Below are 72,089 nucleotides of genomic sequence, written 5' to 3'. Positions count from 1 at the left end.
ATAAATAAACAAAAAAATGAAATTAATCTTCCTTTCCTTAAGCTGAACATCTACAAGTTGCTTCTATTAGATGGTATAAGCCTTCACTTTCTTGGTTGACTTCATCTGATCCTTCTCCAGTTCATTAATGTCCTTCCAAAAAATAGTCCATAATTACACAATATTCCATATATGGTCTGACCAAGGATATGAGAGGCAATAACTGCCCCCTACATCCTTTCTCTAGGGCACAGAGAGTTTTTAAAAGAAACTAAAAGTTTTATTACTTTTTTAACCATCTTATTCCTTATTGAGTTTGCAGTCCACTGAAATTCCCAGATCTTTTCCACAAGAAAAAGGTAGAAAAAATGGCAGATTTTGATTATTGAGAAAAGTTATGGTTCTACACTCTGATAACTCAGTCTGATAAAATAAAAAAAAGCCAGCATCCAGTCAGTATCACCCCATCATGGCTATAAACTTGCTCAGATTCTGGAAGAGATGCACTTAACACCATCATTCAATTGTGTTACAGCACTTTATTTGGAAGTAGTTTATGTTTCAGAGCATTTGAGAAATTAGAACTGGAAAACTCCCAGATGGTTAAAGTTCATTTCCTTACTGGTGGGAGAGTGCAAAAATATAGCATCTGCCCCCAACAGACCACATTCCAGAAAAGAAGTTAGCTAGATCCTGATTTCAGGATGCTTTGGGGTAGAACAAATAGAGTTATGGGCTTGAAGTAAGATTTGATTCTTTATTCCATCTCAAATGTTTACCATCTGGGTTTCAGTGATCAATTCACTTTACTTCTTGATACCTCAGTTTCCTAATCTGTAGTTGCTATACTGATATTGATACGTGCTATATTGATACGTGCAATTTCCAGATGACGATACCCGTTTATCCAGTGCTGGTTTGTTTTTTTTTTTTTTTTTTTTTTCTGAATTGTATAGTTTTATAGAACTTCCTTTAACAATGAGAGGTTAAGTAACCTGGCCACAGCTAGTACACATTAGGGGTGTTTGCTTATCTATGTGCCCTTATCTTTGATGTTAGGTCTGTTTTGTTTATGACATACTTCACATCTAAAAATGAGGATAATGATATTCATAATATTTACTTCTCAAGGTTTCTGTGAAGCTCAAAAAAAGACAACTTTTTCTCCAGTTTTCTTCTTCTCTTGTAATTTGGCTGTATTTAATTTGATATGATTGCTGTATCAATTTTGGAACTAATAATGCTTTCTATCTCTTGTTTCTTCACTTTCTTAGTTGTCTTCATCTGATCCCTCTCCTGTGCATTAATGTTCTTCCAAAAACTGGCCCATAATTGAACACAAGACTCCAAGAATGGTTTGATTAGGGCTGAGGATAACAAGGATTGTTTTCTGCCTCCTTTCCCTATCTACAGGGATTCTCTTATTAAAACCAAACATTTTATTCACGTTTGACCATCTCATTCATCTGTGAAATTATTCAGCTTGCAGTTCTCTGAAATTCCTAGATCTTTTCCACAAGAAAAAGGTAAAAGAAACAGCAAATTTTGATGACTGAGAGTCTGATTCTAGAGTGGTTTACCCTAATTCAGCCTGATTAAAAAAAATACAACCCCTCCCCCCCAAAAAAACCCCAATATCAAGTCAGTATCATCCCCCATGGCTATGAACCTGCTTATAAATTGGTCATAAATTCTTTTCATCCATATATCTGAAAGGTAAATTATTCCATCTTCCCATAATTTTCTCATATTTTCTTTTATATTCAAATTATGTACCATTTTGATCTTATTTTGGTGTATGGTGTGAGATATTGGTCGATATGAAGTTTCTGACATACTACTTAGTACTTTTCCCAACAGTTTCATCAAATAGTGATTTCTTCTCCCCAACTCTTGAAGTTATGAGCTGGAGCTCTATGACACTTAAAGACTTGGAAATAACTTAAAATATCTTATCATTTTTGAGTCATAGTACTCCAATTATGTCTATGACACTTAAAGACTTGGAAATAACTTAAAATATCTTATCGTTTTTGAGTCTCATGGCAACCATGAGTTGCATTCAATTATGTTGTGGCAATGTGTGCATCAACATCATCATCAATGTGTACAGTCATGAAGGATGTACTGCCAAAGTAATTGAACTCATCCGTGTTTTCAATACTTCTCTATTTGCTATAAATGATGGTTTCACATATTGATGGTATAGTGCTATGTTTGTAGATAAATAGATAGGTATAGAGATAAATAGACAGATAATTAATGGAAAGATAAATACATAGATGAATATATAAGTAGAGAAATGACAAGTAAATGATAAATAACTAAATACATAAATAGAACTGTATGCATTTATTAATCACCTATTATGTGTCAGGATCTTGGCTAAGCATTTGGGATGCAAATATAAAAAAGAAAGAGAGCTATGTCTTTAAAAAACATACCTTTTAATAGAGGGGAGGGAAACATTAAGGATAACTGAAAAAGAGTAACAAAGAAAAAATAAACTTCAATCTCCTTTCGCTGACATTTTAGTCCCTACATAATCTGTTACCTTTTTGCAATATGTTATTATTCCTTTGCTTGCATTTTCCTGTGCCTAGAATATCTTTCTTTTGCACATTCATTTATTGAACTCTTAGCTATGTTATCTATTATCTTAGCTCCATGAGCAACCAGTGCAATGCTCAGCAGGCAATAGTCATTCAGCAAATATTTGTGGAATTAATACATGACATTTCAAAGTCTATAAGAGGCAGCTTGATTTGGCTGATAGAGTGAATTGGCAATTGGAGTTGGAAAAACCTGGCTTCATGTTGGTTCTCCAAATCAATGAAATCTTATTTCTGGTATAAAAGGTAAAAAGGACACAATGGCTGGAGTTTACTTAGATAAACATTCAATAAGTATCATGAGTAAAGCCAAATATTGGAGGTACAGATAGAAAGACAGGATTCATTGAGTGAATAAATGAAACCATAGGATGCCTTGTTATCTTAACAAGATATCAAGTCTTAGATTAAAGGAATAAGAATAGGCAATGAGGAAGCCAAATTATCACTCTTTGCCGATGACATGATGGTATACTTAGAGAATCCCAGAGATTCTGCTAAAAAGTTATTAGAAATAATCCACAACTTTAGCAAAGTTGCTGGTTATAAAATAAACCCACATAAGTCATCAGCATTCTTATATATCACTAACAAAATCCAACAGTCAGAGTTACAAAGAGAAATTCCATTTAAAGTAACTACTGATATTATAAAATATTTAGGAATCTATCTGCCAAGGGAAAATCAGAAACTTTATGAGCAAAATTACAGACCACTTTTCACACAAATTAAGTCTGATCTAACCAATTGGAAAAATATTAAATGCTCTTGGATAGGGCGAGCAAATATAATAAAGATGACAATATTACCTAAACTAATCTATTTATTTAGCGCTATACCAATAAGACTCCCAAAAAACTATTTTAATGACCTAGAAAAAATAACAACAAAGTTCATATGGAAAACAAAAGGTCAAGAATTTCAAGGAATTAATGAAAAAAAAATCAAATGATGGTGGCTTAGCTGTACCAGATCTAAAATTATATTATAGAGCAGCAGTTACCAAAACTATTTGGTATTGGCTAAGGAATAGATTAGTTGATCAGTGGAATAGATTGGGTTCAAGGGATAAAACAGTCAACAAATATAGCAACCTAGTCTTTGACAAACCCAAAGATCCCAGCTTTTGGGATAAGAACTTACTGTTTGATAAAAATTGCTGGGAAAATTGGAAACTAATATGGCAGAAACTAGGCATTGATCCATACTTAACGCCATACACCAAGATAAAGTCAAAATGGGTTCATGACCTAGGCATAAAGAATGAAATTATTAATAAATTAGAGGAACATAGGATAGTTTACCTCTCAGACCTGTGGAAGGGAAGGTCTTTATGACCAAAGCAGAACTAGAGATCATTACTGATCACAAAATAGAAAATTTCGATTATACCAAACTGAAAAGTTTTTGTACAAACAAAACTAATGCAGACAAGATTAGAAGGAAGCAATAAACTGGGAAAATATTTTTACAGTCAAAGGTTCTGATAAAGGCCTCATTTCCAAAATATATAGAGAATTAACTCTAATTTATAAAAATCAAGCCATTCTCCAATTGAAAAATGGTCAAAGGATATGAACAGACAATTCTCAGATGAAGAAATTGAAACTATTTCTAGTCATATGAAAAGATGCTCCAAGTCATTATTAATCAGAGAAATGCAAATTAAGACAACTCTAAGATACCACTACACACCTGTCAGATTGGCTAAGATGACAGGAACAAATAATGATGATTGTTGGAGGGGATGCGGGAAAACTGGGACATTGATTCATTGTTGGTGGAGGTGTGAACGAATCCAATCATTTTGGAGAGTAGTTTGGAACTATGCTCAAAAAGTTATCAAACTGTGCATACCCTTTGATCCAGCAGTGTTACTACTGGGATTATATCCCAAAGAGATTATAAAGAAGGAAAGGGACCTGTATGTGCACGAATGTTTGTGGCAGCCCTTTTGTAGTGGCTAGAAACTGGAAACTGAATGGATGTCCATCAGTTGGAGAATGGCTGAATAAATTGTGGTATATGAAAATTATGGAATATTACTGTTCTGTAAGAAATGACCAACAGGATGATTTCAGAAAGGCCTGGAGAGACTTACACGAACTGATGCTGAGCGAAATGAGCAGGACCAGGAGATCATTATATACTTCAACAACAATACTAGATGATGACCAGTTCTGATGGATCAGGCCATCCTCAGCAACGAGATCAACCAAATCATTTCTAATGGAGCAGTAATGAACTGAACTAGCTATACCCAGAAAAAGAACTCTGGGAGATGACTAAAAACCATTACATTGAATTCCCAATCCCTATATTTATGCACACCTGCATTTTTGATTTCCTTCACAAGCTAATTGTACAATAATTCAGAGTCTGATTCTTTTATACAGCAAAATAATGTTTTGGTCATGTATACTTATTGTGTATCTAAGTTATATTTAATATATTTAACATCTACTGGTCATCCTGCCATTTAGGGAGGGGTAAGAGGTGAAAAATTGGAACAAGAGGTTTGGCAATTGTTAATGCTGTAAAGTTACCCATGTATATATCCTGTAAATAAAAGGCTATTAAATAAAAAAAAAAGGGAAAAAAAAAAAACAAGATATCAAGTCTTTATCAATCAAATATTTTAGAAAAAGTGGGAAAAGTTCTTGAATGAATTCAAATGATATTGATAGAAATAATTTTTTATGTTGGTTGAGACAATGTAGGCATGGTCATCTTTAACATAGGAAAATACAGCTCAGAAGCAAGAAGAGCTAATCATTTATTAGCCAGCCATTCAGATTCCCGAGAACTGGTATGAGGCGAGAATATTCCAGATACAAGTTCCTGAGAAGAATTACTTGATGTGGGGAGGGAATTACTCTAAATTTGACTTTGGTCTTCTCCTTTCAAAGCCCTTACTTAACTGTGACAGCTTTGAAAAATCAAGAGAATTTTGAATTTCCCAGTTTCCTAGCATAATTCTTGAGATAGGACTGGATAATTTCTATATCTTCATTGGCAGCCAAGGATAGAATAGGCAAAGAACCACCATTCTACAGAAATCTAGCAAAGAAGCTACAGTATATCCAAGCAAGATGCTGAGTAATAACAAAAGAAAGAAAGATACTAAATGATGGTTCCAAATATAGAACATAGAACACAGAAGCTTTGTGTTATCCTTTGACCATATGTGTTTTATAATCTTGAGTTCACTTTTCATTGGCCTCTGTAGGTATTTGCAGAAGATTATGCAAGACTTTTGGTAAACTGTGATGTACCAAATGCACCAATTTAGTAAATAGCTTTTTTAAAAATGTTATGTTTGGCTGACTAAATGATATTAACTGTTAATCTTAGGAGAAACACACTGATGGGGGCTCATGAGCCATGTGTCATTATAGTGACTTCCCTTCCTAACCTTTAGTGCAGTCTCTAGAGCTCTGAAGGGAGATATAGAAATTAGAAGTTGGGCATTTGACAATGAAAATGGGAGTTGGGATAGTTCCTTCAGAGCTCCTGCTACATAGAGGGGGATATAATGCAAAGCTATGTACATTCTAAATATACACAATGTCGATGCCAAATAATATCAAAGGAAGACACTAAAATTGATAGAGATGGTAGTGAAATGTTGGAAAAGATATCTTGTATAGGAAGGGATTTTAGTTGAGTCTTGAAGGAACATAACTTTGCTTCTCCCAGAACCAATTAGATTTCTAAAGTTAAACAAAGGGTTGTTCTTTAGGAATCTGAGATGAAGGTAAAAATTTAAATACTGGGAACTTGCTTCTTGTATTGTAGAGAAAGGCACCTCCTAGAATAATGAATCTAGGAAAAACTGTGAGGGTAGAAAAAGGGCAGGGATTGGTTAACATCACTGTCCTCTGTAGCATCAATTTAGTAGTACCTCACTATGGGAATTAACCTCAGATAAAAGAAACTAAAGTTTGGGGAGAAGGCTTTTGGGAGAAAGATGGAATTACATCTGAGTCTTAAGAGGAAGGCAGATAAGCCAGGAGGATAAGATAAGGGAATAGATAATTCCAGTCAGGCCTAGAGTTGTATGGGTAACCACAATGGGAATTATGATGGTGATAATAATACCTAACATTTACATGATACTGAACATTTTATAAAGTAATTTACATGCATTTTTAAAATTGTCACACAATAACCTTGGTTTGTAGAAAGCCAAGTGTACTTGAAACAAGTAATCTTACAACAAGGTGTTAACTCAGTGGATTTGAGATAATGATTCTCTAGTTTACATGTACTTAGAACTTAGTATAGTTCTACAAGATTGACACCTATGATGATGTACTTACAATAGAGTATATAAGAGGTTTGGGAGGAAAGAGAGACTTGGATATAGGCAGAAAAAAACAGAGGACTGGAACTCAGACTCAAAACAAAGACTCTCATGGTGGCTGTCTTGTCTCCTTCACAGTCTGTCTTCTCCTGGGGCTGGGCTAGCTTTCTGGGGGACCTTCAAATGGGCCTTGGTCTTAGTGGAGAAGTGTGCACCTCACATTTCTTTGTTCTGAACTACTGCAAGTTAAACAGGTAGTAAAGCAGGATTTGAATCTAGGTCATCTGCATGCTTGTCACAATATCACCTATGATTATCTTCATTTTATTTAATCTCTAATGGCCTCTGATATTCTAGAGTTCTAATATTCAGCTCTCATGCTCACTCATCCTCGGTTCACTGGCTCAAATGGACCCATTTTTCTTTGGCTCTTCAAAGAATTCCCAAAGAATCTGAATTTATCATTGTAGGAACTTGGTTTAGGAAGTCCACAACTTAGAGCCCTAAACATTGTCTTATGCTCAGAGACATTAAGTGAGTTGTCTGGTTAAACAACAAGTCAGTGTCAGAATCTGAACAAATCTTTTCCTAATTCTGAGGTTTGTACTCTTTTAGAATCCTAGTTTGGGAACTGGAAGGGATAAATCCTCATTCTGCATATAAAGAAACTGATCCCAGAGCAGTGAGCTGCCTTGCCCAAGCTACACAGACAAAAAGCGACAACAGTGAAGTTGGACCCCAAATTCTCTGAGTTTAGAGTCAGAGCTTTGTTAATTATACTATGTAATGAATGTCTTGGCAGCAGGAATCAAAAATTGCTTGAGTCATGTGGAAATGCAGAGGAACTGCTTCTCAGATCTCTACCCTAACTAGGTGTTGGGGGTTTGGGAGGGTTCTCTGTGAAGAATGAGGGGAGGGAGGAATCCCAGCACCCTTAAACAGGCCCCTTCTTTCCTGTTGCCAGTAAAATTCTTAATTCTTTCATCAGGGGGATTTCCAAGGGTCTGAACATTGTAAATCATGATGAGGTCAGCTGTACAAGGCAGCTTACCAGCCCTGCACTCCTGGTTATGCACAGCTCTCGTATTGCCTGGAGAAAAGTGGCTAGCTGCCCATGCCTTCGATTTCTTTGCATCTACTGATTGCACTTGACTAGTTGCCAAATAATCCTATTTTGGTTACTGAGCTCATATGACAGAGCTGTGAATAACAAGGCGAGTTTATTCTTTTCACACCAACTGAGTCATGAATAATGATTAAATATAGATATTTTTGGTGCGGTCAGAAATTTATTCTGCTTCTAAATGTATTCTTCCTCCCTCCCTCTGTCCCTTCCTTTTTTCCTTCCTTTCTCCCCCACCTTTGTCCCTGCCTCCCTTCTTCCCTCCCTCCCTCCCCTTTTCTCTCCCTCCTTCCCTTCTTCTTTCCTTCCTTCCGTTCCTTCCTTCCCTCCCTCCCTCTTCCTTTCTCTTTTCTCTTCATCCACGTTCCTCACTTCTTCCCCGCTTTTTCTTCCCTTCCTTTCCTTTCCCTTTCAAGCCTTTCTTTTCCCCATTTTCCTCTATTTTCTATGTTTTCCCTCCTCCTACCTTAAACTAATTTATGATTATATTGAAAAAACAAGAAAAATTCAAAAAGCTAAGCACTACAAAAGCATAGCTTTGAATACTCCTAAACAATGTGGAAAGAGATTATACAGTAGAGTCTTGGCTAATACTGAGAATTTCCATTTTAAAAAATGTCCCACTTTCTTAAAACAGTCCCCAAAATTAACATTACTCACCCCATGTGCCACATGTTGGTCGATGCTATAAATTCTAGTTCTGTGAGTGACATTGATTGAATAATAAAATCAATCACAACATTTACCAAGTTTATAAAATGTTACAGAACAAGACAACATCAGCTCCCAGATTTAGGATAGAGCAGGGCCAGACTGAAACACTGTAAATAAAGTCCTAATATGTCTATCATCAAGGAACAAGAAAAAATTGAGTTAACAATTTCTCATTCATTTATGATTCAGATTAATCCCTTCCCAAAACAAAAAAAAAAATCACAATTTAAATGATAATCCTTGACTAAAAATCTTTAACACTGGACTCAACATTTTCCTATGTTTTAGAGTCTTTTTTATTCTCATTGCACTAAAATAAGTCTGAATTCCTCAAACTGTTGTGTTATTAATGTACATGAGAGAGGTAGTAGTATATAGTGGACAGAATGCTAGGTTTGGATTGGCAATATTTTTTTTTTATCCTGACTCAAATATTTACTATTTATGTGACCATGGACAATCCCTTTAACCACTGTGAAGCTTGTTTTTTCAACAGTAAGATGTGGTAGGAATTATACTTGTGATATGTACCTAAGCAGATTTTTCAAGGACTTAATGAACCTATTTCCTCATCTGTGAAATGGGGATACCTAAATCCTACCTCAAAACGATTCAGGAAATGTTGTACACAGGGTCCTTTACAAATCTTCAAGCAGTCAACCCATTCACATAATTTTTAATTTTTGGGCTTAGAATTAGTTCAGTGGGAAAAGACTGTCTATTTGGAGGCAGAGGCTCTTAGTTCAGATCCCAGGCTTATTAGTTGCTACCTACCCATGTGACTTTTAATAAGTTACTCGACCTCTTTGAGTCTTTTTGCTATTTTTCTTCTGTAAAATAGCTGGAAAATGAAAGGGGAAACTACCCTTCCAAGAAAACCCTCAAAGGAGTCACAAAATCAGACACAACTGAAAAAAGACTGATGAGGAACCTGAAGCAAACAGATTTAAATGATTCAAGTCACACAGCTAGTGCCTGAAACAGAATTTGAACTCGAGGCCTCCTGACTCGAGAGCTCACCCACTATCCATTGCACTATCGAGTCACTTCTGAATCTTACTTTCCTCAGTTATAAAGAGAAGGAATTAGACAAAATAGCTTTCATGGGCCCCCCATATGTAATTCTCTGCTTACATGTCCAGAGACAAGAATTGTTATCCTTTTCTGTTTCTTCTCTGAAATAGTACCCATTCTTTAAGCCAACTCAAAAATCTTTTAAATCTTGTTCTTACCTCTCCATCATCTCTCTTAAAGATTATGAGATCAGAAAGCAAGATGGGGAGGCCAAGGAGCCTCAACTATGTTCTGTGTGACATGTGGTAGGAAAGCAAAAACAAAGCTAAAACAATAAATTCAGAGATGCAGGTCCCAAATTCAACAATAAATTAATTTATTATGACATTCTGTTTATCATATCACTGCCAGCAACCTTTTATTTATCTGTAAGTTGGGAGAGGTTTAAGATTCAGGACTTATAATATTAGCCTCTAGAGCTGTGATCCTATTTTATTTTATAGTCTCATAATCTGCTCTGTAAGTTGCTCATGAAATAAGTTCGTAGCATATAGGGGGTAGCTTTAGAAAGGAAGCCCGAAAGTCTCAGCAAGCTTCCATTCATTTATTTTTTTATTTGTTGAAAATTAGGTTGTTATTGGCAACTATTGAAATGATGGCTAAATAACGACATGATTCAGGGTTTCTTCTGAAGAGATTTTAAATAGAGACCTTTGAATTAATATTTTTCACAAAGCTGGTGTTCCACCATTCCCTCCTGAGGAGAGCACATTCTTTGTCTAATCCTCTAGTGATATTGTTGGAAGAAAGAATGGGCTTGTGTTCTCCAACAAATTAAGCAAAGGACTATGGAGAAAATTCTTTCATCCATTTTATAGCTTCATGATAGGAAATCCTTTTTGTGGGCATTTGTGAATTGCAGTAATCATAATCAAAATGTGCACTGGCATTTTTTTTAATCTGGCCTTTCGCTAGGGACATTAAATTTCAAATATGCTTTAAATAGCTTCCGTCACCAACCTTAAATCCAATGAAGCTTCAGTGACTCCCATCGAAAATCAGCAACAAAATACTTCAAGTCCTCCTTTGTGCATTTGTACGGGTTATCCAGTTCGGCATGATTTCCCTTATACATTCCACTGATAGAATTCCCCAGTTTTTTTAAGGCTTCTCTTGAGTGTAAATTCCTATTCCCATTGATGGGAATAGGACTACTAATTGATAACATGAACAATATTATTTCATGTATATTTTGTATTATTTGTATGTATGCTGTTCCACTTTCTTTTTCTTTTTCTTTTTTTTTTCTTACTCTTTTGTTTATTCTCCTTGAGGGCTAGTACAGTTTAAATTTTGTCTTTGTATCCTCAAGGACTAGTATAACCACTTCTGAGTTATTGTTCATTCTTTTTAGTTGGGCTAACTCTCAGTGATCCCTTTTGGAATTTTCTTGGCAAAGATACTGGAATGGTTGCTCATTTCGTTCTTCAGCTCATTTTACAGAAGAAGAAACTGAGACAAACAGGGTTGAATGCTTTGCATAGGGGCACACAGTTCATAAGTGTCTAAGGACAGATTTGATCTCAGGAAGATGAGTCTTCCTAACTCAAACCTGGTACTCTACACACTGTACCACCTTATGCACACATATGCAGATGCATATATACACCTACATATTTATAATACAGAGATGTATTTATACATAGTAAGTGTCTGAGATCAAAGTCTGGAAGATGACTTTTCTTGTTTGCAGGTACTCTTATCAACTGCAGTACTTATATTATAGATGTTTCATAAATGCTTATTAATGATTGATTTACATGTCCAAGGCTATAAAAGTTCAGTTTTAGGACTGGCATTATGGGAGTTAAAGTCAGAGAGAAACAGAAGAGATCCTCTTTTTTAATAAATTCACTTTCATAAAGGAAGAAAATGGGGTTAAGATAGAGGAAGGGATAAGATAGAATATAAGCACTAAAAGGATATGGACTGATTTCATTTTTGCCTTTATGTTATAACACCTGGTGCAGTGTCTGTGAACTGAACAAGTTCTTGATGAATTGAAGATAGTTCTCTGAGGGCTGTGAAAATGCATTGCAATTTACGTTGTTAGAAAATGAATTACTGGAAAACTGGGACATTTTTGTTCTTGTCCTTGTAGCCATGATCTCAAGGACATGAGTGCTTAGCATATAGTAGATATTTAATAAATGTTTGAGTTGTTTAATAAGTTCTTGTTCAACTGAAGAAACGAACAGATGATGTATTTATAGAATCGCCTTCTCTGTATATTTTCCCTGAGGTTGTGCTAATGTTCGGCAATGCTTTGGATTCTCACCCTCTACCTCTTTCCTTTTGAAGACTAACCAGTAAATTGATAGATGAGTGTGATAAGTGCTGCTCTTAGGCATCTGGAAGCTTGGTTAGACCATAGAATTCTGAATTTATCAAAACATCTTCCCTTTGGGAAAATGTTTCTTATCAAAAACCTTCTATTTTCTTCTCTGACATTGACTCAAAAACTAAGAATATAAATTAGCAGTATGAACCAGGGACACTATTTAGCTCTATATCTGGAAAGTCCCTCAAGTGAAGTTCAAAGAGATTAAGCACGTTGGCCACAGTTACCTAAATAGTAAATGTCAGAGATGAAAACTGAACCCACAACTTCTGACTCCAGAGACATTATTAATTCATTCAAGCCTTAATGACCCTGACTGGGAAAACATTAATTCAATGAGGCAGAGGCTTTCAGCACATCTTGATGGAGCATATTCTACATGCAGAGCTGGAAAAATGAGTTCTAAAAGGAAAGAACAGCCAAGTCTTGGCTATTGAGCAATAGGTTCATGTATGTTTTCTGAGATTCTCAGTGTTAGGAACTATTTACAAGGTGAGATTGAAAGAATGTATAACTATATGATGATCAATTCTGATGGACCTGGCCATCTTCATCAATGAGATGAACCAAATCAGTGCCAGTGGAGCAGTAATGAACTGAACCAGCTACACCCAGCGAAAGAACTCTGGGAGATGACTAAGAACCATTACATTGAATTCCCAATTCCTATATTTTTGCCTGCCTGCATTTTGGATTTCCTTCACAGGCTAATTGTACAATATTTCAGAGTCTGATTCTTTTCATACAGCAAAAGAAGGGTTTGGTCATGTATACTTATTGTGTATCTAATTTATACTCTAATGTATTTAACATCTACTGGTCATCCTGCCGTCTAGGAGAGGGGGTGGGGGAAAGGAGGGGAAAAATTGGAACAAAAGGTTTGGCAATTGTCAATGCTGTATAATTACTGATACATATAACTTGTAAATAAAAAGCTATTAAAAAAAAGAAAGAATGTATAAAACATTTATTATCTTTCCCCTTTGAAGGTATTGAAGAGAAGATTGTGAGGGAAGCTTCTATTGATGTACATTTTTGGGTAGAAGTCTTTTTTTTTATTGTCTTCTTTTCTTTTCTTTTCTTTATTTTTTTTTATTTAATAGCCTTTTACAGGTTATATGTATGGGTAACTTTACAGCATTAACAATTGCCAAACCTCTTGTTCCAATTTTTTACCTCTTACCCCCAACCCGTTCCCCCAAGATGGCAGGATGACCAGTAGATGTTATATATATATTAAAATATAAATTAGATACACAATAAGTATACATGACTAAACCATTATTTTGCTGTACAAAATTAGACTCTGAAATCTTACAATTAGCTATGAAGAAATCAAAATGCAGGTGGGCATAAATATAGGGATTGAGAATTCAATGTAATGGTTTTAGTCATCTCCCAGAGATCTTTCACTGGGCAGCTGTTCATTCATTACTGCTCCATTGAACTTGATTTGGTTGATCTCTGCTGAGATATGGCCAGGTCAGTAACTGGTCATCATATAGTATTGTTGTTGAAATATATAATGATCTCCTGGTCCTGCTCATTTCACTCAGCATCAGTTCGTGTAAGTCTCTCCAGGCCTTTCTGAAATCATCCTGTTGGTCATTTCTTACAGAACAATAATATTCCATAATATTCATATACCACAATTTATTCAGCCATTCTCCAACTGATGGGCATCCACTTAGTTTCCAGTTTCTAGACACTACAAAGAGACCTGCCACAAACATTCGTGCACATACAGGTCCCTTTCCCTTCTTTAGTATCTCTTTGGGATATAAGCCCAGTAGTAACACTGCTGGATCAAAGGGTATGCACAGTTTGATAGCTTTTGAGCATAGTTCCAAACTACTCTCCAAAATGGTTGGATTCGTTCACAACTCAACCAACAATGCATCAATGTTTGGGTAGAAGTCTTAAGAAACTTGGGGTATATATGATGGGGCTCAAGTTCATTTATGGGTAAACACTACATGAAGTGGCTTTGTATCTCTTCCCTTTTGTGAACTCTCATCACCCTTTAGGAATTACAGAATCTCAAGATTGGAAGTATCCTCAGTCACCATTTAATTTCACCTCAATTGTGACTACAGGAATGGAATGGAAAATTCTTTAAAACAAAAAGTGGTGATTCTATCTAAGCTTTGAAGAGTCCCAGTAAGAGGGAACCTCATTACCTACTGAAATTGCCCATTCCCATTTGAATATGAGATCTTTGAGAACAGAGACTTGCCCTTGCCCTTCTTTTTTCTCCCTTTTTTTCCCTTTCCTTTCCTCTTCTCTTTTCTCCTCTCCTTTTCTCTCTTCTCCTTTCTTCTTTTTTCCTTCTCTCCTCTCTTTTTCTCTTTCCTTTTCATTTTTCTTTTCTTTCCCTTTCACATACTTTCTTTTTGCTTTCTCCTGTCCCCTTCCCTTCCTCTCTCTCTTTCCCTTATTCACTCTTCCCTCCTTTTCTCCCTTTTCTCCTGTCATCCCTCCCATCCTCTCCTCTCCCCATCTATCTTATCTCTTCCCAGCTCCTCTCCTCTCCCCTCCTCTTCTTTCCTTTGTCCCTTTCTTTCTCCTTTCCTCCCTCCCTCCCTTCCTTTCTTCTTTCCTTCCTCCCATGCTTAGCAGAGTGAGTGGCACATTATTAGTTGTTTAATATATACTTGTTGATTTGACTTATGTTGATTTAGAGGGTAGCACAAATATCTGGGAGTTCAGATCAAGATTAAACCTCTTCATCTGCACTTTTTATCTATTAGCCAGAATTCTGCCTCCTGGGGGCAAAACCCCATCCCTTTTAGTTTCATCCCCTCTCCTGAGTCTTTGATGTAAAAGCAAAATGAAATAGTCCCTCTCTTCAAAGTATTTATAACTATTTGTGAGAAACAAAAACCACACAAACAAGTAAATATAAAATACAAAGTAATTTTTGGAAGACATACATTGTTCTAACACAATGTATCCAAATTATTGAAGCACTAAATTTAGTCTACTAAAATTTAAACTGCACTAAGACTTTTGGGACACACTGTGAAAAGGCCAGTTTGCTAATAATAGAACATGAATTTCAAATAGCATAATTAAAACATAAGGATGAATGGGAAGAGGATGTAGAATATCTGTAGCCCACTCAAACATCACCTTACACACTATCCCCCACAGCTGCTAATCTCTTCCACCCCAACATGTACACTAAAAAACAAAACAAAACTAAAAACTAAAACCCCTTTTATTTCTTCCGTATGTTCCTGGCATATACTTTAATTTACACGTCTCTCCCAAGAGATTGGGTGTTCCTGGAGGGCATTTTATTTCTGTGTTTGTATCTGTAGAATCTATCATATACCTTAGTGCTTGGCACGTAGCAGACAGAATAAATGCTTCAGATGAATGGATGGATAGATAAGCATTAAGAGAACAAAAAATAGCCATCAGAAAAGGGAGCTTCTGCCTAGGGAGCCAATTCTGAATGGGATCAAAAGGTCTTTGTTCTACTTTCCTTGGCTACTTTCTCCACTCCGTCCCAAACATGTTCCCACTTTGCTTTGTTTTATGCTCATTTATTTATGTGTTTCCTGTTGTCCACTTATCCCATGAGACTATAACCTTCCTGAGGTCAAGTACTGTATCTTTTTACCTGTTTATTTAACACTTTTCTATACAACTGCCCAGTGAGGACTCTGGATAGATAGGTGGAAGAATTTTTTTTAAAATGTTGATGAAAAGATTACTGTTTATGTAGTCAAATTTTCAGGAAATTAAAAGCATTCTCTAGTACACTTTCCTAGAAGATATGGGTGAGGGGAAGTGTTGTTTTTTTTTTCCCTTCCAGGGAGATTATCTTCCTTTTGTATCAGCTTGCTAACTAATTATCCAAAGATGAAAAGCACAATTGATCAAGAAAAGGCACTCCTGGTGCTGTCTGGAAGTAAAACACTAAGTTCTTCCCTGACTCGGATAAACTGTATTGAATAATACTTATCTACGTGCAGTGTTGTGACAGGTGAAGTGTAATTGCAATGTGACTTTCCCTGTCTTTTTCAGTAGAAACTTTCAGTCCCAAAGTTGGGAAGATCTGAGTTCAAATCTAGTCTCAAATACTTCTTAGCTGTATTCCCTCTGCAAATTTCCTTATCTATAAAATGTACATAATAACATCACCTATTTCTCAGGTTTGTTGTAAGGATCAAACAAATAATATTTGCAAATGCTTTGTCAATTTTAAAATGCTCTGTGAATGATAGGTATTATTATTAATTGTAGTTAGAAGTCAAGTAGTTGAATAAGGAGGTTCATGGATCAACTTGATGAATCTTTTGTCCAGTTAAATGTTGTTTTAGGTTTTTGAAAGCATTTCCCTACAAAGGATATGAACATTCCCATTGGCACATTATTGAAATGAGTAAAAAAAATATCTTGTGATTAAGTTTCAATGACTAGGGCTGCTTCAATGATGAATCAACTAGTTTGGAACTGTTCCATGATGTCATATCTTGAATGTGTTTCTCTGATCTGAAATATCCCCAAGAATGAATGGTTAGCTTGAATTCTTAAGGTGCATTCATTCTTTTGTGATAGCCTGTTAATGGTATTTGATGGGTCATCTCTGGTTTTTTCCCTTTTTTTACATAGAAGTCCTAGAAGTAAAGCAGATGGTGGTAATGGGATTTCACCTTTTCCCCCAACAAAGACACATAGGAGAGCCACTATTGGCTACATTTTGGAAACAGCAAATAGAAAGCTTCACATGCTTAAGTCTACATGGTCTGAAAACAGACATCTTAGATCTGTGTACCTAGCCAACTTTTCCCTTTCTTTTTTCTTGAAGATCAGAAGAAAATAGATCTTAGTCCAGAAGGAGTAGTAGCTAGTAAAGTTGGAGTACTGAGGCAGCTCTATGGCAGAGGCAGATATGTATCTGCTCTGGAAAAAGAAATCCTGAGAAATGTCATTTCTGAACTCTAGTCTCCAAGTTAAGGAAGAAGTGATTTCTAAGAAACTGAAAACTGAAAAAAAGAAAACTTTCTCTAATAAGAGAAAGGAAAATTCTCTTGGACATTATCGGTCTTGAGTATTGACTAATAAGTAATTTCAAGTCAAAAGTTCAAAGAGCTGGATTTCTATCGAGTAAAGGAGAATATACTTTAGACCATGATTCTTGGGAAGCAAAGGGAATTATAAAACATGGCCTCCAGTGCTAGGATGAGTAACAACAATGCAATTTGACTTACTGATTCAAAGTTATCATAAAGCAAATATTTTGTAAGCCATACATCCCTATAGAAGTATAAGTAATTATTATTCCCATAAAAGCACTACCCTGGTGACATTTCAAACATGGAAAGAAGAGATGGAGGTGACAATCTTCCTCAGAAATGCTTTAATGGTTGGGAAATAAGTCTTGTTGGCCTCAATTTCCTTATCTGTATCATGAAGCCATTGTCCAAGGTGACTTCTCAGGTTCTTCCTAGACTAAGTCCTATAACTTTAGAATATTTTAACCTCTGTGAGACAACTACCATAACAAAAATTACTTCAAAGCTTAGATTTGGAACATGGCCTTAGATATCATCTAGTTCAATTCTTTTCTTGACTATCTCCAATGCCTGGAATACCCTCTACTCTAATTTTTAAATCGTTCTTTTGTTGTTATTTTAAAGATATCTAAATCTTTGTGACCCCATTTGGTGTTTTCTGGAAAAAATACTGGCATAGATTTGCTATTTCCTTCTTCCAGCTTATTTTTACAGATGATGTAAATAGTGTTCAGTGATCTAACCAAGGTCACACAGCTAAGAGCTATTGAGGCTGGATTTGAACTTACGATGCATCTTCCTCACTTGAAACCCAATACCTCTATTCACTAGCTTCCTTACCTTACTTCAAATTTCAATTAAAGTCCTAATTTCTATAAGAAGCCTTCCCTAATCTCCCTCAATATGAGTGATTTTTGTCTATGTTATGTAAATGTTAGCTATTGTTTATTTCTATTATTTTTATTCTGTCCCCTTTCTACTACTCCAAGATGCTTCCTAATTAAAGATTTCAAAAAATGAGAGGAAAATGAGATTGAGTTTTAGGGATTTGTCCAGGTTCACACACTTAAATATCCAAATCAGGATTAGAACTTGGCAATTCCCAGCTCCAGACCCAGTGTTCTGAGAGCACCATCTAGCTCTATGAGCATACTTATTCATAGGATAGTCTCTGTTTGCCTGTTTTCCCCATTTGACTACATACGTCAAAAGTTTTTTTTTTTCCTTTCTATTTCTACCATCTGTTCTTAGCTCATCATGGAGACTGACAACATTAATACCTACACTAATAGGAACAAATATTAATACTAATAGTTCAAAAGTGATGAAGATATGTGTAAATCAAGCATTGTTCAGTATGTCATGTGTGTCCACACATCTTACAGTCTGTGATCTCTGTGTGCCTATGGTGATATTTGAAATTGATAGAATGTTTTGATGTTTACAAGATATTTTATAGCCATTGTCTCCTTTTAGCCTCACAACAGCTTCATGAGCAAGGCACAACAGATGTTCCTATTTTTGTCTTGGATGTAAGAAACCTGAAGCTCTGAGAGGTTAAATAAAAATGATAGCTGAAAAGATGGTCCTTTAACATTTTGCAAATTGCTTTGTATATATTATCACTTTTAAGCCTCACAAACAACTCTATCAGATAGGTGCAGCACATATTATGATCACATTTGAAACAGAAGGAATCTGAGGCTCAAGGATGTAAATTATTCTATTATTCTATGTTTGCACATTATGTAATATTTTTGTCAGGATTTGAACTCATTCCATCTCAAATTGAAACTAGCAATCACTCCCTCTGAGCCATACTTGATGTGGGGAAAGATTCCTTTCTTTGTGATTCCCAACCTCCCTCCTCCCCCCTCCCCCCAGTTAATGTAATTGCCCTTTGACTCACAAATCCTGGTCCCTTTGTATTTCAATAGAAGATCCAGACCTGTCCCAGCCCCTGTCCAGATCTGAGCCAACTCCAGGCTACATCCAAAAGCCACTTTAGCTAAATCTCCCATTATAAAAGGGACATGCTGGCCATGTTAGGACTTTCTGAATACTGGACCCTCTCTCTGGTACCCTCCTTATCTCTACCTTCGCTTATACTTTAACCTTGCTTCCAAACCCCATGATAAACCTTTTATCAATCTAGTTTTTCAGGCTGATAAATGCTTTTATTGGGGACTCATGCTGCTACTAGACCTCATTTACCGCCATATCCTTGCACCAAAACCAAGTGGGTTGCAGGGGGACTTTATTTGACCCCCTGTACCCCGAACCTGCCACTAGACCTCAACTTACCTCATTTAGGTACCCCATATCTAGAGCTCATCATACTGATGTCTACTATTGAGAGATCTCAGAAGCAGTCTTGTGTTGAGTATCCAAAGATTGACTCTAAGTAATAAATAATGACACTACCTGTGGTTTAATAGAATAGATTCTCTTTGAGTACAATTTAGGAGGATTTATCCATGGTCTATTAAGAGCATTTATGATTCCTCCATGGATGTTTTTCCAATAGATGAAATGGTTATGATTGGATTAATCATGTGTGTTGGGCTAAAGGATTGTGGAACAGGGCATACACAGATGCTGTCTTCAAAAGCTTTGCCCTTCCCTGCTTTCTCCTGGGTGACTTATTTCAGGTAAATGACTCTTCCCCAGAAACTTTCCCTCCAGCTTGCTGCAGTCATTCACTGATTTTTGTGGCAGATTTCCTCTGTGCATGATAAATAGGCTTCATTTTCCTCCCAACAGTCCCACTGCCAATAAAAACCAATAAAATGGGAAATGACACACCAATTGTGTCCCCAAAGAGCCACAAAGGCCAGAGATATGGCTGTGTGTGCTCATCAGATGAGATTTCTGTCTTTAAACAAATAACCCTCATTAACAAAGAAAAGTATTCAGATGGGGGAAAGGGGGGGATTCTTGCTGAAGGGCCCGTCAGTGTCCATCACGAAGAGATTTCCATGGAACAGTTTCTAACCTCCCTGAAGAGTAATTGACTTGACTTATATGAATTTATTCAAGGAATAATAGGAAGTTTCCCTTTGGGTGTCAGTGAAATTGAAAATACAGAAATTTGACAATTTGGTGCCCATAGTAGAAAATGACTAGAGCTCTTCTTTGGATTTCAGTGTGGTAGGGGTCTTCAGAAGACAGCATATAGCTCTGACTGGTGGGGTTATGAATAGAAAGACTGAATTCCTGGTGGGGGTTCATTCTTTTCAGAAAAAAAGGCACACACTGAAACTATAAACTCTTGGGATTTCTTTCTAGCTAAATTATCCTCAGAGAATGACACAAATATCATAGGATTTGGTCTAGTTCATTCATTTTCAGTAATATAGGAAGGAAGGAATATAGGAAGGAAGGAATGGGCATGAGGAAAGGAAACAATTTGCCTAAGTTCCTTAAATTCTGAGTCCAAATTGAGTTTATTTCTTAACTAGATATTCATATTTCTGTTCTTTTAAAAATCTATTTCTATGTCACTATATTTCCCTTTTCTGCTTGCTTTGGATCCTTTTTTCTTACACTGTCTCTCTCTCTGTCTCTGTCTCTTTCTCTCTCTCTCTCTCCCTCTCCCCTTCTTCCATTTGCTTCTCTGCCTTGGTTTCTTTAACTTCATTTTCTTGTTTCTCTCAGCCTCTCTCTTTATATTCTTTCTCACTTTGCCTCTATCTCTCTGTTCTGTCTGTATGTTTCTTTCTTGTTTCTGCCTATGTCTTTTACCTTTCCCTCCCCCACTTACTATCTATGTCTCTATTTTTATCTTTCCTTCCTCTATATCTTTCTAGAATTATTCCTGTCACTGTGTTCCTCTATGCCAGTATTTTTGTCCTTTGTTCTTCTTTGTCCCTTTTTCTTCTTTCTGCAGTGCATTATCAGTGAACTGTCTCTTTCTACTTCATTATGTCTCTTTCTCTGATGTCTTTCTCTTTGTCTTTTATGAAAACATTACTCTATTTGCTTAGTCTGAGGAAAGGAGGTGAAGGGACTAAAAAAGTATTTTTATGATTTTCTCTGGAGCTTCCTGAATTGCTCCACTGGGGTATTTTCCTCACTTTTATTTCTTTTTCATTCATTCATTAGGTTTAATAATTCCTGGTGCATTCAGATCTATAACGTCCTCTCCTTTCTACTCTGCTACCTCATGCTGCCATGATTCCATAGAGCTGTGGGACGAGGGGAGAGATTGGGACTGTATTAGCAATAACATTCCATTTTTATTGATATTTTGGAGGTATTATGTGCTCCAACTGAGCCATATGATATGGGTGAAGCTGATGAAGTTAAAAAAATGCAGATAAAACAAACAAAACAGTGTCTATCTTCAAAGATCTTATGGTCTTGGACAAGAGACAGGGTACAATAGCTCTTTGTTGCTTTTCCTGCCTCTGTGTCTCTTTCCTTTCCAATTAATCCTCTACACAGTTCCCAATGGTTATTCTCAAAGGATAGATCTTACTATACCAGCTTTCTATTTAATTTTTTTCAGTAGCTCTCTCTTGCCTTTGGGATAAAATTCAAGCTGCTCAGTCTGGAATATAAAGCCCTCCCAATCTCACAGGCACTTACTATTCAATCATTTCATATTATTTCTCTTTATAAACCATTATTTCCCTCATTAGTCCATATAAATCTTTAGTTGTCCATCAGACATGATAGTATGTTACCAATTTCTATACCTTGTACATGGTAATATATCTTCTTCTTTTTAAAAATAGACTGCTGTGCTTAAGAGGTATCCCCATCACTTCTCCACCTTTCCCACTTAAATTCCCTGACATCTAAAATTGTTCCATGCATTCTTCTCTTAAAATTACTTAATATTAGTTTCCTCTCCTCTCTTCTTCTCTCCTTTCTTTCCCCTTCCTTTTCTTACTATCTTTCCTTTCTTCTCTATTTAACTATCAGAGGATTTTATATTTGGTTCTGGAAGTTTAGTGGTATGTGTGTGTGATATATGTTCAGACTTGAACTTTAGGAAAATCCCTTTCATTGCTAAATGAATGATGGTTTAGACTGGGGAGAAACTAGATAAAGATAGGCTTTTGTATTAGTCAAGGTGTGAAGTGATCAGTATCTGTATCAGGCTGGTATAAGGATCAGAGGAGAGAAGAAGGCAAGTTTGGGAGATTATGCAAAGAGGAAATCTGCAAGTTTTGGTGACAGATTGGATATGGAAGATGTGATATAGTTAAGAGTTGAGGGCGATTCCTATGTTGTGTATTTGAAGGGCCAAAGAAATGGTGTTGCCCTTGATAGTAACTGGAAAGTTGGGAGGAGGGAAGGTTTTAGGGAAATAAGTTCAGTTTTGGATATATTGAGTTAAAGATATCTACTGGACATTCTGTTAGAAAACATATGAAAGACAGTGGAAGACTGGAGATCAGTAGAAAAGTGAAGTTAAGACAGAATTATCAGCACAGAAATTAAATCCATGGAAGCTGATTCGATGGATCATCAAGTGAAGCCATATAGAGGAAGAAGAGAAGAGAAGTCCCAGAACAGTAATACATAGAGAGTATGCCTTCCTCAAGATCCTGAAAATTAGCCTGAGAAAGAGAGGTTTATGAAATGAACCAGGAAGACTGATAGGCAAAAAATCTAGAGAAAAAGAGGGAGAGGGTGATAAATGTCAGTGTCTTGCAGAGAGGTCAAGCTGCTTTGTATTTGCTTATTTTGCCTTTGTTTCATCTCACAGTGGAATTCATACTCGTGAGATTATACACAGATTTAGAGCTGGAAGAGATCTTAAAGGCCATATTTTACAGCTAACGAAAATTAGCCACACAGAGATTCACGATTCAAGCAAGATCACAATGCTACTAAATAAATGAGAGAGGCTTTGAAAAGAAATTTTCCTGACTAAAAGTCCAGTGCTCTATTCACATAGCTTCCTCCTTGAGAGCAGGGACTTACTGTTTGTTTTTCATAGTGTGTCCCTAGCACTTAGCACAGTGTTTTGTATAATGGATTAACAAATGCTTCCTGAATTGAATTGAAGATTTATTACTCCTTAAAAGACAGCCGTTGAGAAATTTCTCTTTTGTTCTGCCTTTTCCATATTCTCCACTCCTCTTTCTTCTCTTCTTCATCTTCCTCCTCTACTCTTTAAGAAAGGGCAGATAAAAGATGGTTGAGGTATCCAAAGAAGGCTTCATAGACAAAGCCAGATTAAGTAGAGAGGTAATTGGAGCTTGATGAAAGGAACAGTGAGCAAAACAAAAAGTAAGAGACCATTCTCTCCCTTCCCTCCAAGGAATAGCATTTTTTTCCAATTACATGTAAAGATAGTTTTCAACATTCACTTTCCTCATTTTTTAAAATATTTTATTTTCTCACCCACATATGAAATAATTATTAGCATTTGTTAAGCATCACTTCATATAAGTCTTTCTGGGTTTTTCTGAAACCCACGTGTCTATCATTTCTCATAGAACACGAGTACTCCATTACAATTATAGTATATAACTTGTTAATCCATTGCCCCGTTAATGCACATCCTCACAATATCCATTTCTCTATTACAACTAAAAGAGCTTCTATAAATAGTTTTGTGCATCTGGGTACTTTCCCCTTTTTATATAATACCTTTGGGATACAGACTTAGGAGTAGTATTACTGGATTAAAAAGTGCGTATAGTTTTGTAGCCCTTTGAACATAATTCCAAATTGCTTTCCAAAATGGTTGGATCAATTCACAATTCCAGCAATGATACATTAGTGTTCCAATTTTCCCACACCTTTACCAACATTTATTATTTTCCTTTTCCATAAGTTAGCCAATCTATAAGGTGATACCTCAGATTTATTTTAATTTTATTTCTCTAATCAATAGTGATTTAGAGCATTTTCATATAAGTATAGATAGCTTTAATTCTGATGACAGAGCCAAGATGGCAAAGAGCAGACACAACTTTCAGTGACCTCTTCTTAAAGCAACTGTAGATTAAGCTTCTAAACTGGTTTTGGAGTCAAAGAATCCACACATATTTGTAGTACAACACATTTCCAGAAGAAGATACCTTAGAAGAACTTCAAATCAGGTCTATTTCAAATGGAATAGGGGACAGTCTGCCGAGCCCAAATCACAGCCTAGAAAGCCCAGGCAAGGAGCTGGGGTAGGGAGTCAGAGTGTTGCAGCTTCCATGAATATTATGGAATATTATTGTTCTGTAAGAAATGATCAGCAGGATGATTTCAGAAAGGCCTGGAGAGACTTACATGAATTGATGCTGAGTGAAATGAGTAGCACCAAAAGATCATTATATACTTCAACAACAATACTATATGATGATCAATTCTGATGGATGTGGCCCTCTTCAACAATGAGATGAACCAAATCAGTTCAAGTAGAGCAGTAATGAACTGAACCAGCTACACCCAGGGAAAGAACTCTGGGAGATGACTATGAACCACTACATAGAATTCCCAATCCCTCTATTTTTGTCTGCCTGCATTTTTTATTTCCTTCACAGACTAATTATACACTATTTCAAAGTCCGACTCTTTTTGTACAGCAAAATAATTGTTTGGACATGTATACATATATTGTATTTAACTTATACTTTAACATATTTAACATATATTGGTCAACCTGCCATCTGGGGGAAGGGGTGGGAGGAAGGAAGGAAAAAGTTGGAACAAAAGGATTTGCAACTGTCAATACTGAAAAATTACCTATGCACATGTTTTGTAAATAAAAAGCTATAATAAAAGAGGAAAAAATACAAAAATAAACATATTAAAATAGTAAAAAAAAAAAAAAAAAAAAAAAAAAGGAATATCGTGGCTAGATTTCAGAACTATTGCATTAAGGAAAAAATATTGCAAACAGCTCCCCAAATATTTAAATACTGAGGAGGACCAATTAGGATTACCCAGGGCCTTAAAGAACTGAAGGGCCTGGAATCTGATATATTGAAAAGCAAAAGAACTTAAATTACAGCCAAGAATAAGCTATCCAGCTAAAATGAGTATTATCTTCCAGGTAAGAAGATAGACATCCAATGATATAGGTGAATTTCACCTATTTCTAATGAAAAGACCTACACAAAACCTTTCATCTCCAAGTACAGAACTCAAGAAACATAAAAAGGTAAAAATGAAAGCACTCTTGAGAACATATTTCTATTATGGGTATAGTTAGAGAGTGTGGATAGAATTTGATTTTATTATGATACTATAAAAAGGAAAGTAGAGGTGGAAAGGGGATTGTACTGGAAAAAGAGGAAAACAAAGGTAAAATAAGGGAAATTATATCTCATGAAGAGGCAAAGACTTATTATTGTTGAGGGAAAGAAGAGAAGGGGATGAGCATTGTGTGAATCTTAGTCACATCAGATTTGGCTCAAAAGAGAATATGAGACATATTTGGTTTCACAGAGAAACTTGTCTCACCTTATAGGGAAGAGGGAGGGGAAAGGGGAGAATAAGGGGAAAGAATAATAGAAGAGAAAACAGAAGTGTTAGGGAAAAGGTGTAAAAAGGGGGAAGGGGCTTTAAAGGGGGAGGGTTGTTTGAGAAGGTGATCATCAGAAGCAAAATACTAGGGAGGAGGAAAAGGGGAAAGGAAAGAGAAAAACATAACAGGATAAATAAGATGGAAGGAAATACAGAATTAGTTATTTTAATTGTGAATATCAATGGGATGAATTCTCCCATAAAACAGAAGCAGATAACAGACTTGATTAAATGCCAGAATCCTATAATATGTTGTTTACAAGAAACACATTTAAAGCAGAGTGATACATAGGGCTGGATCAGAATCTATTTTGCTTCAAGTGAAGAAAAAAGCAGTGGTAGCAATCCTGATCTCAGATCAAGTAAAAGCAAAGATAAATCTAATTAAAAGAGATAAGGAAGGAAACTAAATTTTACTAAAGAGTACCATAGATAATGAAACAATATCAATACTAAACATATATGCACCAAGTTGTATAGCATCCCAATTCCTAGAGGAGAAATTAAGAGAGATGCAAGAAGAAATAAACAACAAAACTGTATCAGTGGGAGATCTTATCTAGATCTCTCAGAACTAGATAAATCAAACCACAAAATAAATAAGAAAGAAGTTAAGGAGGTAAACAGAATGTTAGAAAATGAGGGGATGGACCAGATATCTTCCAAGGTTCCTCCAGCTCCAAACCTATCATCCAATTCAGTACACCATGCTGTCTCTACCCAGACCTAGTCATAGGATAATCCTCACTGTCTGAAGAGAAAATGTTCTAACATTCTGTTTACAAAAGTTAGGTATGATAGATCTTTGAAGAAAATTGAATGGAGACAGAAAGGAGTTTACTTTTTTTCTTGGCGGTTCATGGAACTTATACAGAAATTGACCAGATACTTGGGCATAAACACCTCAAAATCAAATGGAGAAAGGCAGAAATAGGTAATGCATTTTTTCAGTTCTCGATACAATAAAATCACATGCAATATAAGGCCAAGAGAAAATACACAAACAATTAATTAGAAATTAATCTAATCCTAAAGAATGAATGAGTGAAACAACAAATCATAGACACAAACAACAACTTCATCCAAGAGAATGACAATAATGAGACAACATATAAAAATTTGTGAGATGCAGCCAAAGTGGTTATGAGAGGGAATTTTATATTTCTATATGCTTACTTGCATAAAATAGAGAAAGAGAAGATCAATGAATTGGGCTTGCAACTAAAGAAACTAGAAAAAGAACAAATTAAAAACCTTAATTAAATACCAAATTTAAAATTCTAAAAATAAAAGGGGAGATTAATAAAATTAAAAATAAGAAAACTATTCAATTAATAAATAAAACTGAGTTGGTTTTATGAAAAAAAAACCTCACAAAATAGGCAAACCTTTAGTTAATTTGATTAGAAAAAGGAAAGAAGAAAATTAAACTGTTAGTCTCAAAAATGTAAAGGAGAGCTTTCCACCAATGAAGAAGGAAGTAGAACAATGATTAGGAGTTATTTTGCCCAACTATATGCCAATAAATTTAATAATCTAAATAAAATGGAGGAATATCTACAAAAATATAGGTTTCCTAGGTTAGTAGAAGAGGATATAAATTATTTAAATAGCCTCATTTTAGGAAAAAAAAATGAACAAGTTATTAATCAGTTCCCTAAGAAAAAATCTCCAGGGCCAAATATACTTACATGTGAATTCTACCAAACATTTAAAGAACAATTAATTCTAAACTATTTTTAAAAAATAGGAAAAAAAAGTCCTACCAAATTCCTTTTATGACACACATATGGTGCTGATAGCTAAACCAAGTAGGGTGCAAACAGAGAAAGAAAAATATAGACCCATTTCCCTAATGAATATTGATGCAAAAATCTTAAATAAAATATTAGCAATAAAATTACAGAAAATCATCCCCAGGATAATACATTTGGCCAAATAGATTTATACCAGAAATTCAGGGTTGATTCAATATTAGGAAAACTATTAGTATAATTGACTATATCAATAACCAAACTAACAAAAATCATTATTGTATAAACAAATTCAGATAATATTTGATAAAATCCAATACTCATTCCTATTAAAAACACTAGAGAGTATAGGAATAAATGACTTTGCCTTAAAATGATCAGTAGCATATATTTAAAACAAACAATGAGCATTATATGTAATGGGGACAAAATAGAATCATTCCTCATAAATCAGGAATGAAACAAGGTTGCCCACTATCATCATCAATATTCAATATTACATTAGAAATGTTAGCTTTGGCAATAAGAGATTAAAGAAATTAATTTAGTTTCCTCATGACCTACTCTATCACTCTTGGAGATGATATGATGGTATACTTAGAGAACCCTAGAGAATCAACTAAAATTATTAGAAACAATTCACAAATTTAGCAAAGTTGCAGGATTCAAAATAAATCCATATAAATCATCAGCATTTTTATATATTACCAACAAAGTCCAGCAGCAAGAGATACAAAAAAGAAATTCCATTAAAAATAACTTTTAATATGCATTATTTGGTAATCTATCTGCCAAGGGAAAGTCAGGAACTTTATGAACACAAATACAAAACACTTTCCATATAAATAAAGTCAGATCAAATCACCTGGAAAAATATCAAGTACTCATGGGTAGGCTGAGCAAAAATAATAAAAATGACAATACTACCTAAATTAATCTACTTATTTAATTCTATAGCAATCAACTTATCAAGAAATTATTTTATAGACCTAGAATAATAACAAAGTTCATCTGGAGAAACAAAAAGTCAAGAATTTCAAGGGAATTAATGAAAAAAAATGCTAATGAAGGTGGCCTAGCTGTGCCATATCTAAAAGTATATCATAAAGCACTGGTTATCAAAACTATTTGGTACTGGTTAAGAAATAAAAAAGTCAATCAGTGGAATAAGGTAGAGTCACAGGACAAAAGAGTCAATAATTACAGTATTATAGTGTTTGATAAACCCAAAGACCCAAGCTTTTGGGATAATAATTCACTATTTGACAAAAGCAGCTGGGAAAGTTGGAAACTAGCATGGAAGAAACTAAGCTTTTGACCCACATCTCACACTAATTTCAAGATAAGGTCAAAATGAGTTCATGATTTAGTCATAAAGAGGGATATTTTAAGAAAATTAGAAGAACATAGGATAGTTTACCTCTCAGATCTGTGGAGAAGGAAAGAATTTGTGAGCAAAGAGGAACTAGAACTCATAATTGAACACCAAATAGATAATTTTTATTATATTAAGTTAAAATATTTTTGTACAAACAAAACTAATACAGACAAGAATGTAAGGAAAGCACTAAATTGGGAAAACAGTTTTACATTGAAGGGTTCTGATAAAGGCCTCATTTCTAAAATATATAGTAATTGACTCAAATTTATAAGAATTCAAGCCATTCTCCAATTGATAAATGGTCAAAGATATGAATAGAAAATTTTCAGATGAAGAAATTAAAACCATTTCTAGTCATATGAAAAGTGCTCTAAATTACTATTGATTACAGAAATACAAATTAAGACAACTCTGAGGCACCACTATATACCTTTCAGATTAGCTAAGATAACAGGAAAAAATAATAATGAATAGAGGAGGGGATATGGGAAAACTGGGATGCTAATATGTTGTGCTAGCTCTCTGGAAGTTCTTGGGGCAAGCCCGAGGCCTTAGTCTTAGTAGAGGAGTGCTGAAGCAGGGAACCCATGAGAATGGTCATAACATAAAGTCTGTTTATTCCAATTTCTCTCAGCCTCATATACCCTAATACCCTTATATAATCAAAGGAATACTGTGCATGTGCTAACTATATCCTGCACATGTGGGACCACATAAACAACTTGCTATTGTATGTAGATGATTCTTTGTCACTTGATATCACTGTTTCAATTACAACACAGGTTCCTGATTTCTCAGGGAAGCCCAAGAGCCCTTAGGGGTGATGAGGAGCCAAACCAGACATTGTTTCAAGGCTCCCTCTGGGCTAAAGGGTCTTATAACTCACCCAGAGTTCCCCCACTATCTGTGGCCCTCTACACTCATACATTGTTGCTTGAACTGTGAACGCATTCAGCTATTCTGGAGAGTAATTTGGAACTATGCTCAAAAAGTTATCAAACTGCACACCCTTTGTTCCAGCAGTGTTATTACTGGGTTTATATGCCAAAGAGATCTTAAAGGAGGGAAAGGGACCCACATGTCCACAAATGTTTGTGGCATACCTCTTTGTAGTGGCAAGAAACTGGAAACAGAGTAGATGCCCATCATTTGGAGAATGGCTGAATAAGTTATGGTGTATGAAGGTTATGGAATATTATTGTTCTATGAGAAATGATCAGGAGGATGATTCTAGATCAGGAATCTTGGAGAAACTTACATGAACTGATGTTGAGTGAAATGAGCAGAACCAAGAGATCATTGTACATGACAACATCAATATTATATGACGATCAATTCTGATGAATGTTACTCTTTCCAACAATGAGATGATTGATGCCATTTCCAATGGTCTTGTGATCAGGAGAGCCATCTACACCCAGAGAAAGGACTGTGGGAATTGAATGTGAATCACAACATATCATTGTCACTCCTTTTTGTTGTTTTTTGCTTGCATTTTGTTTTCTTACTCATGTACTTTCCTTTTTGATCTCATTTTTTTTGTGTGCAGCAAGAAAATTGTATAAATATGTTTATACAAATTGTATTTATGTATATTTTAACATTTTTAACATCTAAACATAATTTTTGATAATTTGATTGATATTACACTGATAAGTAAATTAATTTAGGTAGAATTATAATTTTTATTACAATAGCACTGCCTTTCGAAGAGCAATTGATATTTTTCCAATTGTTTATATGTACTTTTATTTGTTTGGAAATTTTCATGATTGTCATACAGTAGCTGGGTTTGTCTGGCAGATAGATTCCCTAGTATTTATATTGTTTACCATTATCTTAAATTGAATTGTTCTTTCTACCCAGAGTTTTCTCAGTAACATTCAAAAATGCTGATGATTTATATGGGTTTGTTTTATATCCTGCAATTTTGTTAAAGTTGTTAATTATTTCAAGTAGTTTCTTTTAGTTGATTCTTTAGGATTCCCTAAGTATACAAACATATCATCTACAAAGAATGATAGTTTTGTTTCTTTATTGCTTATTTTAATTCTCTCAATTTCTCTTTTTTCTCTTATTGCTAATGTTAAAATTTCTAGTAAAATATTGAACAACAGTAGTGATAATGGGCATCCTTATTTTTCATTCCTGATCTTATTGGGGATGCCTCTATATTATCCTTATTACATATAATGTTTGTTGAGGGTTTTATATAGTTATTGATCATTATTTTAAGGAAAATTTCATTTATTCCTATGCTGTATTTTGTCAAAAACTTTTTCTGCATCTAGTGAGCTGATTATATGATTTGTGTTAGTTTTGTTACTGATATGGTCAATTGTGCCAATTGCTTTTCTAAAATTGGACCAGCCCTACATTATCCTCACGATTAATTGCTGCAATCTCTTTGTACATATATGTATATATACATATGGACATACATATATACATATATATTTAAAATTTTTTGTTTCAATATTAATTGGGGAAATTGGTGTATATATTTTTTTCTCTTTTGGCTTTTCCTGGTATAGACATCATAACAATATTTGTCATAAACTTACATTCTTTGTTGGGAAAATAATGTGAGGATAAGCATAGTTCATGAATAGCTCTAATTTCTAAGACAAGGAGAGGTAACCTGGTTGATTATAATAAATTATTTATGCTAGGAAGCAGTGGAAGATTAGGTTGGATCATTATTTAATTACAAAACTCAAAAATCACCGTTTATAATTCAATTCTGAAGTAAGAGAAGAAAAGACCTCTAAATGTTAAATTTATTTTAAAATACATATTTTGATAGCTTAAGTTTATCAATTCTTTCATCATGTAGCAGCATAGACTTTAAATCTGGGGAAGCTGGACACCAACGGATAGAGATCAGGGAAGGAAAGTGATCCAGGATACTACTTCAACTACAGATTGCTTCATCCAGTCCTGAGTAAAATGAAGTGTCTAAGGAAGGAAGCTGTGAATCACCGGGAACTGTTTAGCAGCACTTGTCTGGCTAAGGTGTGCTGTCCCTGAGCCTGTTACTGTTTCATTTTTGCTATCAGGAGTGACCTCGTCTGCTCCCATCACTCATTGTGTACTCTTCCATTTACATCATTTACAGCGGCTCATCATCAATCCAACAGTAGAGTCTTGACAAGTCCATCTTCTAGCGGATTAGCCAAGTCATCACTTACCTCAGTCTGAGTTTCAGCCTGGAGGAGAAACATGAGGAGCATGTAAGGAAAGGGCTGTGTGGCTCAAACAGTCTGCAAGGCAAGAGACAAAAATCAGGAGTTTAATAAAATTAATCCAAATCAGAAAAATTCCAAGATATGTATTGAGGATTAGCCCAATCCCTTAGAAAATCTCTATCTACAGCCACAATCTGTAATATTTAGAACTGATGATCACAATCCCTATTCCTATCCCTCTCAATGCCATTTTCCCCTGACTACCTTGAATTTAATGACATTGTACATAATTTGCATTTATTCAATTCACATTTAGGCCACATAAATTTTTACATGTCTTTCTTGTCTACCCTCTTATTCCACCCCCCCCCCCACCCTGTGTAATTTTTTCTCTAATTAGGGATTCCTTCCTTCTTCCTCCTTCTTCCTTCCTTTCTTCCCTTCCTCCCTTCTTCCCTTCTCTTCTTCCTTCCCTCCTTCCCCTTTACCTCTCTCTTTCTCTCTTTCTGCCCCATGCTTATATCTTCAGATCCTAGTTGAATTCCTGGAACATAGTAGGTCTTAAAGAATGATTTGTTGATTGATTGAATAAATCACCCTTTTTGTCTGATGCATCTTATACATGTTTATTTTTTTCCTACTTGAAGATTCTACATAATGCAAACAGAGATTTTTCTATTTTTTTTTAGGTTCCATGAGCATTAGTGACATAATAAAGCTATTCATCTATCATTTTCTTTTTTTCATAATTCATGACCTGGCCATGTTTTCTAAGAATATGCTTCTCATAGATATAACTTTTTTGAAATATATGTATAGTTTACTCTTAAAGGGGCCTAGTCTAACATGAGGGGACTGGTGGGGTGGGTGATAAGCCTTTGGAGCTAGCCAATCATATGAATTTACTGCTAGACAATCACACCTACCTTATCCCTTAGCACCCCTCTGCTGTCTCCTTCCTTTTCTTGCTGCTCCACAATACACCAATAAAAGTCCTCAACCTTTCCTTTTCTGAATCCTAAATTGCCCCTCATTAAATTTTTATTTAGGCCATAGTTTCGTAAGTGTCTCAGGTCTCTTCCCTTTTCAATACATCATTCACACTGATGCCAGAGTGATTTTCCTAAAACAAAGGGCTGAACATGTCAATCACCAGGCTCAGTAAACTTTAGCAACCACTTTACACTTGAGAAAAGTGCTTCCTTTTCAGTTCCACAATATATACAATTATTAGTTTAGTCTTATGTGCCCATAATTTATAAATAATTAAATACACATAATGTTGTGGGGTCCACACTAGTTTTTCTAGTTGATAAGGATGTGTGATCAAAAACTTCCAGAGGTCAGTGGTGTAGTGAATGAGAAACTGGCTTGTGTCAACAAGACATGGTTTCAAGTAGTACCATTGAAACACCAGTTGTCTGAGTTTACTCACATAATTTAACGTCTTATATCCCTAGTGGTGTATCGATGTTCAGAAGGACTAGCAACTCTGGTGGGAGGACTTGCTGAGCCTTTCTCAGGGCTCTTCATCCATCTTTGGTGTCCATATTTCACCCAATTCACCAATGGCATCAAGAAGCTGTGTAGGATTCACAGAGGGAATTCTCCAGTAAACTATCTTGGCACATGGGATAAACCAAGCTAAGGGTAATTGCCGGACCTCAAACCTATTGATAAGTGAAGGGGGCGTTTACCTCAATCATGTAATTCCTTAGGTTCTTGACCAAATGCAATTTTTGTAAGTAGAAGCCATTCTCCTAATAGGAGTTTTCTAAGTTGATTACACAATGTATTTTTTCAATATGCACTTATTTCTTCTATAATGGCAAGAATATTCCTTTCTTTGAAATGATGAAGGGGGTAAAGTATAGATTCAATATGCTGCTGCTGCTGTTATTTTTTCATTCTGTATTATATCTCTTTGCCAGCAACTAATCGATTATCAGCAAACTATAATCCAACTGGATTTTAGAACTCTCATCCCTGACATAACATAGCTCAGATTGGACTAGACTAGGTTGTAGTGTCTCTGTATGTCGTTTGGAGGGGATGATCTCAGCTCTGCTTTAGAAGAAGCTACTCTACACTCATGGAACAGCAGTGATTAGGCCTTCATTATGGATCAGTGCCCATCAGCACTCAAGTTGTATGAATTACATGCTGTGTTTGCCATTCCCAATGGACTGGGGGCAAACTCCCTGTTATTAAAAGAACTTGCTGTCCCTATGCCTGTAGGGTGATGATGAACCTGAGATCAGGGAATTGTTGAGGATGAGTTTAGCTCTGCCTGATAGTCAGCCAGTGAGCTGTGTGATTGGGGGCATCACACTGTAATGGCATGGATGTGCCCTTTTTGGGAAAGGGGCAGGTGACCCTAATTGAGTCTGATGAACTGAATTGATATATTGGCGTCAAGGGAGCTGCTGTCACGGAGACCCACTGAATTTCTGATTTATAGATCTCTTCAGAGAAAACTAGCCCTGGCACCTTGCCTGCCTCTGTTCTATTTCTACACATGCTCAAAATGTTTCCTCATAGCAAGAGTCTTGCTCAGATGGAATGAAGTCCTGACCTCAGTTTAGAAAATACATCTACTAATATCTCAATATTTTGAAGCGCTTCCTTTCTCTATCTCCCCAGAAGTTAAGAGAATGTTTTGCTGAGAACACAGACCTTGCTGTATCTATCATCAATTGCTAATGATACTTAGAGGTAACACCTGAAGGAAATGGGAATTTTATCTCTGGGCCATCATTAGAAGATATTGACCAGATATTTGCCTTCAAATCCTGTCTCTCCTACTTCCTACCTGCCTGACCTTCAATAGATCCTTTCATCTTATGGGATCTTAGCTTCTCTTCTATAAAATAATGAGACAACTTCTGCTTTCCTCCTGTGTCATTCCTGCTTGCCTCTATAGTTTATCAGCAATGCTGCTATAATGGATAGAGTGCTAGAATTGAATGAAGCAGACTTGATTGAAACTACATCTTTGTCACTTGCCATCTGTATGATTTCTTTGAAAGCTGGACTTTAATGCCGATTTTTCTCCCATGATCTTGATGAGGTTGATTTGTCAATATATCCAAGCAAGGACAGAGCTAAATAAATAGCAAGGTTGTTATATCCATCCTGCTGGTTTACATGCTAATTTTTATTATGTAAACATGGACATAAACAACCTCCTCCCCAGCTTTCCAGCTGTTCTCTACATTAAAGTTTCTTGAATTGTGGGTTGTGACCCCATATGGGGTATATGGAGTTTATTCAATTAGGTGGTTCAATGTATAGAGGTTTGGGCACCAGAATCAGAAAGCTCAAACTTGGCTTGAACAATAGCTCTTATGACTCTGGGCAAGTTATTTCATCTCTGTTTACTTCAGTTTCCTCAACTATAAAATGGGGATAATGAGAGTATCTTCCTTGCTGGGTCAAATGAGATAATATTTGTAAAATACTTAGCACAATACCTGATATATAGTAGGTGGTAGGCCATTTTTTATTTGATCAGTTTGGCAGCTTGGTTATTCCCTTCTCCTGGCCCATGAGCTTCTCTATCAACTGTTGGGCAAAATTCATGTTGATTTCTTCAGAGAATGGCCTGTTGCATGTCTTGCATCTATGCAACAACATAGAATGTAGAATACAGATGTTGAAAAATATATATCTATTTCCTTATCAGCAAAATGTAGTGGTGGGTTTTGGAAGATCTTAATGAGCTCTAAATTAAAGGGGAAAAGTTGGTTTATAGAAAGACAGCAATTCCCAATGAAATCCAGTTTACTCTTATGTTTAAAAACAAATAAAAGGAAAATTCCACCTACACTTCAGTCACAATCATCACAAAACACTTGGACTCTGACCCTGGGATGAGCTCGAGTTCTTATAGGTGACTTTTTCCTTATCATGCCTAGAATCAGGTATGCATCTCATTTTTCCAGCCACTGGCTTTACTTTCCAATTCCTGCCTTCTCTTTATATGTTATCTTCTCTTATTAGAATATGTGTTCATTAAAGGCAGAGAATGTCTTGAACAAATGTGTATCACTCATCCTTATCAGTAGCTAAAATTTATATAGTACTTAATATGTGTTATTAGCTGTCCTAAGTGCTTTACAAATACCTTATCTGATCCTCACAATAATCTATTAGTGCTATTATGATCTACATTTTACAGTTGAGGAAATAGAGACCAAGGGAGTTTAAGTCACTTTTCCAAGGTCATCAATTAGTTAGTGTCTGAGGCTGTATTTGAACTCAAGTCTTCCTGACATTGGGTGTAATGTTCTATTCACTGTGCTACCTAGATGTTCTATTTTTCTTTCTATCTTTTAATCCATCTATCTATCCATTTATATATCTGTCGGTATAGCTATTTATGTATCTACTTATTTCTATACATACTTATGTATGTATATATACATATGATCATCCTTTCATTCATCCATCTATCCATCTCTGTACCTCTGTATTTCTATATTTCTGAATCTATGTATCTATCTATTATCAATCTATCGCTCTATCTCTGTATATCATCCATCTATCCCTCCATTCATCCATCACTCTCTATGATATAATCTAAGATTAATGTCTGAACATTTGCACAAATCTTTCCTCATTGATTGACAGAATGATTACTCATCATTCTGTGTCAGCATGAGAGGTGGAGTAGGCGAAACTTGGTAGAGGAGAAATTCTTCCTCTGAGTTGCTACTTGGAGAAAAGTTCCATGTGGTTCCAGGAACTATTCAGAAAGAAACCCTTGTAGGGAGAAAAAAAAATTGGAAATGAAATTAAAATATAGAAGAACTAGTGTTTTAGGTATATCCCTATTCCCTTGTCATAATGGAGACTTTGGAGACTTTCCTCTTGAGTTAAGATCATGCACGCTACTCCATATACCTAAGATGAAAAGAAATAATAAGACCAAAAACCAAGGATCATTTCTTGGAGGCCATGTGGACACAGCAATATAAGTTAGAGAAGGAGACTCTAGGGCTATTCTGCCAATTAGTCCATAGGTTCATGTGGCATGATTACAAGAGTTACCTAGCTCTTTCAAATTAAGCAATCTACCAATCTCAGCTTTTTCCAGTAGTAAGGATTATAGATAAGTAATATAGTCTTGCAGGACAGCTAGATGAGATGGCATAATAGATAAAGTGACAGTGAAGAAATCTTAAATCAGTGCAGTCAGTAAAACTCATTTTCTTGAATTTAAATCTATCCTCTGACCCTTCCCAGCTATGTGATTCTGGGGAAATCACTTAACCTGTTTTTCTCAGTTTCTTCATCTGTAAAATGAGCCAGAGAAGGAAATGGTAAGGCACTTGAACATCTCAGCTAAGAAAACCCCTTGGGAGCTTCATGAGTCAGATACTACTAATAATGGCTGAACCACAATATAGTTTTAAGGAATTTAAAAACAATTATTTTTGATGGTGTAGAATATTGACAACAATCCAGATACATTGTTAAGAACAGAACCCCTGACTTTGGAACCAGAAGTCCCCCCTGCCTTTTTCTGCCTTCTTGCCTTCTCCATATTTCTTTGGATTCAATGAATTTCTAAAGAAACACAGACTCTACTTTTCATGAGCTTGCAGGAAGTTGATAGAGCTGGAGGTTCCTAGCCCTGCAAGGAAGCAGAGGAATATCTAATTTCTGTTAATTAGTGATAGCATCAGCAGTTGACTATGCTCAATCTAAAGTCCCCCTAACCTGGCCTCCAAAGCAACAGAAAATGGAAGAGAGAGAAAACAGCTGAGAAAAGATCTAATGAGAATCAAATACTAAAGCAAAGAGGGCATAGCTGGGGAAAATGCAGCAGTGAGTGATAATGAAATTGTTTTTAGAGATGGGGATGGTGATTTGGCCTTCTCTAATGGGATGTTAAATGAACTTGTTCCAGACACAGGCTGGTTCCTGTTTGGGCAAAAGGCAGCATACAAATTTCCATTTCCAATTCTGTATATTAATCTCATGCTCTGTAATAATTAAGCTTCCTAAAACTCTGTGTGGATTCTGCTCATGATATTGCTTATCACAGCTCTCTGTGAATGTTTGACTCCCTACATCCATCCATAGACCTCATGTGGACCAGAAGCAAGTCTTATCTAAATTTGGGATCTTCACTAATACCTAGCCTGGGGCTTTGTAGGAAGGAGATGCTTGATTCCTATTTGTTGAATGAATCAATCAATTGAATTGATCAATGATTAAGTCATGGTCTGGCTCTGACTTGAAGCGACTAGAAATGTTTACACTGGAAAAAGCAGACTTGGGGATAAGGAAAGGGGGATGGATAATAGATATTGTCAAATAGTCGAAAGGTGTGGTGTTGAAGGTGGATTAGATTTGTTTTGCTTGCCCTCAGAGGAAAATTAGTAACAATGCAGAAAGGCAAGTTTAAGCTTGATGTCAAGAAAACACACATACATCCTTTTGAATAATTATTGTCCATCCTTTGTTTTTGAGTAGGACCAAGGGCATTTGGGTGACTTGCATGTGAATTGGATCGTGCGGCTGTGTTGCACAAAGTCAGCTTAACTCTTTCTTCCAAAGTCATCCTAGTCAGTGGCAAACCAAAAGTCAGGGCAACTGGTGATAGGCCCTGATGCAGGGGATGACCTTGGAGTCTGACACTGTTCAAGCTCCACAACGCCCACCTTCACGACCATTGAAACAAATTGTTCTGCTCTGTCCATTCCACTGGGATAGACACTCTCCCAGTCAGGTCTGAGGTCATCTGCTAAACTGATTTCTTTGGAGTGTGATTGTTGTGCACGTTACAGGTTCTTAAAGTAACAAATGGAAGTTGAAGGATAGATTGACACCCAAGGTGAATGAACAGCCCGGAAAAGGATGTGGCAAGCCATCCTGCCAGAAATGCTAGTCTTCCCTGAACATCCCATTAGAACATTTATGAGGGTAATGAGCTTGAGGAGGAAGTGGAATTTCCCACTTATTGGAGGTGTCTAAACAAAACTTTTTACATTTTTGTGCGGATAGGGATCATTGGGTTAGGGATGCGTTGGACAAGATGGCCTTGGAGATTACTTACAACTCTAGAATTCTGTGTTTCTGTGAAGGGTAGGGAGGGAAAAATAAGCATTTACATAAGCCTACTATGTGCCAAGCACTGTGCTAAGAACTTTGCAAAAATTATCACATTTTATCTTTACCACAATTTTGATAAATTTATCCTATATAAAATATTTATGCTTTATATAAATTTATGCTATATATAAATCTGTATTTTAGAGTTGAGGAAACTGAAACACAAAGAGGTTAAGTGATTTGACCAAAATAACATAATTACTAAGTTTCTGAGATGGGATTTGAACTCTAATATTCCTAATTTCAGGGCCAGAATTTTCTTCATTGTGCCACCTAAGTGCCTCTATAAAGGATTAGGATATTGAATTTAGTGACATGATGATTGGGTTTGTGTTTGTGTGTGTGTGTGTGTGTGTGTGTATGTATGACATGGTTGGATCTGCACTTCAGTAAGATCACGTTACCTGCTGAGTGAAGAATGAATAGACTGCAATGGGAATTGAGACAGGGACACTAACCAGTGGGTTATTTAATTCTCTTTAACTCATACCTGTGATGTGACCAACCAGCTTTTATATGAAGACTACTAGGGAGAGAACCTTTCACGGCACTCCATTCTCAATTTTGAAATCTCTAGCAGGTAAGCATCTGGGTATAGTTGATAAAGGAGAGAATCAAAAAATACTACAAATAACAAATAATAAAACAAATCAACAGTTATTTAAATTCTTAGTTTTCTAGATAATCCTCTAAGTTTCAGAGAAGGAGCTAACTTCCTCATTAGGATTGTTATACATGTGAATGAAATCACAGATCCAGTTCCTAAACCTGTTTTTATACGGAAAGGTACTCCCAATGAAGATCAAGTAAAGTTTGCTTTTGTGATCTGTCCAAACTCATCCATGGAGCAAGCAGCAGAATTCCATTTAGGAGCTATGTTCTGACTCCAAAAACAGAGCTGTTTTTCTCACTTCATACTGCTTACACAATCCAAATCATCTCTAACACAAACTTAAAGGAAATTTCTGGAGGAAAAAAAAGCCTGTGTAAGAACCATTTGGTGATCATTCCTCATGGTGTTGTGAGCTCAGGGGCATAAATAAGATGTTTTGTTTCATTGAAATTTTCTGGTGATTTAGAAAGAAAATGAGGCAGCCAAACAGAGTTTCAATGTTATCAAACATCCACCCAGAATATATTCAGCTCAGCTAAAAACACATTCCTTATAATTCCTTCTTAACTCTCTCGAATTAAATATGCAACAGCATATTGTTTTAGGAATAGGGGGCAAAAGTTGGCTTTTTTTCCTCATCCAAATGCATCTTTTTCCTTTTGATATTGCAAGAGGACTGTCTCATAAAAATTACACAATTAGGTGAATGGTGCTTTAACACATCAAGGCAGGATATTGTGGATGGAAGTGAAAAAAATCACCAGGCAGTTGTTATTTTGGTGGATGCTGCCATTAATCCCCCCTCCTCTTCTCACTCCCTGAAAAGCGCCTGACAGCTGTGACTTTTTCCCCCTTAGTCTGCATCCGTTAGAAGGTAGATTGGTGTTCTAGCCATATTCATTGAGAAATCCTTCTTTCTTTATTCTTTAGTAAACCTATATAAAAGCCTATATAAGTATGAGTTATTATTATTTATAGAATCATAAGGTTAAGAAATGGAAGAAAAGTAACTTCAGTGATCACCTATTCCAATTCCTTTTTTTCTGCATTCAGAAATTGAAGTCTGGTAGGAAGGGAAAGGGAACCTTTCCAAAGTTGTTCATTTACTTAAGAATCAGCAGATTTCAGAGATCTTCCCTCAACTCCTACTGGAATGCTCCTTCTAGTTTCCCTCACTTTCCTTCAGCTTCTTGACTAAAGGCACTAATGCTTTTACCACTACATCAGACTGTCTCAAAAAAAGCCATAAATACAGAGGAGCAACTGATGCTTTCTCCCAGTGTAACACCATTCAAAGGGCATTGGTATCACTTGCAGTTTTTCAGGAGGGCACAGCAACTGATCTTTATACCCAGTTAACAACAGTAATTCATGAAAAAAATACCAGATGGCCCTTCTTCCTTCCTCCACGTTGGTCTCAAAGTATCCTGGAATGTTCACTTTCCTTATAGAGGCCATTCTGGGGGTTTCTCTCTAAACAAAATTTATTTCCAAAAATCAAATTGAAATCACAGTCCCTGCCACATATACTTGTATCTTTTGTGCAACCTAGTCATCTTTTAACCAGCTGCCATTTAATTGTACCTTTGGTCCTGAGACCATATTCTGGAGGGATTAACCCTTTCAACTCTGAAACTCCTATACTGGGCCTCTGCTGTACTGATAGCTAAAAGTCCAGCTATGTGCCATATTACGCTCCAACCATTTCACACCAGTCAACCTTTGTTTCCCATGCATCTTAAGAATATTATAATGATAACTAGCATCTACATAGCACTTTAAGTTTTAATATTTAAACTTTCAGGATTCAAAGAATTTTACAAATATTATCTCATGTAATACTCACAATAACACAAACTCACAATATAGCAATATGTGCTATTATCATCTCCAATTCATAGCTGAGGAAATTGAGATGGACAGCAGTCAAGTGACAACCAGAGTCACACACCAGCTAAGTATCTGAGGCAGGATATAAATTCATGTCTGGGTAATTCCAGGCTTAATATTCTATCCACTATAGTACCTAAGTCATTTCCTTAAGAATAGGGACTATTTTTCTGTTTGTATTCCAAACTCTAACCAAAGTGTTTGGTATATGGTAAATATTAAACTCATTGCATTATAGTAAATAATATATTAATGTATTATTAATTTCATTCATTCATTTGTTCATTCATTTGTCCATTCTACTATTTGCTTTAAAAAGTACCTGGGTAGTAAAACTGAACTTGAAATGAGAAAGTGAGATCAGATCAGGCATTTCTAGTTGTGTAAACTTGGGCAAATCATTTAAATGTGTTGCATTCAATTGTACTATGCAGTATTGTTGAGAGAACTAAATCAGTTGATATGTAAAATGCCTTGCAAATGTTCTCAGTAAACACAGTAAAAACAGTTAATAGGTAACACATTGCAAAAAGTTCTCAGTAAACACATTAATAGGTAAATATTACTAACTAATAACTAATAAAATATAATAATAATTGTTGTTGCTATAAGCAACAATTGTTCATTGTGGCTGTTTTGGATATCTCTAATCTTCTTTGATGAACAATTAGCCTTCCTTTATTCCCCTTCAGGTTACCACTATATTTCTACTTTATTTATATTTTTTCCTGTTCTTTACAATTTTACTCCATGACCTTTTCTTTATTCTTCATGAAGTTAGCCTCTGTAATTTCTTCTACAAGGCTCATATCAAATAAATTTAATAAATTTTTTCTATAAATACTCACATCTTCCATGAAAATCAATGATTGGCTGTGGTCTGATATAAACTTTGAATTTCCTTTGCAATCATTATTATATTTTTTGTTTTGTTTTGCTGGGGTACATTAATTATACCAATAGTGTCTGGTCTATAGTAAACATGCAATGAATTAATCAACAAATATTGATTAAGTGCTTATTAGGTTCCAAGTTCTGTACCAAATAGGGGGGTACATGAAGGCTCAAACAATGCCAGCTTTCAAGAAGCTTATAATTTAATGGAGGGAGTTTGTAAGACAAGTAAATAAATAGATACTTAAAAATATATACTGGATGAATAAAAATGATAAATGCTTATTCTTTCATTTATTTATCCCTTCATTCATTTATACATTTATTCATTAATTATCTATAAATCTGTTCATCCATTTATCCATCTATCATTCCATCTATTCATGTATCTATGTATTTTTGTATTTATCTATGTATCTATCAATATATTTAATGCTTACTCATCTCTTCCAAAAGCTAAATATATATATATATATATATATTTTTTTTTTTCTTGGGATGTTTGAGAGACATAGCTTTGAGAAATAAGGAATCAGCCTACCCTAGTCAGCACATATTTGGAGTATTTTTTTCTAGGTCAGAACACATAAGGAGCATTTTTTTCCTATTCAGAACTCATTTGGAATATCTTTTCCAGATCAGAACACATCTGGACTATTTCTTCCCATACCCATACTGTGCTAAGGACTGAGAAAACAAAGGTGAAGTGATATAACTTTTGCCTTCATGGAGCAGAGAGTATCACTATTTTCAATTAGACAGTGTTTGCTGAAGAATACTCATGATGGTGGAAGGCTTTAAGTCTATGTTATCTGTGTATTGATTGAAGGAAATGGAGATATTTAGGTTATTTTAGTGAATACTAAACTGGACTACTTCAAGGGCATGGGTCAATTATTATGAATTTCATTTCCTATCTTAGATTTCATCATGGATCTTCTGGACTTCATGGTATCCAGAAAATCAGCAAATTATAAGAACATATCTCTTCCAAAACTCGTGTCCCCTCAGTATAACTAATGATCAGAGAGATGAAATAATTGCTCATGACCATATAGGTAGTAAAGATAAGAAACCTAGCTCTGATCTCTGGTTCCCTGATGGAAAATCTCATGTTTTTTTCTATTGTAGCAACACTTCTATTAAAACCCCCTCCCTCACCCCTCTATCCCAGTATTCTCTTCTTTACATTAAATACCTATTGGATTTTAGGCTTGGACTATCTAAGAAACATAGTGAAATAATAATGAGAATTAAATATATTTGTATAGTGATTTAAAATTTTAAAATTATTTTGTGTATATTATTTCATCTCACAATAGATCTGTAAGGAAGATGCTACAAACAAAAGTTGTCCCAAAAAATCTAAATTTGGTTCATGAAATTATGCTCACATTTTGGTATACATTTTATTATCTACATTTTTTTTTGATGAAAAAAGTATAGCCAGAGATATTAAGTGACTTTTCCATAATGACAAAACCATTATGTGTGAGTGGCAAGTTGGAAACACAGGACTTCCTGACTCGGTCCAGTCCTCTGCTCATTTTGCCATGACATTAGGGACCTTGAGAATCTACTTTCAAGGGTAAATGAGACAAGATCAAGAGGGTACCACCCAGGACAGGGCAGAACACATCCTGCAGTCCTTTAGACCTTCTTAGGAGTTCTTTCTAGTCTGTCTACACTATGAATCAGTAGAAACAATGGGATAGACATTTATAAAGCATGTCTAATCAGTTCAGCGTCCCATTAATTAGACAATCTTCTCTACACTTGAATTTATAACAGTGAGTGTATTTTAGTGACTTGAAGAGGAAAATAGATGCTCAAATTGAGCTCTTTATCAGCTTCCTGTAGATGTTTGGCTCTTTTATTATTTTAAAAATGGGTTTGTTTGGTGGGAAAAAAATGTGTTATTCCCAAAAAGCCTTACCACTCCTCTTGACTCATCAGATTAAAAAATACACAAAATAAGAAAAATAATAACCAACAACTCATGTGGGGAGAGGAAGGGATATAAATGAAATCATCTGACTTTGAACCTGTTGAATACCTTGTTTCCTCCTCTAACAGATTGCATGTTTCAGCACCTCTCCCTTTCTTGTATGTCCTGGCAACCTAAATTTAAAAGGAGCTTGTGAAGTAGGTTAGTCTGTAGTTTGGATTTTGTACTGAAAATGTTTAATCAAAGGCAATCTGTCCTTGATCTCTTGAGCATTTTAAGATAGTACTAGGTATTGTCTGTGTTCCTGTCAAATTAAACACTGAAATATTGGGTTAGTCATCAGCTGGTAAAAAATGCTGGAGCATGAATGTTTGAATGCAGTACTAACAGCTGATTTTGAAGAGATCAGAGGGATTGCAGCAAATGGCAAACTTTAAATGATGTGATATACTAGTGGTTTACATTTTTATCCTGCCTCTTATGTATCTTTAATATTCCTCTCTCCACTTCTGCCTATGATTGTAACAAGTGGTTGGGAAGGAGCAAACTCTCATTTCCATGTACTGTATAAAAGATCCAGAATCCATTTCTCAGAGACAACATGACTATGGCTTTGGGTAGCTATGGCACAAGAAGAAACAAGATTGTGGAGCAAATAGATTGATCCTTTTGGGGGAAAACCAGAGAAACACATAGGTGGAGAAACATGGGGTCATTTGAAGGAGAATATGATGGTATTATACAGACATCCAAGAATCAAAGAATTCTTTAAATAAGACCAGAGATCAATCCTGTAGAAGTGTTTGGATGAAGATATACAACTATAGTCTAGTAATAGTGAAAGACATTTTATCCAGTCTTTTTCTAAGATCATCCCACCATAAATGTTCCAGAAGAATAACAGAAGTGCCTGGAATAACTTTTAATTTTATTGCTGTCACCTTATTTTTTTTTTCATTTATGGGTAGGAACTGTGGGATGGAAAAGAGGCACTTTTTCCCCTTGCTAGTTCATAATGAGAAAGAGGAGAGCATAGATGTACTCATGGGAGAAACTGATTCTGAGTGTTACTAATGTTTTCTTTGTTCCCTTTTCTTTTCCAATTAAGTGTTTGTCTTCATTCTATGCTATTTCCCCCTTGAGTTCCTGTTAGTTTGACAAAAAAACTGAACATCTAAACTCAAATTGACTTTAGAAGCTTTGTACTTTACAAGGAAATGAGAGGCTCAAGTCATGCATAGATGCTACCACTTCCTCATTATGAATCCAAACTCATTAGGAACTAGTTCTAGTTATCACTGGTTATCACAAATCTGTTCAGGTTTCCCTAATATTAAAGATGTTTCTCTTAACCCTTCAATTTTATCCCATCTTAATTCCTCTTCACTGCTAAACTTCTAGAAAAAAATTAAATTAAAATACTTTTTCACTGTCCATTGCCTGCTCAGATCCTTGCAAACTGGCTCACACTCTAACCATTCTAACTTCCTGATCACCACACCCATTGGGTCTTTTCCTATACTTATCTTTCTTTTTTTTTTTTTTTAATAACTTTTTATTGACAGAACCTATGCCAGGGTAGTTTTTTACATTATCCCTTGCATTCACTTCTGTTCCGATTTTTCCCCTCCCTCCCTCCTCCCTCTCCCCAAAGATGGCAAGCATATACTTATCTTTCTTGCTGCCTTTGTAGTTTCTAGCCACTTCTGTATAACATATACTTTCTTTGCTTGGATATAGAAACCTTTCGTTCCATTTGTTTTTTGTCCTAACGATGATCATTGTTTTTCTGTTTTCTTCACTGTGTCTTCACCCTTATTCTGACACCTTAATGAGGATTTTCCTCAGGAACTTGACATTGGTCACGTTCCCTTTTCTCTAGTCTCTCAAAATTTTTGCGTTTTTTATTTAACTTTTTAAACAAATAACACATTAATGCTTCTCACCTACCTATGTGACACTGGGAATGTCACTTAGACCAATTGCCTCATCAAAAAGAAAAAGACAAAAAAAAAAAAAAAGAAATAACACAAACATTAAATTCAGCCTGTTATGCAGTATGTCTCCATTCAAAGCAGTAGACAAAAATCTTGACTCAGTTTTCCATACTGCAGCTTTCTAGTTAGTAGATGTAGTGTTCATTTCTTTAGTTTCATACATTTACTTCTTAGGGTGGAAAAAACATTTTTGTACAGTTAACAGTGGTGAAAAAGAGAAACACAGAATATGAAGAGATATTTAACTGATCTTGATTTAGATCAAAGATTCCTAAACTGTGGTTCACAACCCCATATGGAGTCTTGTAATTGAATGTGGAAGTTGCAAAGTTATGATTTATTATCAGAAAATATTTGATATGTATATCTATATACCCCAAGGTCCTATAAAATTTTCTCAGGCAAAAAAGCAAAAGGTCATAAATGGAAAAACTTTAAGAAACCTTAGTTTAGATAATATGTCACATTTAAAGTAGTCATTTGCTTAGAGAAGGAAAAGACTTTAATAAAGGTTGTCTAATCCAACCTCCTCATTTTATAGGTAAAGGAACTCAGTCCCAACAAAGTTAAATGCTTTGGCAAAAGTCACACAGATAAAAAGTACCAGAATCTCAATTTGAATCGATGTCCTCTAGCTTTGAATTTGATACTTTCTATTAGATTGTGATGGACAAGCTTGGTCACATACCAACTAATTATTACAATTATACCAATTATTATATACATCTTGATAACTTTAACTATCATTTCTATCTCTATCCTATGTACATTTTCATTTCAATCTTTCTTCTGAACTCTGTCTGTATTTGTAATTGTTTATAGGTCTTTTCTATATGATATCTCAAATTTAACACATTTAAAACAGACTCTATGATTCTTCCAAATATGATCCTCTTTGTGACTACAATTTTTTCCCAGGTGTATCAACCATAAATTAATCTCCTAATTTATAATCTGGGGTATCCTTGAACCTCCCATATATATGATCATTAGTATGCTATCATCTATCAAATTCACCTTTAGAAAATATATATTCTGTGGCTTTCCTTTCTCTTCTAATATCTTTGTCCCATTCTTGCCCCGACCCAAGGTAGAAGGATTAATTATCATCTTCCTAGACTATTACAATAGCCTCTTATATTTTCTTCATCTCTATTCTCTCCTTCAATCCACTGCTTAAATAATTTTTAATACACAGTGTGGTCTTTTCTTCTCACACAACAGAATCAGAACATTTTCATTTGCTGTTTATTTTTCTTTTTTATAAAACCAAGGCAAATTGAGTCCTTCTGCTAAAGGCAAAAAAATAATTAAATGAAACATCATTAGTTTGGTAGATAGAAGTGTCACGAAAATTCTCTGTGATTGTGTAAGGACCATAAGAGAGAGACTCAATAGATTTAGCATCAAATCTTGTCTTGACCCTATATACCTTTTTGCTTTGTTGTCTTATTGCCTCAAGTAAAGTTCTAAGTTTCTTTTCTGGAAATCAAGGCCTTTCACACCTTAGCAACACTTTAGCTTTTGAATCTTCTCAGCATGATCTGTATTACTATCAAGGTGGATTACTTGTTCCAAAATTTCCTGCTATTGTGCTTTTTTGGAGACTCCTTACTGTAAGGGTCCTTTAGAAAGGTCAGGCAAGCGCCTGAGATGTAAATGAGGTCAATAGTCTCAATTTCCCCGGATGTGAGGAGTTGAGTACATAGGGACTTCCTTTGTGGATGGGACCTCCAGCCATGGCCAGGAATCCTAATTACTTTGATGTGGAATCAAGTTTGGGAGGTAATCCCCATCATCAATTGGCTTGTGCCTGTGACCTCATAGACCCTATATAAACTCAGAGGAAGAAGGACTCTCTTTTTCCAGCTCTTTTCCACCTCTCTTTTCCACCTGGAGCTCAGCCTTGGGGGGAGACACTAAGAGTGCAAGAGGTCATAGAGTGAGATATAGACCACGTGAATAAAGTCTAAGCTTGTTTGCCAAAACTCTTGAGTGCTCTGTTATGCTCAAACTGCATCCATATGAGATAGCAGCTGGAGGATTCTGGAGATCTCAAAACAGTGGTAAAAATTTGCCAGAGTTTCTCTGAATAGACCTAGGAACTAGGATTCATTAGTGTTAGTTGTGTGTGAGAGTGGTACTTAACACCTTACCTCTATATATTTACCTGGTAAATTCTTGCCCATTCTTTAATATCCAAATCAAATGTCACCTTCTCTGGGGAATCTTCCTTTCTCACTCTAGGTGTTAATGTGTTTCTTCCTTGATCCTTACATGGTATATTATTTGCACTACTCTAAAATACTTATATAATATTGTGCAATGTTGATATTTAGAATTGTGTCATTATAAATTCAGGGGATTTTCATGATGTGGAGCAACTGAATCATTCTTTGAGCTGAGGGATACTGAAGATATGAGCATAGCTGGAAGAATGTTGATGGTCTCTACAGGAATAAGAAGGTATCTTTTGGATAAACTATAATGACTTGTATTTTGGAGATGTCTTTGAGAGGTCTCACTTCCAAATACTCAATAGGGAGTTGCTCATGGGCTGGAATTCAGGAGAAAGACTTGGGTTAGAGAAATGTACTTATCTGGTATTCACATGTACAGACATGTGGCAAAAGAAATTGATAAGGTCAGTGAGAGACTATAGAGAGAGAAGAGGAAAGATTTCAAAATAGTCTTGAAGGACACAGATTTGGGGGTTAGTGATTTGATAAAGGAAACCAGGATGTGGTCAGATAGGCAGGAAAAGAGCAAAGAGAGAATGCAATAATGAAAACCATAGTTCATAGTTGAACACTATGAAAAATGTTAGGAAGAGAACAAGAAGGATGATATTGGGAAAATATTAAATTTAACAATTAAGAAGTCACTGGTCACTTTGAAGAAGGAATTTTTTAATTCAGTGATAAGGTCAGAAATATCTCCTCTAGAACAGGCATGAAGCTCTGTTTAAAGTAGCAACAAATCATCTTAATTAAAATGCTTAATAATAATATTCTGCATGAATCAAAAAATAATGACAGCACTTTACAATTCATTTTTTTTTTTTTTTTGCTGACACTCATCTTCATGGGTAACAGTTAAACTAGTTGATGTCTAAAGTCTTTTCCAAATCTAAAATTCAACAGATTCAAGAAGCAAGGTAAGTATTATTGTTTTCATTTTATAAATGAGGAAATGGAATCACAGAGAAGTCAAATAATTTGATTAAACTTAGGTAGCCAGTAAATCCAGGGTAGTAAGCATTAAAGCAGTTTAACACTAAATCTATTGATTCCTTGTCTAATGGTCTTTTATCATTATCGAGAATTTTTGTGACACTTCTATCTGCCAAACTAATGTCATTTCATTTAATTTCATTTTTGCTTCAATTTATCTTTATTCATTAAAAAAAGTAAAGATTTCTCTGAAATTTACTCCTCTAATTATTTTATGCCTCCTTAATTTTTAAATATGAATAAGGGTTTTCCACTTTGATTTTCCTTCTTTCTTTCCCTGATTCCCACTCTTACTTTAGGTTAAGAAAGGGTTTCCCTGATTCCCACTCTTAGTTTAGGTTAAGAAAAGGGTTAACATAAAAAATAGATTTTTCTCAAGGCATTATAGGATTTTTTTTTTGTTCCCATGGAAACCAAGCAGTGCAAATATGTTTTATTTTTTTTTTTTAAGTTAGCCAAATTTTTTATCCTTCAAAGAAGATTTGGGTTCTTTTCTGACTAAGATTTAGAAAAATATTTGGGATGTTTTCTTCTGATATTGATGAATCTTCTCTTTTTACTATTCATCCCCCAGCCTCTTGACCTACTGAAAAAAGATAAGAAAATACATTCTTCACCAAACATTCTTTTGTTGAGTCATTAATTTAGGGAATGGTTTGCAAGTCTCTGTGATTTGAAAGAAGTGATCTATTCTCTTCCCTTAGGAACACTTTTCTCTCTGTTACTATATCTGTCTCTATCTCTGCTTCTCTGTGCTATCTCTTTTTCTACTCTCTCTCTGTTCTCCTTCTTTTCTCCACACTTCACTGTCTGTGCTACTCTGTCTCTGCGCTCTCTGTCTCTATCCTCTCCCCCACATCTCACCCTATTTCTACCTACAAGCCATTCTTCTCTCAAAAAAAGAAACAGTGCTAAAAAACCCCATGTTAACATCGGTGACATATTTAGCTTGGAAAATCAGATTGGCCTTAGCCCATGGGCCTTTTGAGTGTGTGTTGATAGCCCCTGGCAATATAGGAAACAAACTCTCTGGGAACAACCTGGATTCTCTCATTACTTAGGACTCTTCATTCCCTTTTTTTTCCTTCTTTCAATCCTATTAAACTTCAGTTTGTCAACAAAATCTCTTAAGGGACCTCAGATACAGCTGGATGGTGGAAAAGACATAGAATTAGATATTTTATCACTGTCACTTGATTTCATTAAAGGTGTATTAGTTTTCTGTCATTTGATTGTTTTTCTTTTAGCATGCATGGTTGCTTTACAGTGAGGTGGGAATGTACCCAATAGGAATATACTATTGTAGCTGAGAGGGCATAACAAGCTTGGTTCACAGCATCACTGAATCTATTCACTGGAGTAATCTATATTTTCTCATTCTTCTAATTAGATTTTTTAAATGAAAGGCAAATTCTAAGAATTTTTCCTCTTTTCAGAATGAATTTATAAATCACATTGTAGCAAGTGGTCTAGTCTCAGGCAAACATATTCAAGGGGGTATATGTGGAGTTATTTGCTTTATTTTAATATAAGCACTGGGAATTGGGAATTAGTGATGAAGTTAGCATTTGAGGCTAGTCAATTTCACTGAATGACTTTGATCAAGTTATTTCACCTCCTTGAACCTAAGATTCCTTATGTATTAAATGAAATAAATAAAACATTTTCATGGGAAGAGGAGGGGATGAGGAATTATATAGGACCTTTTATGTTCTAAGCATAGAGCCTCTTTCAAACATTCCATTTGATCCTCTGCACAACCCAGTGAGATAGCTTCTATTTTGACTTCCATTTCTTAGTCAAGGAAATTGAGGAAAACAAAAGTTAATTGACTTGTCCAGTATCACACAACTACTAAGTGCCTGAGGCTGCATTTGAAATAAGTTCTTCCTGATTCCAGGGCTAGTGTTCTCTTCATGGCACAGCTTTGATATCTCTAATCCAGTGGAAAGACCATTAGATTTGCAGGCAGATAGCTTTGGAAGAGGAGTCATGGTACAATGGGGAAAAGCCAGCATTTTCAAATAGAATAATTGAGTTCAAATCCTGACTCCACTATTAATTACTTATATGCTCTTGGGAAAGTCACTTTACTACAATGAGTGCTATTTTCATTAAATGTAAGATAAGGAGCTTGGTCTAGATGACTTTTGATGTTCTTCCCATATTTAATTAAGTGAAACTATGAGCCAATTTCATGATCTGGGTGATTCATTCCTCTCTTTTGACTTCAAGTTACTTCTGTGAAATGAGGATATCAGATCAGAATCACAGGAACACCAAATTTTGAAATATGAAGGGACCTCCATTACGATCTGCTCCAATGTCTACCAGGAAAAAGGGACTTATTTCAGCATCCCTAATAGGTAATCATTAAACTTTGCTTGACTTCCAGTAAGAGGGAATTGAATAAAATCTCTTCAAATGTTTACTTTTATGATCATCTGATTCTATTCCATGATTTGCATAGATAGATCTGTTTTGATGGCAAGGATAAGAAAAATGTTTGCTCTCCATGGTGCTGAGATAATTAATAAGAGACATGACTTCAAGTTAAGAGTGCAAACAAATGTGATTGCTGCTATCAGTTTTACAGTATGATTGTTAAAGGGTAAACAGGAGACATCCAGTTACTCTCATGACATATAGAGAACATCTTTCTTATACATCCATCAAGACATTTGTATGAGGAGAGGATAATGCTTTGCTTTCTGTTCCTTCACATTAACATTTTTCCCCAATAAAAAGCAATTCTTTGTATAATAAATTATTGGGAGCCCTTTTTATGCACTTTTCCACATGAACAACAATGTTCAAGTGAATGTCAGTCATCAGGCAAACATAATTGGATTTGGAAAGTGTTATATTGTGAATTAAGTTGACTGATGGGGAAATGTCAGTTTTATTAACATTCTTCCGTCAGATGATAATTTTGTATCTATAAGGATGAATTACAAAAGAGTTATTGAAGGCATCAGTTCAGAATGATAGAGTTGGTTTAATAAAGACTTCATTTTTTTCATATTCTTGTTTTTTTAAAAGAAAAATATTTTTCTTTTTTCTTTCTCTTTTTTTTTTTTTTTTTTTTTTTTTTTTTTTTTGGCTGAGACAATTAGGGTAAAGTAACTTGCCCAGGGTCACATAGCTAGGAAGTGTTTAAGTATCTGAGAACAGATTTGAATTCAGGTCCTCCTGATTTTAGGGCTAGTGCTCTATCCACTGCACCAATTAACTGCCCCTAAAGAAAAATATTTAATCTTAATGTAAGAAAGATAATCCAATTAGGCAGTAGTATCCTACTTTCAAAACCTACAAAGGACAAGCTTGCTCTAGTCCAAAAAATGCCTGTTCTATTGACTCTGGCCAAGTCAAATATGTTGACTCAAGATTGTTTCAAAGAAGAATCTACTTAGTAAGTAAGGAAGATTTTTTTTCCCTTTCATTTTTTTTTTTCAAGAAAAATCCTGTGTCAGTATTTAAATAGCAATTTATATTGACAGTATTCAGAATGATGGGGCTCTAATACACCCACAGATCACTAGTTTTATTTTGCTAGCAAAATATCACTATTTAGTTAGATACTTTACCTGACAGGTTTTTGGCTTGACAATATATCATTGCTCCTGTATGCTTTAAGTGGCCATTTCCTTTCCCTCTATAATGCCATGGTCATGTTATGGCTAAAGATCACATTATTTTCCCTCATTCCTCTCATTTTTTCTAAAATATTAGCAAATGTAAAGTTTGAATATAAAGTTTTAAGTCACGAGAGAGAGAGAGAGAGACAGACAGACAGACAGACACAGACACACCATGCATTAGAAATTGTTACCAGAGCCATGATTAAGACCCAGAAATTAAAACTCATCAAGCAAAACAAATTTTCAATTTGGGCTTTAGCATCAATCCTTAAAACCAACATTTGGTGACTTATAACTGTTTGAGATTATTGAGACTAATACTTTTAAAAAATATAACCACTTTCATATACAAAAACAGGAAGTAGTTTTGAAAACATACTGAAGAATAGGAAAAGAAAAGCAAACAACATTGATTACCATCAAGAATTAAGTGATGGCATTGGAGGTGCATGTCTAGACTTGATCAAGATCAAAGGCTCTTCCAGGCTCTTTTCAATTTGGAAAAATTAGAAGACCTCATCCACATGACTACTGAGGTCCAGATGATTCTTTTCAACCTTTACAATTACTGACTCAAGACCATTTCATCTTATACAGCTTTGCCCAACTCATTTTTGTCTCTGTGCCCCCCATGTGAATAATGACCTGGATAAGGTTATCTTGAAACTGGAAAGCAACACTGTCATGGAGGTGGGACACATCTGACTCATGTTTTCTTGTTGGGGGTGGATTAAGGTTGAAATGCAGCTCAAGGAACTGATCTGAGTTGGCTAGAGCAAGACTCATGTTAACATGGCCTTGCCAACACAGTCAAGGATCTCTACTATCATCTTGGGCATGGAAATCTTATTTCCTTCATAGCAGTGACAGTGGACTGCTAAAATAAAAAAAAAATTAAAAAAAACAAAACAATCGAAGCAACAGTCCTATCTATCTGGTGACCTAGACCCAAATTGTCAATAAGCATGGCAATGGAAGCATCACTTCTAACAATAGCAACTAGGAGACCCAGACTTTCTCCTCAAACTGAATGGAGGATATGGGCTATGTCTGTTACCATCCTACATCTGTGAAACAACCACATCTATGGGTTTACAGCATTGACAATTGCCAAACATTTTGTTCCAACTTTCCCCTTCCTTTTCTTCACCCCTTTTCCAGATGGCAGCTTGACCAATACATGTTACATATATTAAAGTATAGATTAAATACAATATATGTGTACATGTCCAATCAGTTATTTTGTTGTACAAAAGAATCAGACTTTGAAATACTGTACAATTAGCCTGTGAAAGAAATCACAAATGCAGGAAGACAAAACTAGAGGGATTGGGAATTCTATGTAGTGGTTCCTAGTTATCTCCCAGAGTTCTTTTGCTGGGTGTAGCTAGTTCAGCTCATTACTGTTCTATCGGAATTGATTTGGTTCATCTCAGTGTTGAAGAGGGCCACGTCCATCAGAATTGATCATCATATAGTATTGTTATTGAAGTATATAATGATCTCCTGGTCCTGTTGATTTCACTTAGCATCGGTTCATAAAAGTGTCTCCAGGTCTTTCTGAAATCATCTTGCTGCTCATTTCTTATAGAACAATAATATCCCATAATATTCATATACCACAATTTATTCAGCCATTCTCCAATTGATGGGCATCCATTCCATTTCCAGTTTCTGGCCACTACAAAGAGGGCTGCCACAAACATTCTTGCACATACAGGTCCCTTTCCCTTCTTTAAAATCTCTTTGGGATATAAGCCCAGTAGTAACACTGCTAGATTAAAAGATAAGCATGGTTTGATAACTTTTTGAGCATAGTTCCAAATCATTCTCCAGAATGGCTAGATGTATTCACAATTCCACAAACAATGTATCAGTGTCCCAGTTTTTCCACATCTCCAACATTGTGCATTATCTTTCCCTGTCATTCTAGCCAATCTGACAGGTATGTAGTGGTATCTCAGAGTTGTCTTAATTTGCATTTCTCTGATTAATAATGACTTGGAGTGTCTTTTCATATGGCTAGAAATAGTTTCAATTTCTTCATCTGACAATTGTCTTTTCATATCCTTTGACCATTCATCAATTGGAGAATGGCAGGAAATTCTCTTACAGCTCTAAATCTTTTATCACTTTTCATAAAAGTTATCCCTAGAACACATTAGGTACTTTATGAATACTTATTGATTGATTGGTAGCCTCCAAAATCTTTTTTTTAAGGGTTTAAAAAAGTTCCTGAGGCAACTGGGGTCAAGTAACTTGCCCAGAGTCACACAACTAAGAAGTGTTAAGTGTCTGACATCAGATTTGAACTCTGGTCCTCCTAACATCAGGGCTGGTGCTCTGTCCACTGCACCACCTACCTGTCCCTATCTAAAGTTTTTTTAGATTTTAGTACATTTTGATTCTCTTAAAGTTTCTAGTCTCACTTCTCATAAGGCGATGAGTAAGTCGACCCTGGACTTTACCATGCCATTAAAAATTAAGTAAATGTTCTTCCTAAATTTATATCTAGATCTTTTCTTTAAAATAGAGAACAATGCCAGTGAGAAGATAGAAGGAATTCCTTATTTTTGTGCATAATTTATCAATTCACTTTAAATTTATATATATATATATATATATATATACACACACATACACATTGTGTGTATATACACATATGTAAACATATACATATGTGTACATAACCACACACATATATGCATTTGTCTCTTCAATATAATGTAATTCCTTATGAGTAGGAAGTTTGAATAATTGTTCTTATATTTCTAGTACCAAGCATAGTGCCTACCACATAGTAGGGATTAATTAAATAATTGTTCATTGATTTATTTGAATCACATTTAAATAGGTAAATGAGAGACTATCTGTTTTATGTCAATGACTGATTATTTTTAAGTTTTGTATGTATTGGATGCTGTGTGTGTATGTTTGTGTGTGCTGGTCCAAAAAATCCCCATATATATGAAATTTAATCAGAATATAGTTGAAAGAGAAACTAGGTTGTTCTTACAGAACCATACAAGCCAAATTTGACATTGAATATTCTCAAAATAATTAAAGCAATCTCATTGTTACTGACGCCTACAAATCCTTAGGTTCAACTCAATTTTTCACCTTTCTGTCAGATTTCTCATTTGTACAATGTTCCATAAATGACTTTGAGTTCCAAAAGAAATCATTGGAGATTGTGATGTTTGCTCATTGTATCACATAATTGTGGTATTTATTACTCATTCCCATGAGAAGATAGGATCCAGGATAAAGCATGGGTCAAAGTATGTGGAAAAGATTGAGGGACATATATAATATACTTTATGCTTAAGAATCATGAAGTTGTGTGAATGATGTTACCTTTAAATTAGAAATCTATTTCATTATGAATGCTTAGAAATGGAGGCATAAAGTTAAAATTACATATGCATTGATATATAGAATTCCAGACTCTTAGATCTGGATAAGACCTCAGAGTTTATCTGGTACAGAGTCACCATTTGACTAAAATAAAATTTTTCTACAATATCCTTATCAAACGATAATATGACTGAAGAAAGTATTTGCATACACACATGCACACTCATGAATACATTTGTGCATACAATATATACCACAAGGTTGAATACATATGAGCGCACAATATATACCACAAGGTTTGGGGTCTGAGAAGTTGGCCTTGGACCCCAGCAGTGATATTTCCTATTGACATTACCTTAGACAATTCTACCTTTTCTAATACTTAGTTTTAATATACATAAAATAAGGGGGTTGATTGACTAGTTCATCTTAACACTTAGTGATGTTATCATTTTCCATTGGTTCAATTATTATATCCATCAATATGATTTTCCAACTAAATTTCTAGACCTAGTGTTTCCAAAGCCTCTATATCATCAAATTGCCTATGAGTTATTTTTACCTGATTGTCCCACATACATTCCAAACTCATCATGTCCTAATTGAAACTATTCTTCTTAATAAAAATTTGCCTTATCCAAATTCTATGAATGTTAAAAACCCCAGAAGTTATACCATTTCACATTCTTGGAGTCATCATTGATTATCTCGTGACCTTAAGTGTCCCAAGCTGTATTCAGTGACTAACATGAAAATTCGGTCTTTACATCATGTCTATTACCTTTTCTCTCCTCAATGCTCATATAATCATTTTAGCTCTTATCTACATTGCCAATCTTATTTCATATGACTCCTCTTCATGGACTCTGCCTGGATGCTAAATTAACTTATATACAGTTCTAGAAACTATGTATTCTTTCCATCCTCTTATGCTTTTAGCTCATTTCCAGAACACATTTCTTTTCTTCCATTTATTAGAAACCTCAGTTTTTTTTCCCAAAATTCTTTGCAAATGTTACTTTCTATATGAAACCTTTTCTTACCTCTCCAGGATTTAGTTTTTTTATTTCTCCTACTCAAAGATGCTGCATGTAAAAGATGCACCTGTAAAAGGGCTGCATTTCTTATTAGAATGTAATCTTTTTGAGGGCAGAATTTTTTTTTCATTTTTATATCCTCAGCATTTAGTAATTTCCTTGTATGAAAATGGTTATATAAAATGTTTCTTAAATTAAATGTCATATACTTCTAATACAAATAAGTAAACTTAATCTATTAGCTCACTCTTCCTTTAATCCTATCATATGGCAACCCAGAATTTTGGAGCAGTTTTAAAGGAATTAAAAAAAAATATTCCCTAAGCCAAAATTCTTCTAGTGATAACACTGACAGAAGCTTGCTCACATGTTTGCATGCCAGTCCCAGTGCTATTTACTAATATATGAATAGAGTAGATAATTAGCTTCCCAATGTATGACCTTTATGGTAAGCAATTGAGGGAAAACTTTCTCATATGCCATAAACCATTAGAGTATCTTTTAGGGCAAGACTGTTCAAAAGATGAAATTTTCAAAAAGCACAGCATAGCTAAGGGGGGGGAAAGATCTCATCCATTCTTGTGCTTGTTGTGGAATTCCAGGGGTCTTTCCAGGCTCTCAGTAGGGAGATCTTGAACTTAATTGCTTCAATCCTGATCTAAACAGATTTTACTTAGCAAGGTGACATTGTAGTCTGACACAGTCAGAGAGAGTGAAAAGGAACAATATTTTAAGAGATTTGGCTCTCAATGTGGTTCCCCCCCCAAAAAAAAAAAATTTTCATGGAAAAGACCATCCACATTCAGAGAGAAATATAGAGACTGACTAAAATAACACGTTATATTTTCTTTCCTTTTATCTTTTTCTTGTTTTTTTTTCTCACATGGTTTTTTGTTCTGACATTAGGAAATGTGTCAAAAATAAATGCACATGGTATAACCAGAAAAAATAGAAAAAAAAAAAAAAAAGATGACGTCTAGACTTTTTTTTAATCATCATTTTCAGGTAGTCCGGTAATTTTAAAATTATCTCTTCTGCATTTATTTTCCAGGTCACTTGTTTTTCAAAGAGACATTTCACATATTCTACCTTTTTTTTCTTTGAATTTTGTTTGATTTTTTTTGATGTCCCATGAAGTCATTAGCTTCCACTCACCCAATTTTATCTAAAATTTTGCCTTGTAAGGAATTATTTTCTTGAGTGAGCTGTACCTCTTTTTCCATTTCACTGATTCTCTTTTTAAGGAGTTCTCTTCAGTGATTTTTTGCATGTGCTTTCCCATTTGGCTAATTTGCTTTACAAGATATTCTTCTCTTCATTGGATTTTTGTGCCTCTTTTTATCATTTAGCCTGATTTGTTTTTAAAGGTATTATGTTCCTTGTTAATCTTTTGTGCCTTTTTCATCAAGCTGTTGACTCTTTTCTTAAGATTTTCTTGCATCACTCTCATTTCCCTTTCCAATTTTTCTCTACTTCTCTTACTTGATTTTTAAACTCCTTTTTGAGTTCTTTTATATCTTGACACCAATTCATTTTTTTATTTCTTTTATTTATTTATTTTCATTTTTAATAACTTTTTATTGACAGAAGTCATGCCAGAGTAATTTTTTTTACAACATTATCCCTTGCACTCACTTCTGTTCTGATTTTCCCCCTCCTTTCCTCCATCCCCTCACCCAGATGACAAGCAGTTTTATACATGTTAAATAGGTTACAGTATATCTTAGGATATAATATTTGTGTTCAGAACCGAACAGTTCTCTTGTTTCACAGGGAGACCAATTCATACTTTTTGATCTTTTGAATGAAGGAATTTTGGCTTTGTTTTCTTGTTCAGAATATACATTTTGATCTTCCTCATTATCAATGCAATTTTCTATGATCAGATTTTTTTTCTCCTGCTTACTTAGTTTCCAGTCTGTTTTTTTTTAAACTTTTAACTCTATGCTAAAGTGGGATGCTACTTCTCAAGCTTTAGTTTTAGTTCCCAAGTTTTAGTTTGGAGATTATTCTGGGGACCTGTAAATTTTTTTTGCCCTTTCAAGGTAATATGACCTAGGAAAAGGTTTGTTTACTATTCTTCTGTGCTGTTAACTGATTTATGAGTGACCCCAGGACTTTTTTTTTCAACCCTCCCCTGGAACTGTGACCAGTTTCCTGTTCCCTGGTGGGCACATGCTCGGCTGTGCTGGTTCTCCATCTCACACAGTAATTAATAAGCATGACAATGATCCAGATCTAAGTGTTGTCAATGCAATAGAGTCCTACCCTGGGAGGGGGGTGGGTGGAAGCCCTTGTAAATCTTATTCATTGCCTGATCCTCTTACCATTTGTCCACTGAGAGATCTGGAAATTGTCATTGTTGCCACTGATTTAGTCACTTCAACACTTGGTCCTGGGCCCAAGTCTTCACTGGCATAGCTTGTACTGCCTTGTGCTTCTTTCTTGTCCTATTGCAATAAATCTTTCTTGCTGACCTTCTAAGTTGCCTTAAGCTGGAAAATTGATGCATTCCATCTTTTTGTTGATTTTTCCACTATAGAATTTGTTTAGTCATTATGTAAAGGTTTTTTTGGGGATTTGGTTGAGAGGGCAGGTGAGTTCCTGCCCTTACTCTGCCATCTTGGTTCCACCCCTTAGCATTAATTCAGTTGTTTCTTTCTTATAAGACAAAGGATAATCCAATTGATTACTGAGCAATGGTTCTAGTCTAGAACAAAAACTCATCAATAGACTGTTTAAATCAACCAACAATAAATAGAATTAGATAGAAAAATATAGGTAGGAAATAGATGATAGATATTAGGAAACCAAGCCAATAAATAGTGTTTCTTTGTACATTATATTGTTTTGGAGAAGAGTCATAGCATCTTAATGGCAGCTTACAAAGTGCAAAGATAGAGAGACCTGAGTTAGCATCTTACCTCAGACATATATTACATCTTTGAACTTTTGCAAATCACTGTATTTCTCTCAGTTTCAATTACTTCAGTCATAAAATGATACTAATAAAGCATTGAGTTGAAATTGGGATAAATAATAGCACCAAGTTAAACACAATGGTGACATTATGAGGATCAGATGAGCTAAATTTCAAAGTGCTATGTAAATACTATTATTGATTTATTATAAATTATATGTAATATATTAATAATAATTATACATAATAAATTATTATAAATTAATTATATGAATCACAAAAATGATCCAAAATATGTTAAGATATATTGTAGGTTATAAGAAAATTCAGAGAATCGAAGTTCAAATCCTTTCTTTGTCACTTACTGTCTGTATGATGTTAGGTAAGTCACTGGATTTCATTGGACCTCCTATTTTTCCTTTGTAAAATGAGGGGGTTGAACTAGGTGGCCTCTAAAAGACCTTACCAGATCAAGATTTAGTGTTTAGAAATTTTTTGGTCATATCTGACTTTTGTGATCCCCTCAATGATTTTCTCAGCAAAGATACTTGAGTAATTTGCTATTTCCTTCTTCAGCTCAATTTCCAGAAGATGAAATGTGTAATGGGCTGAAGCCCGAGTTGATGCACTGAGGTCCCAAGCACGTGAGGCTAAATAGTAATTGGACCATACTCTATTAATATATATGCTTGGAGAAAGAATGCCCCCCCCCATTCTTTGTGCAAGTCCTGATGTGTTGTATAGGAAATGACGATTTTGGTGGGTGGAGGCAGAGGGGCAGAGAGAGGAGGGAAAAGAGACGACTGGCTGGCTTCTTGTCTGGCTGGCTTCTTGACACAGCTGCACACATTGCTATCGCGATCCCCCCTTCACCTCTGATCCTTCTTCACCTCTACTGAGAATAAAGATTGAAGATTTTTCCCTTAACCTGAATTCCTGACTCCAGCTGATTTTAAAATTCGTGGTCATCACAGAAATGGAGGCAAACAGAGGTGATTTGCTGAGGATTGTATAACTAATAAATGTTTATGGCTGGATTTGAATTCAGGAAGAGGAGACTTCTTGACTCTAGGCCCAGAATTTGCTCCACTGAGTTACCTAGCTGCTTTGTCTCAAAATTTAGGATTACATTGATCTTTTTTAATACTGTTTGTATTATATGTATTGTTGTATTATATTGTATGTTTTTCATTCAGGCATGTGTCAGATTAAGTGTCCTCAGAATTCTTTTAGAACCAAGAGTTCCTGTGCCTCTTTTATAATCTACTAATTATAAGAGATGTGATATGACTTAGAACACTACTTTCACAAAGAGCTTTATGGGGACAAGCAGTACATGAGAAGCCCTTTTGGATCATAACTACATCATGATGCATAGCCTCTCCCATGATGTTTTGGTACCATTTATCCTAAATTGTAATTCATTTGGCTGCCACCAAATGAAAGTATTGCCCCATCCTTGCTCTCTGGAGACATTCTGAGACAGACTTCACCATTTGAAATCATCAAATCATCCTAACAAACTTCCTTTCCTCACATTGTATTCTGTGATTCAGGAAGTCCTCTGAATTTATCCATTTGTACTTGAAAGTGAACATATTAAGAGAGGGGAGATAAAGTGTTGGTGAATTCTTATATGAGAGGGATAACAATAATGGAACTGTTATATCAAGCCTCTTTAATGAATAAACTAAATAAAAATAACAAGGAATTCTACATCATAATCAGTTTGCTTTTAAAATAATAAAACTCTCCCCAACAAAAAGCCAACAAAATTCCACATTTTCTCACATTATCAATCACATAACTAAGATTTACACAATTATTTAAAGTTTAAAATAAGCTTATACATTTTTATCTCAGTATTCACAAAGATCTTATTGGATAGGTATTATGGGATTTGTTTTGCACATTGTACCCATGAGGAAACTATGGGTCAGGCAGGTTAAGTGAATTATCCATGGCTTAAAGTTAGTTTTAGGAGTTGGATATGAATGCATTTTCCTGATTTCAAGTCCAGTATTTTATCTACTTTGCTATTCTATCTTTATCTGCACAGCTGATTATTTTTCCTATTGTGTTCTGCTATTAAGAGAGAATCCATTTGATATGCAGTTATTTAGGCAGGAAATTATGACACAAATCCTGATTTCTACATTTCATAGGAACATGAAGCAATCAGCAATGTTCTTAGCCACCTGGCTTATCAGAGTTAATGTAGAAGTAAAGATCAGTATATATTAGGACTACTTTCAAATGTTCATAATAGCTTTACTTCTAAATCAGATGGTAAGAGGGTATCAGTTCATTAGACCAATCCTTATTTTTTCCAGAGGAGAAGACTGATACCAAAAGATTTTTTAGTATAGTGAGAATAAGAACTTTGGTCCTCATTTTCAAATATAGCATTTGTCCCAGTTCACCATGATAGGAACCCTTTAAATATGGACAAAAATAGTTGTGTTGATAGAGCTGCCATTTAGTCAAAATAAATAGAAAACATTTTTATCTTGCAGACCAAATTTTATGAATATTTTCAGTCTAAGATCTGGTCTGGAATTTTTTAAAATAAAAAACAAATTCTCATTGGTTCTTCAAAATTTTCTGCTTTTTTAGGTTTAGAAATAGTACAAGAAATTTCTATTAATAGAAGAATGTGTCCCACAACATAGAGAACTTCACATTTTCTCTGATCCTTGTGAACTTTCAAATATCTTCAGAAAATGAGTTATTATAAAAAGGTAAACCAATTGCATCTATTTCCATACTCTATGGAATAAGGATCTTAGAACATAATAAGGTTGACAATCCAAGAAAACAGCAGCAGAGAAATCTACTCCTTAATCCCTAACAAAGTACTCCTTCCTCCATAAGTACTTAGTCTAGAACAGTGCCAAAATGAAATCCAAGCATTCGGTTAACCATATCTTTGCTGTTTGTGCTGTTGTACCTGTCTTTGTCCTAACCCAATCATGGGTCCATCCCACTAAGTTGTAGAGATAATAAGCAACAAATTCTCCCCCATGGTCTGTGGAGGATGTGAACCATAGGAAGGCAGGAAAATTGTTCTGCCTGGAGTGGCAACAACTGCATGCTGTCAGTAGTTGGGGGGAAGAACTAGTTGATGTAATGGATAGAACACCAGCCCTGAAGTCAGGAGGACCTGAGTTCAAATCTGACCTCAGACACTTAACACTTCCTAGCTGTGTGACCCTGGGCAAGTCACTTAACCCCAATTGCCTCAGCCAAAAAAAATTAGTTCTGAGACATAGGGTCTGGGAAAAGGTCTCTCTCTCTCTCTCTCTCTCTCTCTCTCTCTCTCTCTCTCTGTATGTGTATCAGACCTAACAGAAAAAAGTTTGACATTCAGTTGAGGTCAGTTCTATGATCCCAGTCACTACTCTAAAAACTTGTTGGGCAGAGAGTGAAGCTGAGAAAAAAATCAATTCATACAGGGATGTGTGACAATGAGGAAAGAATTGGAAAGTGAACAAGATAATGAAAGGAAGAAAAAGACTGAAATTACCAAAGTGCTTAGAAGAAACACAAGTTAGCTAAAGTCCTTGCTTATAAGCAAATGAATCAAATAAGTTATTAATAATAGAATGGAGGATGGTCTTCAGGACATCTAAATGACTCCAAATATCTATGAATAAATATAATAAAAATAATAAATGCTCGTGACCCACATATACTGTATAAGAACATGGAACAGAAGAAATCCATTTATAAATGTTTCAAGAGAGAAATAACTCAGTTTATTGCCTTTACAGAAGAAATAACAGGAAAAAAAATGAATCCTTGGAAACTCAATTCAGTAGTAACAATGTGTCTTATTGATGAACACTCGCATATGGATGGGTTAAATTTTATAATGGGATACAGTGACCTTATAATACATATAAGGATTTGTTGTTCAGAGAGACCATTGCCTCTGATAGAATGTTATGCCTTTACAAACAGCATAGGTGTCAACTAGGTGACACAGTAGTTAAAACACAAGAACTGTAATCAGGAAGATCTGAGTTCAAAACCAGCTTCAGTCACTTACTAGGTATGTAAACTTGGGAACATTTCTTAACCTCTCTTAGCATCATTTTCCTAATCCATTTAAAGGAGATAATAATAGCATTTATCTCCCAGAATTGTTGTGAATATAATATTAGTTAATATTTGTAAAATACTTTGCCAAATTTAGAACACAATATGACTATTATTATTAATAATATTATATTGCCTCTGGAAAAAGATTTTCTGTGTGTGAAGCAAGTGACATCCAAAGAAGTCATGTACTTGGATGAAGATTTCTGGGAAAATTAATTATAAAGTTAAGAATACAGAAAATTTTCTACCATGTTTTAGAATCTCTTTTCTCTATCTTCCACAGAAAGTCTAGAGGGGGACATAAGAGAAAAGAGGGATAAAGATACAAGATATAAAATGAAATAACATAGAAATTATTTTGAAGGGGAAATCAAAACGTATCTTGGAAAACATTAATTACACCTGATATTCAGAGATTTATGAAGTAATAAAGTAAAATGATCATAAATTCAAGAATAAAATTGGAGAACAGAAAGAAAAGGAGGATAATGAAAAGAATAAGGGAAATATTTTCTGAAAGTACAGAAATTAGAATAAAGTGGAGTATGGGATTAGCATTTGATGGTGAAAAGGAAAAACTACTGAATGAATAATATTTTCAGAATGTAGATGACTGAAGTCAAAATATAGAAGTTGGAATCTTGTTATCAGACTCAGCAAAAGGCAAGTTTACAATATCAAAAGAGAGAAACAACAAAACCATATCATAATAAAAAGTACCATGGATAACAAACAAACATTATGATTAGATGCATTTGTCAAATATGTCAGTATATAAATTAGAAACAGAACAAAGTAATAAAAGAAGAAAACTTTAATTTTCTTAGTATATAGCCATATACTACTAGAATTGAGAACACAAAATAGAATTATACTTTTAAAATGATAAAATAATCAATTTAATAAAAATGAGGTATTAAATAATCTGATCTCAAATCTGATCTCTAGATTATACTGTGATTAATACAATAATTTATTACAATTCTATTTCTTTCTAAATTGCATTTTATTTTTCCAAATACATGCAAATATAGTTTTGAACATTGTTGCAAGACTTTGCATTCCAAAGTCTTCTCCTTTTCTTCCCTTACCTCCTCTCTCCCCAAGATAACAAGGAATCTGATATAGGTTAAATTTATGCAATACTTCTAACATATTTCCATATTTGTCATGTGCAAGAAAAAGCAGACAAAAGGGAAAAAAATAGAAAGAAAAAGCAAACAAAGAAACAACAATCCCCCAAAAGATAAAAATACTATGTTTTGATCCACATTAAGTCTCCACAATTCTCTCTCTGCATGCAATTGTTTTTTTTTTTTTGTTTTTTTTGTTTTTTTTTTTACATCCCAGGTAATGCATGATAATTCCAAAGGACTGATGAGGTAAAGTTATATCTACCTCCAGAGAGAGAACTGCTGAGTTTTGAGTGCAGCTGAATATTTCCTTCCTTCCCTCTTTCCCTCCCTCTCTCCCTCCTTTTCTTCCTTCCTTCCTTTCCTTCTTCCCTCCTTCCATCCTTCCCTCCTTCCTTCCTTTCCTCCTTCCCTCCTTCCTTCCTTCCTTCCTTCCCTCCCTCCCTCCCATTATGACAATATGTTTTGTATGATTTAACATTATAATTGGCATCATATTCTTTCTTTTGCCTGTGGGTGGGGGAAGGGCTAGAAGGAAGAAAAAAAAATTTGGAACAGGAAAAAAAAATGTAAACTTGATATAAGGTAGAATTTCCTGTGTAGTGATTGTGGGGTATTGTAGGATGAAGAACCCAAATTCCTACTTGTCATAAATTCCTAGGAGTATTCTCTCAAACTTTTAAAGAACAAGTAATACCAGTACTACATTAATTCTTCTAAAAATGAGAATGAAAGCATCATGTTGGATTACTTTTATGAGACAAATATATTTCTAATTTTTAAAGCAGGGAAGAAGTGAGCATAGAACTACAGAGCAATATTGTTAATGAATTCTGACTCAAAATTAAAAAAAATTCAGACAGTCTGTCAAACAGACTACAGTAATTAGTCCAAGAAATCACTCATCATGACCAAGTTGGATTTATACCAGGGATTAAAGGAGAGTTCAACATTATGAAAACAATTAACGTGATTAATCATATTTAAAATAAAAACATCCAAACCCATATGATTATCTCATCAAATGCATAAAAGACTTTGATACTGTACAAAACTCATTTTCATTTTTAAAAATATCATTAAATGTATCTACCCTAAACTAATGGCAAATTTCATATTCAATGGGGATATACCACATATTTTAACAAGAAGAGGTGCAGAGGCAAAACACAAATACCCATAGTCACCCCTTATATTTGATATAAATTTGGGAATTCTAACAATAGAGATAATGCAAGAAAAAGAAATTAAAGACATAAATATAGGCAAAGAAGAAATAAAACTATTGTTTTTTTGATGATGATATGATATCTTAGAAAATTCTAGAGAATGAGCAAAAATACTAATTGAGACAATTAATAGCTTCAATAAAGTTTCAGTCTACAAAGTAATCGCTCCAACAGGAACAAAATTTATATTTTATAATAACAAAATCCATGAGACAATAAGAGTAGGGAGAAATCCCAATTCAAATAACTACAAAATGAATAAAATATCTGGGGATTAATCTACCAAAGAATACAAAAGGCTTGTATAGATTGAATTACTAAGTGCTCCTTCAATAAATAAAAATCAACTTTAATAGCTGCAGGAATATTTAGTTTTCATGGCTGGAATATGCCAATAAATTTAAAAAAATGCTACCAAATATTACCAAAGTTAATTAACAGATTTAATTCTATACAAATCTAATTATCAACATATGTGTTAAAATAAATAAAAATAATAAAATGCATTTGGAAATTAACAAGAATTGATGAATAGAAGAAAAACTATAATTTCAAGGAAAAAGTTGAAAGGAAGTAGGGAAAAGGAAAGGAAGAGATAGTACCTTCAGATTTTAACTATACCATAAAACAACAATCATCAAAAACATCTGGTATTGGTTTTAAAAATGGAGAAGTAGATCAGTGGAACAGACTACACAAGAAAAATTGTAAGAAAAAGAATCCAACAACTTAATGTTCAATAAACCAGAAAGCATAAATTACTCAACAATGATCATTCCATTTGATAAAATGTACTTGGAACATTGGAAAGCAGTGTCAGAACAAACAGAATAACACCTTTCTAAATGGATACATGAACTTCATAGTAAAGGTCTTACAAGGAAACATTTTTTAATGTATAATATTTTACATATAATAAACATATTTATGTGTGTATGTATATGTATGCATGTATTTATGTTTGTATATGTGTACGTGTATATCACATTTAATGTTAAGAGCTATATTCTTAGCCAAACAAGAATGAAAGACAAAATATTTAACCTTGATTATATAAAATTGAAAACTATTTTATAAAATCAGTGATGCATCTAGGATAAGAAGTGACCAAAACAGTGGTGGCGGCAAAGCTTAGTTTCCAATTTCCATAATTAGTGATTGCTTCCTTCTTTCCTTCCTTCTTTCCTTCCTTCCTTCCTCTTTGTTCTCCTCACCCTTCTCCTCATCCTTTTCCTCCTTCTTGTCTTTCTTGTTCTTGTTCTTCCTTCTTCTTTTTCTTCTTCTTTCTTCTTTCCTTTCTCTCATATATATGTATAGTATATATGTATATACATACACAAACATGTATATACATACATGACAGTTCTATTTCTTTCTAAATTGCATTTTATTTTTCCAAATACATGCAAATATAGTTTTGAACATTTTTGCAAGACTTTGCATTCCAAAATTTTGTAATATGTATATGTATTATACATATGTGATATGTGTATGTATATGTAATATATACATACACAAACATGTAGATGAATATAAAACTAAAAGGCATTATTTAATAGATGTTAAGTCGACAACTGATATGGACAAAAATAGCCTAATAACAATTATTTGAAAGAATGCTCCAAATCTCTAATAGTAAGAGAAATAGAAATTGAAATAATCCTAAGTTTTCATCTCACATCTTACAAAGAGTTAAAGATGACAAATGATTGCAATAGTCAATATAAAAGACAGACATACTAATGAATTATTGCTTAAACTAAAAATCAGTAGAAACCATTTGGAAAACAGCTTAAATTTATGTAAATAACGCGAGTAAAATAACCATCTCTTTTGATCAAGAGATTCTACTATTAGATTTATCCTATGAGGGGACTATTGATAAGTACAAGATCTCCATATAGCATTTTTTAATTAGTGACACTATTTGTAATAGCAAAGCTATGAAAACAAAATAGATGGTTTCCTATTGCAAAATGGCTAAAAACAAATAGGTATGGCATATGAACTTTTTAATTTAATTGCATTTCTTTTCTTTTCAATTTCATGCAAAGACAATTGTCCACAGTAGGTGCATTAAGCAGAACTAAAGAATCAGTTTGCATGATGATAATATAAATGAAAAGAACAACCACAAAAAGTCAAAAATGAATGTTGCAAAATTCAAAAATTTAAATTGTTACAATGCACAAATATGTAAAGACAAAGTGAGAGGCTCATGGATTTGGCATGTTGCACAAATTTTTAGCTTTTTCTAATGTATATTTTTTTGATTGTCAAATTTTGCTGATTTTTTTCTTTAATTATTTGGCCTAGGATGTGGCTATTTGGGAAGAGAGAAATTGTGGGATACTGAGAAAAATTATTGTTGATGTAAAATAATCAAAACAACTTATTTTAAACAATAGGCCACAAAAGTCATGGAAAAAAATAGCTAACATGCTGTTTTCTGTGGCAAGGGATATAGATGAGTTTCCATCAATTTAGTCCTGAGGAAAATTTTCATATAATCATAGTTAACATATTTCAGTGTTGACAATATGCCAGGCTAAACACACACATTACAATGATTATTACCTTAGATTTTCACAACACTATGGGGAGGTAAGTGTGTATATACAAATATATCTGTGCTTAAATGTAGCCTTCTTAGGTGAAATGGGGTCGAGATAAGGGGAAAAAAAGAATAAAGTAAAAAAGTTCACAGCAAAGTACAAAAGAAAAAAAAAAACCCAAAAAGGAAAAATAAAAGATAGATAGCTCCAAATACAATGTGTAGTATCTATTTTAGAGGCTTTCCTGAAATGGAAATCGATTTTCTCATATTTCTGCTGTGTATATGGCATTTTTTTCTATTAAAATTAAATTCTGAATAAATTAAGAAAAACAATTAAAAATTTAAAGTATAAATTCTGAAAATTAAAGAATAAAATTGTAGGCAAAAACCTCTCCAAAATAAGATAGTAAATGAACAAATAAAATCAGAAGCTGTCTTAAAATAATAAAAGACTAATTATAAATAATTTAATTTTTAAAATAAAAGCAGTACATGAAAAATTTGCTATAAAATAAAGCATGATTTCCTAACAAATGAAGAAAAAATTTAGGATACTGGACAAATTTTATTTCACAATAGATAGTCAAAACAGACAAGTGAAAAGAGTGAATAATTTTACAATATATTCATAACATCCATATTAATGAAACAAAATCTGAGAAAAATAATTTTAACAAGTCATAAATAAACTCCAAAAGCAGATAAAAGAAAACAATCTCACTTAGATTTACAGTTTTATCAAGCATTCAAAACACTAGTATTACATAATATTTGCAAAAAACATGGAAAACATAAGGTCCTACAAAAATTATTTTAAGTTATAAATATATACTGAAACCATGGAGAGTAATAATAGAAAAGAAAATAACTGGGATTTTCCGATATAGAACTAGAATGCTAGGTATAACAATATGGTAAAAATAGAAATGGACAGAATTACAATAGGCAAAGAAAAAATATAATTTTAAGCATATGATGTGATAGTTTGCTTAGAGAATCTTAGATTACTTTGTAGAGCTAAAAATAGTTAACAAAATTCAATGGCAGGAAAAATAAAGAATTTCAAGGGAAATAAATAATGGAAAAAGGGTGTGAAGGTGGAAAGGAGCCTACTATTACCAAATGTCAAAGTAGTCTACAAATTAACAATCATCAAAACATTTGGTCAAAAAAGTGAAGCTGATCAGTGAACAGTGTAAATAAACACAATTAAATTAATATAGTGGCTTAATGTATAATAATCCTCTAGACCAGCTATTTAATAACAACTCATTGTTTTAAAAAATGTTGATAAAAATAGACTGGCAGAAACAAGACATAGATTAACAATTCATACCATATATCAAGATAAGCTCCAAATGATTATGTGCCATAGATATTAAAAGGTCATATAAATAAATTAAAGGCACAAAAAAGAAATAACCATTCATATCTATGGTAAGGAGAAGAGTTCATAAAAACTATAACTAAACCAAAAAATAGAGGAGAGAATAAAAGATAAAATAGAAAAATTTAATTGTATGAATTTTTGCACAAACAAAAGCAAAGCAATTGCTCAGGAAGAAAATTGTCACAAAAGGGAAAAATCATTTCAGGAAATCATTCTAATAAAGGATCATTCCTAAGATATTTAAAGAGCTAATTCAAAAAATATAGATTGTCCAAATTACCAGAGGAGTAAATAAATTATTTATAATCCCATTTTAGAAAAATAAATTGAACAAATTATTTATCAGCTGTCTAGAAAAATTTTCTAGGACCAGTTGGATTTAGAAGTGAATTCTACCAAAAAAAAATTGAGAACAATTTATTCTAATAATATACAAATTATTTAGAAAAATAATGAAAGGAGTCCTACCAGATTCTTCTTATGACACAGATATGGTGCTGATAGATAAACGCATTTGAATTTATTTTATAACTACTACTTCTTTTTTCCCTTCTCCTAGCCTTCCCCATTTTTTTCCCTTTTCCCCTCTCATTTCCTTAAAAGGTGAGAGAAGTTTCCCTGTGAAACCAAATATGTTTGATATTCTCTCTTTTAGCCAAATCTGATGAGAGTAAGATTCACACAATGTTCATCTTCTCCCTTCGTTCCCTCAATTATAAGAGGTCTTCTTTGCCTCTTTATAATATGTAATTTCCCTCATTTTACCTATATTTTCCTCTTTTTTCTGGAACAAACTCTTTTCACCTCTAGTTTTTTTCATATTATTACAATAAAATCAAACTATACCCACACTCCCTAAGTGTACTTATAACAGAGCTATGGTTCTCAAGAATTCCTTCCTTTTTACTTTTTTATGAGTTTTGTATTTGAAAATCAATTTTTTTGTTCAGCTCTTTTTTTTTCATCAAAAATAAATGAAATTTACCTGTATCATTGAATGTCTATCTTTTTCCCTGAAAGATAATGCCCAATTTAGCCAGTATA

The sequence above is a fragment of the Sarcophilus harrisii genome, chromosome 3, assembly GCF_902635505.1.
Source record: "Sarcophilus harrisii chromosome 3, mSarHar1.11, whole genome shotgun sequence".
Taxonomy (NCBI): Eukaryota; Metazoa; Chordata; class Mammalia; order Dasyuromorphia; family Dasyuridae; genus Sarcophilus; species Sarcophilus harrisii.
Note: the sequence above shows the minus strand (reverse complement) of the source record.